The 72,089-nt window shown below is 37.4% G+C and overlaps 2 protein-coding genes and 1 pseudogene across 3 annotated transcripts; 2 read left to right on the forward strand and 1 right to left on the reverse strand.

Moving 5' to 3' along the window:
• The first annotated feature begins 10,219 nt into the window (after nt 1–10,219).
• On the forward strand, nt 10,220–11,311 carry CT83 (cancer/testis antigen 83). Its single transcript, XM_059050144.1, is given in 2 exon segments — nt 10,220–10,294; nt 11,066–11,311. Coding segments are annotated over 2 exon segments (321 nt in total).
• Nucleotides 11,312–11,564: 253 nt separating this feature from the next.
• Nucleotides 11,565–35,271, reverse strand: SLC6A14 (solute carrier family 6 member 14). Of its 2 annotated transcripts, XM_059049668.2 has the most exons (14): nt 35,035–35,271; nt 33,906–34,071; nt 30,331–30,462; nt 28,692–28,853; nt 27,749–27,887; nt 26,496–26,628; nt 24,789–24,929; nt 21,705–21,933; nt 19,760–19,885; nt 18,231–18,349; nt 17,584–17,683; nt 17,217–17,326; nt 15,016–15,183; nt 11,565–14,077 (listed from the first exon to the last, which is right to left on the reverse strand). In XM_059049668.2, exons 1-14 carry the CDS (start codon nt 35,254–35,256, stop codon nt 13,931–13,933), a joined length of 2,094 nt encoding a protein of 697 aa, XP_058905651.2. In that variant the 5' UTR covers nt 35,257–35,271; the 3' UTR covers nt 11,565–13,930. The 2 variants fall into 2 exon arrangements, with proteins under 2 accessions (XP_058905651.2, XP_066880053.1); XM_067023952.1 differs by lacking the exon at nt 33,906–34,071.
• An 11,438-nt stretch (nt 35,272–46,709) lies between these two features.
• LOC131748041 (high mobility group protein B3 pseudogene) lies at nt 46,710–47,432 on the forward strand (annotated as a pseudogene).
• Nucleotides 47,433–72,089: the final 24,657 nt, after the last annotated feature.

A 72,089-nucleotide genomic window follows, 5' to 3' on the forward strand; every position in this document is an offset into this window, starting at 1 on the left:
ATCAAGACAGTATGGTACTGGCACAAAAACAGAAATAAAGATCAATGGAACAGGATAGAAAGCCCAGAGATAAACCCACACATCTATGGTCACCTTATCTTTGATAAAGGAGGCATGAATGTACAGTGGAGAAAGGACAGCCTCTTCAATAAGTGGTGCTAGGAAAACTAGACAGCTACATGTAAAAGAATTAAATTAGAACACTTCCTAACACCATACACAAAAATAAATCTAAATAGATTAAAGACCTAAATGTAAGGGCAGACACTATAAAACTCTTAGAGGAAAACCTAGGCAGAACACTTTATGACATAAATCACAGCAAGATACTTTCTGACCCACCTCCTAGAAAAATGGAAATAAAAAAAAAAAATAAACACATGGGACCTAATGAAACTTAAAAGCTTTTGCACAGCAAAGGAAACCATAAACAAGACCAAAAGACAACCCTCAGAATGGGAGAAAATCTTTGCAAACAAAGCAGCTGACAAAGGATTAATCTCCAAAATATACAAGCAGCTCATGCAAATCAATATCAAAAAAACCAAACAACCTAATCCAAAAATGGGCAGAAAACCAAGCCAGACATTTGTCCAAAGAAGATAGATTGCCAACAGACACATGAAAGAATGCTCAACATCACTAATCATTAGATAAATGCAAATCCAAACTACAGTGAGGTATTACCTCACACCAGTCAGAATGGCCATCATCAAAAAATCTACAAACAATAAATGCTAGAGAGGGTGTGGAGAAAAGGGAACCCTCTTGCACTGTTGGTGGGAATGTGAATTGATACAGCCACTATGGAGAACAGTATGGAGGTTCATATAAAAACTAAAAACAGAACTACCATATGACCCAGCAATCCCACTACTGGGCATGTACCCAGAGAAAACCATAATTCAAAAAGACACATGCACCCCAATGTTCATTGCAGCACTATTTACAATAGCCAGGTCATGGAAGCAACCTAAATGCCCATTGACAGATGAATGGATAAAGAAGATGTGGTACATATATACAGTGGAATAATACTCAGCCATAGAAAGCGATGAAACTGAGTTATTTGTAGAGACGTGGATGGACCTAGAGACTGTCATACAGAGTGAAGTAAGTCAGAAAGGGAAAAACAAATATTGTATATTAACACATATATTTGGAATCTAGAAAAATGGTACAGACGAACCGGTGTGCAAGGCAGAAATAGAGACACAGATGTAGAGAACAAATGGATGGACACCAAGGGGGGAAAGTTGGGAGGTGGAGGGTGGTGGTGGTGGTGGGATGAATTGGGAGATTGGGATTGACATATATGCACTAATATGTATAAAATAGATAACTAATAAGAACCTGCTGTATAAAACAAAATATTCCCCCCAAAATGGACAAAAAAAACAAATAAAAAATAGCCATAGTTTAAACCACTTTTCACATTCAGTCTATCTTCCAACAGTTACTGGACTAGATTAATGTGGAGACTAGAGGACAGCAGTTCCTTTCAAATTTACGTGACTTCGGTCAGGGCTTTCACCATATCTTCACTGGATCCACCTAAACCTCTTCTGTCCAGAGCAGGCTTTCATGGAAAAAATAATGAATTGTGCAAAACCTGTAGAATGTATGTGTCTAAAGCATCATCTGACATTTTGTAGAGACTGTGCTTTCCAGACAATAGAAACAGTGGGCTCTGATCCTCATCTTAGAACCTAACTACTACACTGAGACACCACAGAAAAAAAATGTGGCCCGATGCCTACCCATGATGACAAAAGCCAAATGGGGAGCCTAGACATCTACGCTCACAAAGCTGTAATAAGGATCTCAACACCCCTGATTAGGTGGCTCAGAGAAATTCAAATAGAAAACAGGGACTTTCAACACCAATCCTTGCAATGAATCCCATCCCCCTGGCATCAGTGGATACTACATGGGGGTCCTGAGCTTACTTCCCACCCACCATTAATGAGGCACTGTCTTCCCTCCCTGCTGAGGTTGTGTCAGAGGAGGTCTAGTGGAGAGTCAGGACTTTTACCATTACAGAGAGTCAGTGAAATCACCCCTACCACAGTGTCAGTGGAGACCATGTGGGGAGCTGGAAGTCCACTCCTAACAGCAGAAATGAGTTCACCCTTCTTCAACACTCAGATGCCAATGGAAGCCAAGTTGTGAATCTTTACTTCTACTCAAACTGACAGTAATGAGGCAGCATCTCTTCTTTCACTGCCAGAGCATTGTCAGAGAAAAGAGAAAATCAGCAAAACATCCTGAAGGTTTCAGTGCTATCCAGAATCTCATAATATGAAAATGTCCAAATTTCAATAGAAAGTTACTCATCATACTAAGAAGTTGGATGATCCCAAACAGAACAAGAATAGACAATCAGTAAATGCCAAGTCCAAGAGGATAGACAGAGATGTTGAATTAACTAAAAGGAAAAAATTGGCAACCCCATAAATGTATATCCAGCAAAAATACCCTTCAGTAATAAAGGGAAAATCAAGACATTCTCAGATGAGAGAAACACTAAGAGAATTTCTTGCCAACAAACATACTGTAAAAGAATGGCTAAAAGGGTTCCTCTAAACCAAAGGGAAATGGTAAAAGAAAGAACCTTGGAACATCAGGAAGTAAGGAAGAGCATGGCAAGCAAAAATATGGGTGAATACAATATGCTTTTCTTCTTCTCCTGAGTTTTCTAAATTATATTTGATGGTTTAAAAAAAAGGTAAAACTGTTTGATGTGGTTTTAAATGTATGTAGAAGAAATATTTAAGACAACTATATTACAAAACAGAGAGGGAAAAGGGACGTAAAGGTGGTACTATTTCAATATTTCACTCAGAATGGTAAAATAAGGACACCAGTAGAAACCGCAGTTAAGGGACATTCTACAAAATACCTGAGAGCCTAGAGGAGCATAAGGAGACATGATAGCTAAATGTATTGTATTTCCTGGATGTGATCCTAGAATAGAAAAAGAACATTAGATTAAAAAAAAAAAACTGAGGAAATCTGAATACAGTATGGAGTTTAGTTTAAAATACTGTACCAATATTAGTTCATTGCTTGTGGCAGATTTACCATACTAATGTAATAATAGGGGTACGGATATATGTGAACTCTTTGTACTAGCTTTGCAATTTTTCTATGAATATATAGCTATTCTAAAGTTTAAAGTTTCCTTTAAAAAATTACTAGGCCATAAAGAAAACCTATGACTGATTTCATTCTCCAAACACAATACAGTAATAGAACAATAGAAAAGCAACTATAAATATCTAAAATGATTATAGAGATTATAGAAATAAATGAAAAACACGGATTTGTAAAAAAAAAAAGAACAATTTTTTCTTAATCAATGGTTCAAAGAAGAAATCATAAAGGAAATTGTTATACATTTAGAATTAAATAATCACAAAAATACTACATGTAAGAATTTACTATACAACTATAGTACTTAAAACAGAGTGATACTGATGGAGCCTTCAGACTAATGAAACTGAAATGAAGCCAAGTGTATATGCATACATTTGTACATCTATGAAAAATTAGCATATAATAGAGATGATGTTAAAATTAGAATACAAGCTTTCCAATAAATGGTGTTGGTTCAATTGAGTATATATGAAGAAAAATAAAATTGGAACCCAACATCACATAATAAAAATCAATTCCAAGTGGATGTAAAAACCAAATATGAAAAAAAAAACTATTGGAGAAAATGTAGAGGACTATCTGTATGATTTGTGGGTGTCAATGGCTTTCTCATACAAGAACCCAAAGCTAAAACTATACAGTAAAATATCAAAATTGGAGTATGCAATAATTTAAATTTTTCCATATGACAAAAGACAAGGTAAAATTAGAAGATACAACTGACAGAAGACATTTCCAGCGTGTGTAACCAAAACCAGGTTGGCGGGGGTCAAGAATCCACAAAGAACTCCTATATATTTGTTTTTTAAAAAAACTTGTTAAAAGATGGTCAAAGAATATGGACAAGTAATTCACAGAGGAGGAATATGAATAGTCAATAAACATATGAAAGGATCATATAGTACCTCTAGTCTTAATTTTTTGAGGACCCTCCATACTGTTTCCCATAGTGTCTGCACCAATTTACATTCTTATCAACAGTACTTGAGGGTTCCCTTCTCTCCAGTTCTCGCCAATATTTGTTATTTGTTGTTTCTTTGTTGATAGCTATTCTGACAGATATGAGGTGATATCTCATTGTGGGTTTGACTTGCAATATGCACCCCTATGTTCATTGCAGCATTATATACAATAACCAAGATATGAAAACAACCATGAATGGAAAAAGAAGAATGAGTATCCACATTTATCATCATCGAGGATTAGTTTCTTTAAAATATTAGTCAAATATCAATATATACACCTCACTTTAACTTTTATTTCTTTGATTGCTAATTAGACTGAGCATTATTATTTTTTTTTGTCAATTGTTTTACTTCCTTTTTTATGTTCTTACCAATTTTCTACTAGAATATTCATCTTTGTTCTGAGATTTCCAGTCTCTTTCCATGTCATCATATTCCAGTTCTAACACTACGTTGTTTTAAAAAGTGTTCCTTTAATACATTTTTATATAAGCAAGTATCTTCTCTTTATTTTTGTTCTTCAAAAATTTCTTGGCTGTCTTATATTTTAAAACTTCCAGATGAATGTTAAAAGCATTTTCTCAAGTTTCAAAAATCCTCTTGAGATTTTGATCTGAATTACAGTAAAATTACATCTGAATTTTTGAAAACTTGGCATGTTTATATTGTTTAGTCTTCCCATCCAGGAACATGTTATTCTTCTACATTTATGTAAATCTTGTATCTCTCCCAGTAAAGTTTTGTAATTTTCTTCAGCCAATTTTTTTTTTTTCTGGGTATTTTGTATATTATATTGTCATTGTAAGTGGTCTTGTTTTCCTACTATATTTTCTAACTAGTTATTACCAGTACATAAGAAAGCTCTTTAATCTGTTCATTTACTTTGCATCCAGGCACTTTACTAAACTCATTAGATCTAAGATTTCTAAGATTTTTTACGTAGAATCTTTGAGATTTTCTATGCAGATATTTCTTACTGCATTCACTGGAATTTCCATACCATTATTAAATGATTATAGTGATGGGGCACAATTGTCTTTTCCTTGATGTTGATTATACTGTCTCCAGTGTGTCACTGTTACAGATGTTGTTGGTTATTGTTTTCATCTCAATATCATAATATTAAGGACCTATTCTTTCATGCCCAGGCTTTTAAAAAATTAATGTTTAGTTTTGTTAATCCAGAAATGGGTGTTGAAATTTAGTAAATGCCTCTTTTGGACATCTATTGAGATAGTCTTATAATATCGTCTTTTTTTTTTTTTTTGACCTATGGAAATGATATACTAAGAGATTTCCTAATGTTGTCATCCTAACATTCTGAAATAAATTACATTTGGTGATATTATTTTTTTAATATTGTCCATATTTTATTTGCTTAGTGCTTTATTTTAGATTTTTTTCATTTTAAGAGAATCAGTCTTTAAATTCTCTGTGCTATATTTGGCAAGATTTTATGTCAGGGTTAGGTTCGCTTCAAAAAATGCTTTAGGGAGCCTTCCCTCTTTTGCCAAGATCTGACTTTTTAAATTATTGGCTAATTAAATATTACATGACAATCTGAAAAATAAAACCCATAAATGATCAGTCTGGGAATTTGAATATAGCTTCCCAATAGCATATAAGCTGCAAGGAGGATTTTTGTCTGTTTTGTTCACAGCTGTATCTCTACTGTTCAAGAACAGTGCCTGGTATTCAGTAAACGTTTGTTGAATAAATGGAAAGTAATGAATAGTCTCCCGGACCTTTGGTAGAGTTGTTTGGAAGGTTTCTTTTTCCTGATTTATCCCGTGTTTTGCTCTATAAAGCTCTTCTAAGGCATCACTTACACACACACACATACCACCCCTCAAAAAAAACCACTGGTTTATTTTAGACAACTCAAGTATATGTATTACTAGAAAAATCATGTATTGTACTTAAATTTCCCACTGACATTAAGAACAATTATCATATTTTCCATTATTACAAGTTATAAAAAAGCTGCAAATTATATTTTAATAAAATTTTCAGGTTGGCATTTCAAAGTTCCAGTGACAAACACAATGAATTGTTAAAGTCTCAATTTGAGATGGACATTGTAGCTCATTCTCTTAGTAAAAAAGCTAAAAGCAATTTTTCTTCCAAGTCCCATAATACTTTCCAGAACATATTACAGCTCTAAAGGTCACTTAAAATAAGCTCTAAATGTCACTTAAAGTAAAACAATGCCACTGAAAATAAAATACCAGATTTAAGCATCATCATTCAGATTATATAATCTTTTTATTTTGCCTGTATTACAACATCAGAGGTGATATGGGGGTAGAGGAACAAAAAATGTCTCACGTTAGGGTTGATCATAACATACACAGTCTTTATCCTTTTTCTTTTCAAATAAAAGACATATGGTCTAGTAATTTTGACTCAGATACGATTAATTTGAAAGGGCATGCTCTCAGCAAAATTCTATGGCAATTTATATGTAGTGAAGTCTGGATTATGGTGCCACAGATCAATGATCTGTGCTATATTTAACAAATACAACATACCACTCATTTATTTGGCCCTGGATAATATGGTGCAATTCCAAATGAAAGGAAGCTGTAATTGAGAAGTACAGAGCAACCAAAAAAAATGAAATAAACCTACAATGCCCTCTGTTGATGAAATATGTGACTAGAGAATGCATGATCAGAAAGAAAAAATTCAACATATGTTTCTTAGTTCATTTTTGTTTAGTTTCTCTAAAATATGTCCTAATTGAATTTCATAAAATAAACGTTTTATGTTCTTCTGTTTTTACAGCAATCAGCACAAAATTATGTCAGTTAATAGGAAAAAGTATCAACATATAAATGGTTAGTGCAGTAGGCCCAGTCACATGGCCCTGAATAGATGTGATCTACTTGGAACTTGTTCTTGAAGAACAGCAATTGGAAGGGAAGAACCATTTTTAGACAATTTCAATTAAAGCAAGGTGGAAGATGTAGATGGGTGGAATTCTGAACAAGCCAGATTGCTGTCCTCCCCCCTTGTTTTCCCTAATCTTCAAATATCAGCCAAGTCCTTACAAATGATGGAGTTCATGTGTGTCTTATGGGTGCAAGGATGGTTGGTATCCTGAGACAAATTCTAAATCCCCTCCTCTAGAAGATGTCACAGAGATCGATAGACATCCTTCAATAATTCCTCATCCTCTCTTTCTCAGTAGCATAACCATAAATTTTGATGGGGCTTATCAGTACCCAGAATAAATACTGTATTTCTTGGCCTCCTTTGCAGCTAGATTGGGCCATGTATCTACATTCTGGCCAGTAAAATGAAAGTGGTAGTATCATGTGTAACTTTGGGGAAACGTCCTTAAAAGAAAGGAGGCAAGTCCTTCTTCACGTTTTCCACCAGCCTGGTAACAGAACAGTTCAGCAACAACTTGGACCATGAGGTGGAAAATGTACGTTGAAGATGACAAAGCAACAGAGTATAACAAACTAGGGTTCCCAATACGTTTATGAATCTCCCGTACCCACACTGAATTGCTTGTCTTTTAAATCAACTCTTTGTTTAAGTTATTGTTGCAGTGAAATATTATTCAGCTTTAAAAGGAAGGAAATTCTGACGAGGGCTACAACATGGATGAACCTTGAAGACATTATGCTAAGTGAAATAAACCTGTCACAACACAACAAATATTGTGTAATTCCACTTATATAAGGTACCTAGTATAGTCAAATTCATAGAGACAGAGAGTAGAATGGTGGTTTCCAGGGCATGTGTGGAGGGGAGAATAGGAAGCTAGTGTTCAATCAGTACAGATTGTCAGTTGGGAAAGATGAAAAAGTTTTGGAGATGGATGGTGGTGATGGTCACACAACAACGTGAATGTACCTACTGCCACAGAACCGTACACTTAAAATTGGTTAAAATGTTAAGTTCTATGTTTTACATATTTTATGACAATTTTTTAAATGCCAGAAAAAGTCGATGTTAGCAACAGTCAATGTGCATGATGAGAATATTTTCCAAAATCTTTGAGGTGCTCCCTTGGATACCAGTAAGATCAAAATTCAAAATTCTATTGTTAGAGACAATGTTACTGGGCTTCATTCAATTTTAGTTGGTGAAATAAGAAATTAAATGTTCAGATAACCACAGTTACATGCCAAAGGAAGTGTTATCACCCAACTATTAAATATTTAAATACGTCAATGCTCTATTCTTACTTCTCTTTCAGTTTGTACGCCCTACACTGACATGAGGGAATTTCTTACACATCTAGAGCTTCAATTGTCATTTATATGCAGATGCCTCCCAAATGTATGTTTTCACTTATTTCCAGGAGATCAATTATTTTATGTTTCAAAGGCACCTCAAACTCAACATGTCCAACACCAAATTCATGATCAGCATCTCCATACTTGGATATTTCCCATCCATTCAATTGAGTAGACCATAAAGTCAGGACCTTCACTCTCCTTTACATCTCATATCCTATTATAAGCTCCTGTGCCATCATGTACTTCTTGTTATCACTTATCTCATTAATACTTTTACATTATTTCTGTGAGTATTTGATTGATTAATGTCTATCTCTCACACTAGAGTGCACATTCCAGGTGAGCAGAGACTTTATTTTTGCTCATAGACATATTCCCAGAATACAACACAGTGCCCACCCTTTATGTGGGTGTTTAATAAATATGTGTTAAATAAATCTTTAAACTCTGAACTCATAATTGGGAAATAAGTTTGATATGAAAAATGTATAAATGTAATTCCTCTCCTTCCTGTCTATATGAAGATTTGAGTTATTCCCCAAGCAGGGTTAGTGGATTACACTTTGACACTCATCTTGAGATTACCCTGGCTATTGCTTTTAGTTCTGCGTTTTAGTTCAGTGCCATTTTGTACATTTACCTGAATTTCTTGAATGCTTCTAATTTGTCTAGTACAATGACTCCTGTATCTATCCCCTCTCATTATCTAATCCAAATATACTGCTCAATTCCTTGGGTGGAGAATAGTAAGTACTTGAGGCTCACAAGTGTAGGTAGAGGTCCTGGGGATGGGGATGAGGGTAAGGGAATGGGAGAGTTTATCGCAGGACTCAAACTCTGTGGGTTCAAGTCGTGCTTTTGCTACTAGTTTCAAATGAGTTTACCTAACACCTGAATCCGTTTCTGCATTTCCAAAAGTAGACACAGTATTAAAAATACCTGTAGGGCTTCCCTGGTGGCGCAGTGGTTGAGAATCCGCCTGCCGATGCAGGGGACACGGGTTCGTGCCCTGGTCCGGGAAGATCCCACATGCCGTGGAGCAACTAAGCCCGTGAGCCATGGCCGCTGAGCCTGCGCGTCCGGAGCCTGTGCTCTGCAACGGGAGAGGCCACAACAGTGAGAGGCCCGCATACCGCAAAAAAAAAAAAAAAAAAAAAAAAAAAAAAATACCTGTAGCACAAAATTATTGTGAGAGCTATGTGGAGGAATGACCCTGGCATTACTTTTTAAACTCTACAGTGATGCAAATGTAATTAACTATCCCAATGTGAATAGGATTGGAGTGAATCCTAAAATAGCAGCGGGGGTAGGGAGGAGGTATTTGGTCAAGCCTCACAATTTGCAGGTAACTACTTTTACAGCATTTCTACTTCGTTTTTGAACTTGTTTTTGAAATGAATAATGGAGTGGTTGCAGCAAAGATAAATTTATCTTAACAAAAATAACGGGGGGGGGGGAGCATTTTTTAAATCTAGTATTTAACCAGTCAGTTTAGAGTCTGTACTTCTACCATGTTTCAGCTTCCCGAAAATCCCAAACTCTCCCATCGTCTCTAACTCTGTAACCAGGTGGGCGGTTAGTAGGCGCTGCCTGGTTTCCTGAAAGCCGGTGTTACGTCATCAGGTTGTGAGTAGCGCCCCGCTGCGTGTGCCTAATTGTGAGGTCACAAGCTCTCTCCAGCTGGACGCTGCCGCGCGTCCCAGTTGCACCAGGCAGTGCGGCGCGCTTAGCGTACTGGTCAGCGGCTTCCGTGGTCTGGGCGGCTAGCAGCCCCCTGCTTCCCAAGTGCCAGCTGAGTGCCTCGGTGCCCGAGAAGAGTGAAGAGGCCGTAGAGGAACCATGAGCCTCCTGTTCCTGCTAGTGAGCTGCGTTCTGTTTGCCCTCACGTTTGTCTTCTGGAAAACCCTGTTTCAGGTAAAGTGTACAAGAGCAATTGGAATTAGATGAAGCTCGATGAATACATGGACTGGGGAGGGCTGTGTTTAAGAGAGTAGAAAGATAGTAAAATAAGAGTAAGGGGGAGGTCACCTCATTCCTTTTCCTTTTGAAAGAGCCCCAGATGTTTACTCTTCACGCGCACACTTCTCTCATTGACCAGTGGTTCCACAGCTGAAGTATGTTATAAAAAGCCCGAAGTCACTAAGTGATATGGTCAGCTTTTTACCCACTTGAAAAGTACAGCAGAAAGCACCCACTCCCCAGCACCATCTCCTATTTTAAGAATCTGTACTTTCTCTCTTCTTTGGCTTCTACTGCCACATGTGTTTCTGTTTGCCTCTTCCTCCTTTGTATTTGCCTTTTCAGCCATCTCTATAAGAGCTTTTGGGGGCATTCACAAGTAATTAAGGTCAAAATGTGGGTTTCCTGGTGATATTTAAAGTTCCAAGTGAAGTGCCTTTAGATAGGAATCAGACAGGATCCAAGTATAGACCTACTGGAATGCCCAAGAAATGTAAGCCAAGGGTATGGCATTTTGGCATTAAAAGGCTTCTTTAATTTTTTTTTTCTCAGTCTGTGTTTGGGAAGGGCATATTTCCAAATCAGTGTATTCATTCAACAGATTTTTAATCTTGGGGGAGGACAATCAGTTCATTTTGGTAAACCAAGACTAAGGATGTAATTTGGCAGTATTTGGATTTTACTAAACTCAATAAACTACATATGTATAATTTCCTTCCCTTACAGAGAAACACGGGTGAAATGTCATCAAATTCGACTTCTCTTGCACTGGTGAGATCATCCTCTTCTACTCAGTCAACTAAGAGCAATACTGATAAGTGTCTTTCAGTCAACAGTCAATGGGATAATAATCACCAAAACTCGATAACCATGCAGAGGAAAATATTTGTAAACCTCAGCATCGTGGAATACAATCTGGTTGAATTGGAATGATTCCTAGTTACTAAGGGTTTAAATCGTGCATTAAGTTAACCGGAAATACACTAACAAGCCTACAGATTGTAATGACACTGGAGGCAATCATTAAAGGCACTTTGAGTGGATTCACTTGATTATATGTGTTTATACCAAATGAATTATTATTTAAAAGGGGAGGGGATGCCAAGTCAGATACAAAATTCAGACATTTTGCCAGTTTGCTCACTCACATTTAAAGAATTGATTATGTTGCTAATATATATTTCACTGGGAAAGGGATGAAAGCACAACAGAAAAAGAAACAGTTCGAGTTGTTTTGTTTTTAATAAGCTACACTGAAAAGAATATTGAGATACAGTGATTTTAATTTCACTCAAGTGTGAAAAACAGTTTTTCCTAATGGTTTACAATACAATACTGTAAATGTCTCCAAGTTTGCATTAAAGTAAATGGGATTTGATGGAACTCTTTCCATTTTGCAGAATAGTTTTCTTACCACTGTTGAATCTGTGTAATAATAATACTAAGAGCTGTCATTGAGCACCCTAAAATGTGCCAGGCACTCTGTTAAGATCTGTACTTTACATAATTGTAAAGATAGTCACAGAAACTCTTAACCACTCTTTGTAGTCAGCTCTTGAAGTGGATTTCTTTTCCAGTACCACCACTACCACCAATTAGATATTATCAGTATTTCATTAGAAGTGTGCCTAAATCTTCCCTGAACTGCAAGAGTCACGGTAGAAAATTGCATGCATTTTTTTATTTGGTGAAAAATCCATACCTCAACACCAAAATATAAGGGTAGAATGCATGTAATATAATATAGATTAAAGTTAACGTCTAAGCTGTAGTTATCTATTTCAAATAGTATTTTATAAAATCCAGTATAATTGAGGAATTAACAATCTGTTGACATTCACTAACAGCATTTGATCTACGCTCAAAGAAAACCCTCAAAATATCTAACACAAGTTCACCTTATATATGTACATAATTCACTGACGTTGTTCAGTTACAGGCCTACCTATCTACCTACCTTCATGCCCCCTCCCCCCAAAATAAGTTACCAGTGTAAATTAAAGAAACACCTTAATCTCTTACTCCTTTAATCTTCAATCAAAAGGAAGAGGAAAAGGAATTTAAAATGTATAAGAAATTAAGGCTTAAAATTATTCTTTTATTCCTCATTTTACAAGAACAAAAAGCCAGCAGTAGTATATGTGGTTCTTAAACTTTTCTGAGTCACAGATCACTTTTGATATTCTGGTGAAAACTATGTACTCTCACCCTAGAAAAATGCATACACACATACACGTAGCAAAATATTACATGTAATTTCAGCTTCATACATTCTCTGAAGCCCAGGTTAAGAACCTTAAGAATAAATGAAAAGTTTCTAACGTAGTTAGGTAATGTTCACCATCCTAGGCTGTAATAGTAATCCAGTTGTCAGTGATATATAATCAATGTATAAATCTATTAGTGGATGGATCTAGAGACTGTCATACAGAATGAAGTAAGTCAGAAAGAGAAAAACAAATATCATATATTAACTCATATGTGGAACCTAGAAAAACCTAGACACAGATGTGGAGGACAAACGTATGGACACCGAGGGGGCAAAGTGGTGGTGGGGGTGGTGGGATGAACTGGGAGACTGGGATTGACATGTATACACTAATATGTATAAAATGGATAACTAATAAGAACCTGCTGTATAAAAAATAAATAAAATAAAATTCAAAAAAAAAAGTGGATGGAGCACTTAGAACGCCCATGAGTTGTCAAAAAAAAAAATCTATTAGTGATATAATATGTTTTCATTATCTTTTGTAAGCAAACTGGGATACAGGACTTTCTAATTTGGCTGCCCTCATTATTGACAAGCTTCACACGTTTATCTGCTGTAAGTATGTAAATAAGTTACCACCCATAAGTAGTAACTTATTCAGATAAGACAAAATCATTCTACTTGATCTATTAACTAGAAGTAATCAAAGCTTCTGGATTCCATTTTCTAGATTTATCACTTACTGGCCATAGGATCCTTAGTTTTCTGTCTTACTTCACTATTTGTAAATAAAGAATGTAACCACTAAGTTCACCTAGAAAAAGTGAGCCATGAATACATGAAGTTTTTAGACATATGAACCAAAAGTATTAAGCTACAGTCATCATATTATATACACAGTCCATTTTTTTCATATATATGGCATTTCTAATTAAGTGAGGCTTTCAATTTTAACACTGTCTTTTAAATATATTGATTTATTTTCCCCAGCTTTATGGAAAGGAAGGATTATGTACTAAGAAAACGTAAGCAAGTGATATTTAAAAACTTCTATAATAGAAAATATAACTATTTTCTAAATAACCAGTTCAAAATAAAGCTTTCAATATATTAGAAAAATATTATTTTTAATATTTTTTGTGAAATAGAGGCAGCTATGTGTGTGTTAAGATAATCTTAAAAGAAATATAATAATCACATTGCCAAACATTAGTAGATTCACATTTTTATATTACATTCCTGCTTAAATGGAAAAAAAGCTCATAATACTATTATGAACCTAGTATATACGTTTTTCTACTCAACATACAAATAAATAAAAATTTCCTCTATTCTAAAATAATCACATTACACAACCACATATTTTTACAAACTAGATATCATTCTGGTTTTCTACTGCCACTAACAGTAGGTATTTCATGGTCAGTCTCTTTTTTAGGATCTACCATGTTTTTATATCTTTCCCCACGATGTCTTTCCAGGTATGGCCCCCAGTTAGAAGCTGGTCTGCAGCAGCTTACAATGCGCTGAAAAGCAAAGAAAAAAAAAATGAAAATTTTAGAGTGTTGTCTCCTTACTAACCAAAATGAAATAAGAACCATAGAAGAGTAAAAAATGATCATCTAAATTCTTAATATACTCTCTACAAAAAAAAATGATACTCAAATGTCACCAATTGTTAATAGAATTGCATTAACTACAAAGCCAAAATAATTGACTATGTAAATGATTTCAAAAGAAAGTGTTGGGCTTCCCTGGTGGCGCAGTGGTTGAGAGTCCGCCTGCCGATGCGGGAGACACGGGTTCGTGCCCTGGTCCGGGAGGATCCCACGTGCCGCGGAGCGGCTGGGCCCGTGAGCCATGGCCGCTGGGCCTGCGCGTCCGGAGCCTGTGCTCCGCAACGGGAGAGGCCGCGGCGGTGGGAGGCCCGCATACCGCAAAAAAAAAAAAAAAAAAAAAAAAAAAAAAAAAAAAAGAAAGTGTTTCGTGAACCCATTCAAGCAACAATATCACTTCATATACTTTCACTGAATTCTCAGACATTTCGATCCTGGCCTTAGGGTGAGGATTAAGTGAGGATCTAAACCAGTGTATGCCTGGGAAGTTTCAAGAACCAAAGAAAGGGTCAAACCATTGATCTAGATCCACAAAGCACTCACCTATATCTTGAACCCAATCTGCCTGCTGAGCCTACCTTGTCGTCCTATTGAGATGTCATAATCAACTCCCCTAGGCCTCCATGGAAGAGGGATAACTCATGGTCTAGACTGGGTTCAAGAAATTTACCAGAGTTTTTCCCGTTTTAACATGGTATTACAGTATGTATTATAAACAGATGAAGTTTTAAAGGTGAAAATTATAGATATAAAGGAAAAAGGTCATTTGCTTTGTGTCATCTCAGTAGAACTCAGTATGGGTATAGACACCATAACTTTTAAAGTATAAATAATATTAACATGCTTACTTGAAGGATGGTTCCTTCAGCTTGAATTATTTTTATAATAGCCATAATTGGAATCCAAATAATGCAGAAAATAATCATACACCAGCCTAGAGCAACTCCCCAGTCAGGGTATGGAATTTTGGCATAATCAGGTCTATGAAATTGTACCAATGACCAGATCAAGATTGCCTGTGAAAGTAAAATATGAAAAGAAAATGGTAAAGATTAAACTTTATTGCACTAATGATTTCATTTGCACTAAGTATTAGCAATTTGATTCCATTCCTCAGAAATAACTTATCAAAAGCAATTAAAATGAAAATACATTCAAGCCAACTAAGATAATCAGGTAACTAGCCAGAAGATAAAATACTAAATGAACCAATCTAAATAACTTGTATTTGGCTCTGAATAGATTCTTCCAAAATTAGCACTTCCATATACTTATAAAAGATACAAATACTTGTACAACATGTATTTCAATAAAATACTGAAATACAACAACATGTATTTCACTTGTAATAGCATGGTTTTATTCTGTGCTATAAGCTAGCCAGCATATCAGTTAATTCAATGAGAATGTAAAGTACACTTTAGTGAACATGCTTTGCACCTTGCTTAGCAGTTGTTTCTATTTTTTTCCATTACACAGAGTACCCTTTACTCCACACCCAAAACACACACGCATTCACACATTGGTACATAATTACCAAAGCACCCTTCACTTTCTTATTGAGAAAAAACAAGCTCAATATATGTTTGGGCAAAACAGTGACTCTTCAAGATGAAAACACTTTAAGGCCAAGTTTTTTAAAAAGTGTTTAAAAAAAACCCCACTAGAATGTTGCAGCATTAAAACTAATTATTTAGAAATCTGTAAAGCAAAAAAACAAAATGAGCAGAAACTAAAAAATCATCTAGTAGTTCCTCTAAATTTACCTGTCTTGAATTTTATAGATATTCAAGTTTAATTTTAGAATTAAATAGATTAATTTCTTTCATTTCATTACAGTAATTTAAGTTTATCTCACAATTACCATAATTTTACATAACTACAGGAGAGTGGCTGAGGGATAGTGGAATCTAATATATATGACTTTATATAAAATAGATGATAATGTATATCATTTAATATCTAATACTTTTGCATTTTAAAGTAAATCCAGTTGTCAAACCTAGTAATCAGTGAAAATTAGCTGGCTAAAAAGTCTAGTTAGATCTTCTAAGTTGGTAAAGGGCTTATATTATTATGGAGACTTGTGGAGACTTGTGAAATAAGGAAAACAATATTTAGCAGCACTGTGAAAATCATTTAGCAAGAATATGGAGCATCCAAATATTTTATTTCAGCACACCCAGTTCCCAACTGCTCACTACTTGAACCTGACCTTATAATGTTAAAAACACCCTCTAAAACAAATTCTAGATCAAATTATGTAATGGCCTTCTCTAGGAAAACCTTTGAAGCATGGGGGCAGTGAGAACCAAAGCATCCTCTATAAGGCTTTGCCACTGCTGCACTCCCACCATTATCTCTAGTCCATAGAAATTCTCTATCCCATTAAGTGTTTTTTTTTTTTTTTTGGCATTCAGCCTTTTACTGTCCTGAGCTTTTATTTAAAGATATCATGTCTATATGTCATGCTTCTCCAAGAAGACATCTTTTGCTTTCCCTCAGCTCCTAAATAGCACCAATTTTTAACATAAACTATTGCCTCTATTGACACTCGTGAGTTTCTTTTAGTAATTTCAGATACTAAACACTTCCCATAAAAAAATATGCATTAACAACTGAGTGTTGTTTCTTAGCAATTAGTATATTTAGATTGAATTCCTTGAAGGCAGAGACTGGATCTTAAGCAGAGAGGTTAAGAACATTGTAGATGGCTCAGCATATTTCTTAGGGAATGAGCAAATGACTGGTTTTTAAAAATTTATCCTATGGATAATTTTTAAGTATCTAGGACCTTTAAGTCTATAGGAGCCTGGTTATTTTCTCAAATGGTAACTGTTTAAGCCTATGGCCTCAAAAATAATACTACAAAGAAAGGCATTGTAATTTAGGCAACTTGGAGGTGCCAGTCATGAAGTAAAAGTTGAAAATCATTACTTTTTGACATTAATTCGCCTTACTGTATTCAGTGTGAATAATTCAAGTTTACCTTAGAAGTGTTTAAATATATATATTATTGATACCAAATTCATGGCATGTTAATACTTACCATCAAAAGGATAGGCGTAATGACAAACCAGCAAGCTCTCCACCACAGCCAGAATATCCACCTTTTTGCTCCAATCATCATTTCTATATCTTCAATGAATCTGTTGCCTCCTAAAAACAACAAAGAGAGCATTCAGCCCTTATTTATACTTTCATTCATTAATCATTGTGGCCCCAAGTTATCTTTCCATGTCTAAACATTTTCCAGTACTACAGCAATGAAGCATACATATACCTTTAACTACGTTTTATTCATAATAAATTTTTTCCAGTATATTATACTTAGCTATTACAGTAAACATAATGAGAAGGAATCAAACTAAGTCATTTTAGTAAAATGTGTAGATAATTCTATAGTCACTATTTACCATAAATCCAGATGATTCCCATTAGTTCCAGTATAGCTGCAATCAAAATGCCCCATCCAGCACAGAAGTGGTCAATCAGATGAACCCAGTAAATTCCAGCCTACCAAAAAAAATCAGTTACTTTTAAGTATATTTTTAATTATTTCTATGATTGATGAGGTACTCAAATTGAATCTACTAATTTGATTTTAACATATGCTCCTTGGTTTCACCTCCGCCAAAATGCAAAAAGGAATGTTTTCAAATGTAAACACAAACGTGGCTTTAAATATCTCAAACAGGATGTACCTTTTATTCTATACTGAGTCACTGTTAAAAAATAAGCAGTTAGAATAGTTGATTATCAAAATGATATGCAGTGTGTGCTCTGTAGTAGCTGCCAAGAAATACAGCCTATGTTTAAAGTCTATAACTTTATTGTAATTGGTGAAGTTGTCCATTATTGGGCTTTTTCCCCCTTTGCAAAATATACTTACTATTGAAATTGTGTTATAATGGGGAAAAAATCTGGGCTAAAACTCAGAAAATCTTGATGCGAGTCAGGCTTGGACTTGTCACTAAACATCCTCTTAAACTTTGGCTTCCTCATTTAGATTATAAAGTACATTCCAACTAATATTTTGTCTATGAAAAATACTGTAGTATACCTGAGTCACACAGACGAGTCCAAGGAGAAACAAAACCAAGCAACAACCCAAAGTTATGGGAACCCTCATTTTCTTCATCACTTTGGGAAATAAATCTTGAATCGTTGTTGTAATCGTTTCTTCAGAAGGGGAAAAAATGACATGTCAACTCATTTGCCAATAATTTTAATCACAGAAATCAACTTCTATTAATCAAATTTATAAATATGTGTTGAGAATATACGCTGGGCCCTACTTCTTACTTCTAAAAATCCACGGGGTCCTTTCTCTTGGCAGTGACCACTCATCAGTTCTGATAAAGATCAAATGCAGCTCTATTTGTTGTTTTTAGTCTGTTTTATAAGGTTTTTCATTGGTAGCCATTATAAGGTAACAGGTTCCCGAGGGCTGAAGTAGTTTGAAAGAGGGTTATAGGGAAGGAAGAATTCTAGTAGAACTTTTAAATAAGGTGAATATTTGAATAAATGACATGGAGACAGAAAGGCCTTCTAGGTTTAAGAAATAAATGTGTTCGTGAAACAGGGTACTGGCTAAAAGTAGAAGGATATGAGTAAAAGGATTAAGAAACATATTCGAGATTTTTGGAGGGCTTTGAAAGTCAACTAGAGGAAGCTGGACTTGAACCTGTAAACTATTAAAATGGTTTATGTAAGAGCACGATATGATGAAATTCAGAATTTTTAGATGTGTACCCTAGGGAAAATCCCTATGTGTACACAGAACCATGTGCAAGAATAGTCATTGCAGCAGTGTGTGTAATTTTTAAAAATTGGAAATAATCCAAATGCCCATCATTATGGCAACAGATTGTGAATTAATTAGCGCTATATGTCTATGTATCAACATGGAGTCATAATACATATAAAAAACAACTGTCAGGGGCTTCCCTTGGTGGCACAGTGGTTGAGAATCCGCCTGCCGATGCAGGGGACACGGGTTCGTGCCCCGGTCCGGGAGGATCCCACATGCCGCAGAGCGGCTGGGCCCGTGAGCCATGGTCACTGAGCCTGTGCATCCGGAGCCTGTGCCTCGCAATGGGAGAGGCCACAACAGTGAGAGGCCCGCGTACCACAAAAAAAAAAAAAAAAAAAAAAAAAAAACTGTCAGAATGATATGTATGCTATGAAACTTTACATTTATGTGAAATTTTAAAAATTTATATGTTATTTATGGATACATATAAAATGTATACAAACATGGTCTGACGGTTGCTTCTAAGGAGGAAGAAATGTGAATTGTATTAGACAGAGAAACACAGGGGACTGCAAATTTATCTATAACAGTTTAGTTTTCTAAAAAATATCTGAAGCAAATATAAAATATTAATCTCTGCTCCTTTTGGGTGTCTGATACATGAGTACTTTGTATTTTTCCATATTTAAAACTTAAGTTAAAAAGAACTTTCAGAAAGATGATTCTGAGAGTAAAAGCTAGAGGGGGGCAACAAGGGTAAGAAAAGGATGTTTTTAAGTAGAGGAAACATGAGTAAAATATAAGAGGGATATGTTAACATTGGGAGTATTACTTACCAATGGAAGCAAACTGAGAGTCGAGACCCAAAGTCAAAAGCATGAAGAAAAATAATATGGACCAAAATGGCCCACCTGGGAGTTGAGCTAAAGCTTCTGGATAAGCAATGAATGCCAAATCAAAACCTAAGGAAAATGAATGGCATTTTAATTTAAAATTAGTTGCCAAGAAAATTCACATATTTGAACATTTTCAAAATAAGGTACTAGAAAAATCTCATTTTAATTTGGCAACCCAATCCATAATATACATTCTTTAGCAACTGTTTCACTTTCACTTTTAAAAGTGTTTGACTGGGTTGTTCTACGATGTGATAATGTGAACATGTGATGTGAATTAAGCTAGTGAGATAAATTTTGTAAATGGTACATTTCTCATATAAGAAATCTTAACTATATCAATGATTTTGTTCAGCTGATTTTATTTATTTTTTAATTAATGAAGAACAATTGTCTTAAACTCCAGAAACCTAAATTAGGTCACCTTAGCCTAGAAATTCTAAAAAAATTACACTATCAAGAAAGATATGTTCATGGAATTAACTTTTTAGTCTTTAACTCTCTTTCCAAATGTTTACCCAAAATCACTATATGTAGTGCCATTTAATTTATTTGTTTCACTGTACATTTCACAGCCGTGTAGTGCCATTTTATTTTTTTTATTGAAGTATAGTTGATTTACAATATTATGTTACTTTCAGATATACAGCATAGTGATTCAGTATTTTTTGCAGATTATACTCCATTATAGGTTATTACAAGGTAATGGGTGTAATTTTAGTGCCGTTTTAATTATTATATGGATACCTGCAAAATTGTATGTAATGAAACTATAAATTGAATCTTATTTTCTATTTGTTTTTTGGGGGGTTTTTTTGACTCATTTTAAACATTTTATCAAGAAGGCACATTATTTTTTTTTACACTGCAGGTTCTTATTAGTCATCAATTTTATACACATCAGTGTATACATGTCAATTCCAATCGCCCAATTCATTCTATCTGATGTATGTTACCTTTAGAGACGCTTTATAAAAAAATTTCAGTCATGTTATATGATACTTAGTTTTAAGTATTTTAAGTTTCTCCAACCTCCCAGAGGACTGACCTAGGAGTCAGGAGAATTAGCTTCTAGCCTAGGCTCTGTCACTTCCTAATGATTCGATCTTCTGCAAGACATAACCTTTCTGTGCATCAATCCACTCCTCTGTAAATGAGGAGCTGGATACTAGATGATCTCCAAAGTCCTTTCTAGTCCTAACATTCTATTCTCATTCATCAATCTCTCCATCAAATGATATTAACCATAAATAGAAAGTTAATAAGAGTCCTACTTAAAAGAACCCTAGAATTCTGTTCTGGAGAATCTTTAGTCAGAAAATTAAGCATCCCTAGTTAATGTCTTTAAAGTTAGGAAGTTCACTAATCAGATTCCTTTAAAGCCGGACACAGCTGTATACTCAAAGTCAGTTGTGTTTCTATCTGTATGACATTTGTGCGTTTTAAAAATTCAGACCTAATAGTGTAATTTTACGTGGATTAATTTTTATATATAGTCTCTCATATATTCATATATACATATTAACACACACATGTATATATATGTATGTGTATATAGATATACATACACACAAATGAAGATAATGCATGTAAAGTGCATAGCATGATGCCTGATACTTGCAATTGTGCAGTAAGCAGTTCATATTAAGGACTAAACAAAATTTGGAAAAAATATTGTTAAACAAGTGTTCTGTAATGTACTGTTGTTTCTCAGATCATCTAAGAATTATTAAATCATTAAAACAACCAAGTTATATAAGATGAAATGAGAAAGAAAACACAATACTCTAAATCTTGAGTGCTTTAATTGCTATAAAATATATCAGTGTTTCTTAAATGAGCTATATTGAGTTAATCAAAGTTAATAATATATGGCATTACATACCTGATTTTACAACTTGAGCGACTTCCTTTCCAGATATATGAGCCATGTGTCCCAATATAGAAAAAATAGCAAATCCAGCGAACACACTAGTGAGGCAATTTGTCAAACAAATTACAATGGCATCTGAGAAGCAGTTGTTATTGAACTTATTGTAAGATGACAGAGCAACTAAACCACCCCAAGCCACTGACAAGGAATAAAATATCTGTGTGGCAGCATCTTTCCAAACCTACAAGAGAAAATAATAGTTTAAAACACACTCTTAATTTTTCATTTGTATAAAATATTTCATATATACAAATGAATAAATATTCATACAAGAACAAAATAAATACCCAAGTACCCACTACTGAGCTTAAGAAATAAAATGTTACTAGTCTATTAAAGCCTCCCTGTGCCCCTTCCTGACCATATCACTCTTCCAACCTCAGTGGTAACTGCTATCCTGACTTCTGTGTTTATCATTTCTTCAATTTCCTTTACATTTTTACTGACCTAAACAATATGGCATTTAGCTTTACATGTTTCTGAGTTTATAGAAAAGTTTCCTTAAAGCATGTAAACTTATACAACCTGCTTTTTCCATTCAGTAGTGTATGAAATTTATCCATTATCAATTTGAACCATATGAAATTTCAATTTTGTAAGTCAAAAATGAAAGAATATAGGCAAATTCATATGGTTCAATTAAATGTATGTAGTTCTGAACATTTTTTTTCCACTGCTGTACTGCCCCACTAAATATTGCCAAATTATGCTCCAAAGTAGTTGTATCACTTTGCACTCCCACCAGCTGGTATGAGAATTCCCATTCCCCTACATCCTTGCCAACACTGGTCAGAATTTTTTAATACTGTCCAAACTAGTGGCTGTGAAATGAGTTGTTTTTTTTTTTAACATCTTTATTGGAGTATAACTGTTTTACAATGGTGTGTTAGTTTCTGCTTTACAACAAAGTGAATCAGTTATACATATACATATGTTCCCATATCTCTTCCCTCTTGTGAAACGAGTTTTGATAACCCTAAGTACTTTATAAGGTTTAGCATGTTTTTATGTGTATATATTCCATAGTCTTTTCCTGTGAAATTCCTGTTCATATTTTTTGCCAATTTTTTGTTTGGGTTATTCACCTTATTTGATCTCTAGGAATTCTTTATGTAGTTGGGATTCTAATCCTTTATCTGTTATATATGTTAATTTTTTTCCTCCCAATTTGTGGCTTATTTTTTTCACCTCTTAACATTGTGTCCTTTGATGAACCAGAGATTTTGTTTTAATGTAGCTGAAGGTATTCATCTTTGCTTTTCTGTATTGTTCTTGATTTCTCTGACTTAAAAAAAGAATCCTTAGCCCAAGGTCATAAAGCCACTATCCTATATTTTCTTCTAAAAGACTTAAAGTTTTGCTTATATCCTTAAGTTTTCAGTTCACCTGAAATTGATATTATGCATATTAAATTAGAAATCCCAACACATTGTTTTCTAAATAGAATACCAATTATCTGAAGATAATTGATATTATCAATTATGTCCAAAGATAATTGATATTTTCAATTATATCATTTGGATATCAATTATATCAATTGGATAGTCCATCCCTTTCCCACTGACCTGCATCCCCACCTCTGCCACATATCAAGTTCCATATGTTCATGAATCTGCTTCCGAGATTACTATTCTGTGCCACAGGTCTGTATGTCTATACCTAGGTTAACACCACATTATTTTTATACCTATAGCATTATAATATTGTTTCATATCTGGTAGGACAAGTCTTCCTCACTTCTTCAGAAACACCTTGCTTTTTTGCCTTTTCTCCCTTGCATAAATTTTAGAATAAATTTTCAAGTTCCATGGAAACTGTGCTGGGAATTTGATTGGAATTCTATTTACTCCACATATCAACTTGGGGACAATAAAAACATATTAGATAAATGAAGAAATCAACAGTGGCCTACAGACACATCAAACTATGTTAATCTCCAACACATAAACAATAAAAGTTCATAGTTCTAAAATAATTTAGGGTTTTATGGTTAATTATTGAGTGAAAATTATTTGGATACACAGAAGGTAACTGAAGGCCAGAGATTGACCTCTCAGTTTTCAAAAAGGTAAAGGGTGGATTTCCATGACTAAAAACTGATAAATTTGACTTGCTTACCAGAAATGTTCTACAACAAATCATTAACTATCCGGATTGTGAGTATTTAGAAAGTCACAGTCGCTGGAAATTAGCATGAGTTCCACAAAGAATACCATAGCAAACTAAAACTAATATCCATTTTGGCTAACACTACTAATATGGTAGATATTATAGTGTTTCTTGATTTTAATGTAATATCGTGGGGTTTTACCTGACCAGAAGCTTAGTGTGTTCCAAGAATGTGACATGACTACTAAAAAAGTGAAAGTGCTATTAGCCTATATCAATAGAAGCATAGTGTATAGAGTACACTTACTGACAATGCTGTCTGCGGTCAAAATTGTAAAAGGTTTTATGTACCTATGATACACACAGCCATTGTCTGGAGATGGACTAATATTAAGAGGTCACCAATGCATATTCATGGCACATATTTATGTGTCTGGTACAAGTAACAGTTTTGTTTATGGAATGCTTCATCCATTTCAAATTTATGTTTTAACTTCATAATATTAACTTTTGAAGACAATTAAAATTTATATTAGACCATTAAACCATCAGCTATACTCTTTAAATCTACTACGAGTTTATCTGATAAGTCACATAGCCCTAGTCATCAATTTGTGGGTATTCATGCATGACATATTCTTTTTCAGATTAATAAGCCCCAAATCCTTTCGGCCAAATAGAATCAGTTTGAATAAAATGACTTTGAAAATCCTATTGCTAAAGATGATTGTCTCACTTCCAATAAGAGAGCATTAGTGTCATGTTAAATAGTTAAATCAGACATCCTAGGGCATGGAAACACTAATAAACTTAAGTACATATTCTTTTGCAAGCTACTATATTATGACAGTCAATGGCAATCAAAGATTTTCAATATTGGTTTTTAAGTTTTACCTCCTCAGATAATTTGAAATCCAATTGTCTTACCTCAGCTTCCCTAAGTTTTGTAAAATTTGACTGTGCTCCAATATAGTATGAAATGCCTTTTGAGGCACCATCCAGAGTTGCCCCTCGGATCAGCAGGACGAGCAAGACAACATAGGGGAAAATAGCTGTAAAATATACTACCTACCAAGAAGAACAACCAAAAGTTAATGTTATTTTTTTAGATCATGGTGTATAATTATATACAAATAAAGTTATTAGCCAGTTGAAATTAGTAAAATAAAGTATCAAAGATTTCATTACTAATACCAATGTTGGCATAATTTTCTCTTTCTGTTCTCACCACTCTCAAATGATCCACTTTCAAAACACTCTTGATGTATGAAGCAATATTTACTAGGTTTGTGTTGTAAATACACAATACATTAGCAATGGTAACTTGGAATCTAGATCGAGTGCTTTCCTAAATGTATCCCAATAAATGTCTGAGGGGACTGAAGAGCACCTCTTGGTAAACTACTGCATTGAAGCGGGAAGGGAAATGATTTTAAACCCTGCAATGATACTCAATCCCCAAGGAGAAGGAAAATCTCCTAGCAGGTGTCCAAATCCCATGAAAGTTGATTAAGTGAATACTGGACACTTGCTATTATTATCCTTAAAGCTACCATTAAGAGAGTTTGATAGCACACATACATACGTGTGAACTGCTTGTGTCCTAGATAATACATGGTTCCAGATGAGCAGACTGCCTTTGAGGCTGGCTTTTCATTAATGTGGATGATTTTTTTGGTCCATAGATGTCCTATGTTTGATAATATGCCCAAGGAGATGATTTAAACACGTCATCCAGAGACCAATAAAAATTAATTGCGTGGGTAAATGGCTTTTAATGGATTCTTTCAATATTAACCTCAAAAAGCAACCAAAGGTTTCAAAAATGTGCAATTGCAACATTATTCTGGGAAGTTTCCACTGACTTTGTGATGTTCACTGTATTTTTGTGATCTAACAGCATGTCTCATTGCAATGTAACATTAATTGACTGTGCTAGGTATTGCACCAGAACACAAAGATAGTATCCACAGTTATCCCTGTCCTCTGTCTTAGGGAAATTTCAGTCTAGTAATTACAAACACATACACATTTACTTTTCTGAGTACTGTACAACTGCTCACAGAGAAAATTTCATACTGTTCTCTGAAATTGCCACAATGCTCTCTGAAAATTTTAAAAATAAAACAGTGAAGCGGGAAATGTTTTTCAGAAGCAGACTCTGCTGAGACAAGGTTCTGAGTCAATTTTGGCAAGCTTTAAGAGAACAATGGTATAGTTTTTTTCCTTCTCTCTCTAACAAGGGGAATCCTGACACTGTTACCCTATATAACATATATAACAAGGATCTAAACTTTCCAAACCAAACATTGCAGTATATAATTCCATTCAAGATGCTTCTTTATTATAGTAGGACAGAAATACTCCCAAGCCTCAGAATGCTATATCAGCTAGAAGGGCCCAAGTTTAGAGAAATTGCACACATCTAGTACTAATTTTTGCTTGGTCTGTTTTATTTTTAATAATAACAGTGTTCTTATGTATTTTCTTAGAGCGAGGCTGCCTACTTAGAAAGCTTTTCACACATTTGAATGTTCCCATCATAGAAAAACCATGCATTTGCTACTACCTGGCATTGAACTACAATGAATTGGAAACCAGCTACATCACTGTCTAATGTGTTTTCTAAATTACCTTCCCAGAAGACTTGATTCCTTTAAATAGTGCTGTTCCAACTATGAGCCAGGCCAGAAGAAGGCAAAGTGCTAAATACCACACAATGACTCCAGTCTCATCCAAACCACTTGACCGTTGGAGCGCCACCTTACTGAAAACACGAACACACAATCACTTATCTTAATACATTGAATTTTTAAATATCTTTCATCCAGGGAGAAGCTTCCTGTGTATTTTATTAATACATCAGTGTTGTGTGAGCCTTTTATTGATACAATTGTATGGAGGGGCAAAAATAGTTCAGTGAAAAAGTAGGCTCTGAACTTTCTGGTCAACTGCAGCCAATCCAAAGTTCCAAATCCCAGAATAAAAGATCTACTCATTCCTTTAGCTCTGATTTTCCCCTAATATTTCAAAGCTCCTGTATGGAAAGAAATTAACCTTACATCCGATTATTTCATTTTACTCATGACGGTATTTTTTTCTCAAGTTCAAATGATGGAGAAAACATTTAAATTGTATTAAATAATTTCTTATTCATCATACTTGTAGTTATCAAACCTAAATGGTCCCATTATTTATAACTTTTTCAAAGGTATAATTCCATGTTTTTCTACTAGGAACATATATGGATCTAGGATTTTAATTCTTAGCTTGATATTTGGAACATTTCAAGGTCCAAATTTGAAAAGGGTCACAAAGAGCAACAACATGGAGCTGAGGAACAGCTCATTACGGCAATAGTCAAAGAAGTTACGTAAGGGTACAGGGTAGGTATACAGTAAGGAGATTAAAGAGAGATCGTCTAAAATTAATAAAAGCAAATATAACCCCAAACGTCTATTTTTACCATATAATGACAATTATAAGCAAAATGGATAATGAAGAATCTCAGCCTTAAATAGCAATTTTGCCCCCAATATTACTCATCACCCAACTGTTTATCATTAGAACTTGCTCATTACAGTCTAAAAGTTGCATATTTTTCCTTCAAAGCAATGCCCTAGCTGATAGCTAATAAGTACTGCATAAATCATCACTGACAACATTATTAGACTGTCATTGATGACTATGAGCTAATTTTGCAGGCTACTACTACTTACACAGGCTAGGTAAACATTTGAGTAAAACGAAGTATAATTTGCTCTGACTCCCCCCACCCTGCTTTTTTTTCTACTTATATGAGTTAAGAAAAGAGCTGATCAATATTTTATTGTTATAAAAATTTTTAATAACATCCATTTAAGATGTAGATAATTTACTGTACTCACTTCCAATATTGTTCACTGGGAAGCTGCCCTGGCTGATAAACTTCACTTCCATTGATGCAGGTAAAATTGTTGGCGTCTACCCAGCTTTTATTCACTTGGAAGATTTCACCTAGCTTTATACTCACATTACAATGTGTCACTAAAAATTAGAAAAAAGAATACATACACAGACACATACTTAGTTTTAGAACAGTACTTACCTGAAAAAAAAAAAAAGTTTTAATGATGAAATATTTAAAGTACTGTCTCAATTGTTACTTGGTGAAGGTGGAGTAGGAATCTTACAAATGGAATAAGCCATGCACATTCAGCATCTTAAATCCTCTCTACTACTAAGCTGGGGGTGAGTATGAAAACATCTGCCTTTTTAAATTGTGGTTAGATTTATAGTAATAACAGCTATAGAGTAACAATCATTTCAGTCGGGATTTAGTGCTCTAAGGAACTTTTCATATGTGGACTTATTTAACCTATATAGATAAATGACACCTTTAAATTCCTAAGAAGTGTTAAATCTTTATCACTTTATCCTCCAATATACACAGGCAATCCCAGTGGTAATAGTCTACAATATTGATGCTACATTGTCCCAAAGATTAGCAACACTCAACCATCAACTGAAACACTACTACTATCATAAATAGTGCTTTTCTCTCTTATCACTTTCCCATTTTCTTCCTTTTCTTGATGCCCACAACTTAGGCCTGCAAGAAGTACACCAAGTAGTGGTTTAGCCTTACTGGGTGCCCTCAGAAATTAACGTATTGCATTAATCAATTTTCAGGTTATATATGCTTTATTCTGCTTTTATCAATAACCTATGGCTCACTTAAAATTGAACCTAAATTGGTTAGAAAATGATTTAACCCTTTAATCTTCTTAGAAAATGTAAAAGAATGATGCAGAGTTAATAATATTTTTTAAATAAATAAATGAATTTTACCTATAGGCGATCTGCTACAGGTTTTATCTGCCCAATAAGAACAATATGTCCATGGTAGTTCACGTTGAAAAGAAGCAAACATGTAGTAAAGACTATAGGCAATTATGACATTATAATAGACTGTCACAAAAATGGATATCAGGACCATTGTAATCCCCACACCTGGAAAAGAGAACAATTAAAATAAAAAACAAGTGAAATTTGTTTTCCTAATTCATAAAGCTGCATCTCAATTTCCACAAAATCTATTTTAAAATGAGAAAACTCTTTCAAACAATGTTTTCTCTCTCTCTTTTTTTTTTTTTTTTTGATGGGGGGAGGCAGTACTACTGTCTGAGTAGCTTTCTTCTCAAAATTATTTTGATGATTGACTTTCTGAGACAGTTTTTTAGTTGATCAGAAAAAGGTTCTAAGATCAAAGACCTGTATTAAGCCATCGAATTCACATAAGGTAAAACCATGTTCATTATTCTTTCTTATTAAATCTGTAAATTCTGGTCAGAGTGGATACTATTAAAAAAAAAACTATTCAAAGCTCGTATCCTATCGACTCGCTGACCAATACTTCCCTCTTCATCTATAAACCAACATTTTTTTAACATCTTTATTATAATTGCTTTACAGTAGTGTATTCGTTTCTGCTTTATAACAAAGTGAATCAGCTATACATATACATATATCCCCATATTTCCTCCCTTTTGCGTCTCCCTCCCACCTACCCTATCCCACCCCTCTAGGTGGTCACAAAGCACAGAGCTGATCTCCCTGTGCTATGTGGCTGCTTCCCACTAGCTAGCTATTTTACGTAAACTGGGACAAAGTGAGAGAGTGGCATGGACATATATAAACCAACATTTTGACAAGTAGAAGATAAATCCTCTGAATGAATGTCCTAAAAGGAGAGTGTACAGTATTTCTACAAGTGCATGTAAAGAAAATTCAATAACTCAGTAACAATCCAAATTTAAACTTCTGAAATTTCTTTAACTCAGTAGTTTCAAAATACAGCAAGCATACTGAATGTAACTCCTATGTTAAGACTAGCTTTTGAGTTAGGTTCCTTAATATTCCAGCACTGTATTCTACTCACCTCACTATAAATATGTTTTTGATGTTACACTGAAGCCTTTACAAGTAGTTTTCAGCAGCTAGCACATACCAAAATGATATCTAATCTTCAAACAGAAAGGCTATTGGATGTTTAATAACAATCAAAGCATTTAAAAAAAAACTTTCCTAGTGTTCTATTCCATTAGGAGCATCCAAGAAAAAATAGTGATCTGCCCTTCAACTTTTCTGAATGAGGCATTGTAAAAGATATGCAAAAGCAAGAAGACAAAGACCGCTTGCGAAGTAGAAAAAAGCCAGAGCCATAAAGTTAATGCACAAGACTGTTTGCCAAGAGAATTCAAAAGGTGAAAACAGGAAAATAACGACACCTTCACAACTCTCTCATATCCTTCTTAACCCCTACCATATCTGCAGCCCAAGATAAAGAGAAATATAAATTAACATTTGATTTCTAACTTCGACAGTGTCGAATAGAAAAGCAACGTATGCCCTTTTGCCTTTAATATGAGGACAGCTATATGCAGGGATAGACCAATAAGCACAATAAGGAAAACATTTTAATACCAACCTTGAAACAATGGTAGAATCCTCCAAACTGAAACTGGACCTAAGCTAGCAAATTGTCCCAGTGAACATTCTAAGAAGAACAAAGGTAAACCAGCCAGTGCCAGCATAATCGCATAAGGTATCAAGAAGGCACCTAGAAAACACACAAAAAGAACCAAAGCACTATTATATGCCCAAATCTCGATGGCACTTTGACAACTAGCACAACATTTTGAAAGCATTCTGATACAGTGGAGTCAGAGAGTACTGGGTTTAGGCTCCAAATTTACTACTGTTTGTGAGAAAATAGTTGATTCTCTAAATCTTGGATTCCTCATCCATGAAATGGGGATGCTAGTATTACCTAATGAGGTTGTTGTGATTATTAAAAACAAGAGCCCGTAAAAAGCAATCCAGAGAAGTTGAATGATCACAAGCTTTGGAGCCAGATAGCCCTAGCTTTATATCCTGGCTCCATCATATACCAGTTATGTGATCTGGGGCAGTTTACCTAACCTCTTAACCTTGCGTTCCTCATAAATGGGAAGAACAATGCCAACTCATCAGTTTGTGGTAAGGGTTATATCACAGAGCCCATGTGAAAACACTTGGCGAAATGGTCAGGCACATAGTATATTTTCAAAGTTAAGTTCCCTCCTTTCTCCTTAAAAAATAAACAGTTTTTAAGACTTAGGGTTCAGATGTTAAATGTGGTTCAAAGTGGAAGTTACTGCAGCTAAGTTCAGTATCCTCCAAATAGTCATAAGGGTCTTCACTCAAGGTTAATAAGAAACATTATTTTTGGTAGAAGAGTCTGAACAATTGAGATGCATTCAGAATTAACTTTCAATTTCATAAGGAATAATTCTCCTACATTTAGATTATTCAGGCCCATTTTTGGTTTTTGTTTTAAACCTTTTATTATTTTTTTTTATTTTATTTATTTTATTTATTTTATTTTATTTTTTATTTTATTTTATTATTTTTTTTCTGCCCACTTTTAGGGCATAATACTATTCATTAGCACTATGACCAGATTTTTGGTAGAGGCAGGGACAGAATATTAAGCTTATTGTTCAAGTATTCTAGAAGTCTTAACAAAGTTTAATAAGAAAATGTGGAGATAAGTGTATAAAAATAGGCTTTGGATTATGTACATTTCATTTAGCCATGTTACATTTTTTTTCCTCATATATTTTTCCCATTATGATACTATAACATCATACCTGGGAATTACATTTTTTTCTAACCCTAAAAATATATTCTACTAAAAATGGGAGACAAGCGGGCTTCCCTGGTGGCACAGTGGTTAAGAATCTGCCTGCCAACGCAGGGGACACAGGTTCAAGCCCTGGTCCAGGAAGATCCTACATGCCGCAGAGCAACTAAGCCCGTGCGCCGCAACTACTGAGCCTGCGCTCTAAAGCCCTCAAGCCACAACTACTGAGGCTGTGTGCCACAACTACTGAGCCCTCATGCCACAACTACTGAAGCCTGCACGCCTAGAGCCCATGCTCCGCAACAAAGAGAAGCCACCACAATGAGAAGCCCACGCACCACGACGAAGAGTAGGCCCCCCCCTCACTCCCCCTCGCCACAACTAGAGAAAGCCCGAGCATGGCAACGAAGACCCAACACAGCCAAAACTTAATTAATTGATTAACTAATTTTTAGAAATTAGGAGACAATAAACTACTTGTTACATACAAGTCACTAGTCACCAGAACATAGGGACAAATATGTTTTTATAGATGTTGCAATGTACATACCATCATTACTATGACTAATAGAAGTTTAATTCCTACCAATGATAAGTATGAAGAAAAAGTAATACAAAATATCCCTGTTTAAACACAACAATAAGCAATGCTTTGCTAGCCCGGTGTAAATAGGTTTTTAGACACACGCGAAAAAGGATTTTCCTCAATGCTGTATAAGGCTTTTCACCCATTATATTATTTCATTATTAATAACAACGATAACTGGTAAACTATCAGTCCAATATAGTGGTCACCAATTGTTAGTCCTGCTGACCTAGACCCTAAGGTAGTCTGATACTTCTCTTTCATAAACTGTTAAAAAGCTTCTACAGATAAAAATGACTCCAGATTTTAACAAGTCTTTCAAGCCTGACCATAATTTGAAATCTAATCTATTAACATTTGACAAATTTGAACTTCATGTTCCTCTTTTACCCTTGGGTAAAAGAGAAAGAAGCAATTGAGAGAGACTAGATCATCCATTACCCAAATGATGTGATCTTTAAAAACTGAGAGCCAGTATGATATATTAATTTTTAGAGGAAGTGCTGAAAGAGGTAATAACATACAATAAATAATGGCATTTTATTTCAGCTAAGTTTAAGAATTCTCTATTAAATCTAGTTTAATATAGTTCCTGGAAATTTATAGTAAGTACTGGGCCTATGTATGCTGTCAATTCACAGGGAATTTCCTATTCTAAACTTGAACATAAGAAGCTGGAAAGGAGCCTGAATGCTTCTCTCCACTACACGGACCTTAGGACATAGACACCAAAAAGATTGTGATTCCTGAGTCATCTTCCAGCTCGAATTTATACCAAACCCATGAATAAACAATGTACGCTCTAGATAGGGTAATTTATGTCACCAACACTTAAAGTGTTTGATAAACAGAGCTCCTTTCTTAACTCTCTGAAGGCCAGTATGAATGTTTAATATAACCAATTAATAAGGAATATAAGATTGAAATATCACCACACAAAATCCTATTGTACCAAGAAGAATATTTATAGTGGCATCGTTTCACTGGTAACCAATTATGAAATATAAGGGGATGTCACTTCTAACAGAAACTTTAATTACAAGTAAATAAAATATGGTAAGTGAAAAGTAGTTTCAACATTACTAGAAGATTGTGCAATTCATTTTGTTTCCTTTTGTGTGTCACTTAAGACTTATTTTTTTCTCCTTGTTCTAATGGAGTCTTCCTTAGTGATCTATGAGGTATAAACTGTATTATTTTGCAGAAATTAAACACCTAGCCTTGATCTACATTCTATCGCATTTTCAAAGGACCTTCTACATGGTCAATCCAATTTGAAATACATGTAACTTAATATTGCAGCTTAAAGTACAAAACCTGTAATTACTTTTTAATCAACTCCTTCCACACTTAAATTTCCAAAATGTAATGTCTTATTTTATTTAAACAAACAATTTATTTGAGCTTCTTATGAGAACGAGAATTCCCTGCCTTTTGCTTAGATTCAGCTATAAATTAGGCAAAGCACAACTTGAGTGTGAACAGATTACCATAGGAAGGTGTAAATTAAGAAGACTAAGTCATAGTTGAAGATGACATGGGATTTCAGATCAGAAGCTCAGAAGTGCTAAATATACAACTTTTATCAAGTTTATATCTGAACATCTTGTGAAGCCAGCTTTCCAACGTGAGCTAGAAACTCATAGTCTAATAATAAAATGCTCATTTCCCATCCTCTCACTAACCCATATTATCATATACCTTTCCTCAGTTGTTAAAATATCCTCAGAGGCCATAAAACACCACACTTAAAACTGAAAAGGAAATAAATTGGTGTGTGGGGGGGGAATACCTCCGCCATTGCTGTAGGTCAAATATGGGAATCTCCACACATTCCCCAATCCCACTGCATATCCAACCATAGATAAAAGGTAATCCGATTTTTTGGACCAGTTACCACGGTCCTGATTCTCATCATTTTCACCAATATGGAAATTCTCAGATGAAGCCGTCACTTTCTAGAAAAGGGAAAATATCAACAGCTTGGTTTTTTTTTACTATTAAAAATTCCACAGACGCATAATTTCACAAATCCACAGAGTGACAGTGAGACAGAGACAGAGAGAGAGACAGAGAGAGATTGAGAGAATGAACCCTGAAAACCATAGCCAAGGAGGACACTTTCCAAGGCTGGGGAGATTTCTGAGGATGGCTGTTTTTCCTTTACAACGTTTATCCCATGAAATGAAAAAAGCTGCGTAGGTGGATATTTTTACGACTTCTTCGGGTTAGATCATCCAAATTTTGGTGGAAAGGGTACATGTGGCACCCAGCATGAAGGGCAAATGAAGGTGGGAAAATAACATTTCAAATACAAAAGTCTTAAAGATGAATTAGGTAAAATCAACGCTCTTGAAATCAGAGGAGATATTTGAGAAAAAGGATGAAATATAGTTTCTACTAAAAAAAAAATTCATAGACTCTTTTGCATACTGGCTGGTAGTTTTGAGGTTTGGAGTTGTCAGGGAAGTTTAACTTCTTGCCACATCCTGGAGAGTAAAATCAGTGCTTTTCTGAAAGCCACAAAATAATATTCGGAGACAAATTCTCCTGTCCCACCAGGTGGAGCAGTGCTCGCTCCACTTCAGAGGACAGGGGAGACTTCCTCAGGTCAGATAAGGACAGTACATTTTCTCATTTCCCTCCCGCATATGGACACAGTCTGGAGAGGGACAGAAAACACAAGGTGGTGGGCACACCCAAGACAGAGGATGAGGTGACCCTAAGTCTTCTAGCCACCAGAGTAAGAACTGTTCTATGTTTCCTCTACTCTATGGGGACCTCTTGGGCACACATGAAGGCAGCTGAACAGAAATGTGGAAAACAAGGAACAGCTGCAGAGAGCAAAATCTGAGACTTGCCTCCCCTTAAGTTTTGCCTTCCCAAGCCCTCCACACCTCCCATAGCTCCCAGACTCCTACCTCCTTCCCTCTGCACTTGAAGCAGCTCGGGCACTTCAACTTGTCCATGGTTAACTGGCTCCCTGGGCTGCTCTGCCTGTCTCGCAGTCTGGCGGAGCTTGACTGGTGGCAGGTGCACACTCCCCCGTCGCTACCTGCCAGAGTGAGCCACCATGCCCAGGGGTGGGACCATTTATGGAGGTAAGCTCTCTCCTCCCCCGCCTGAGCACCCTGTCGTGTCATTTACTGGAAGGGACTAAAGTGAGGCTCCGGTTTTTCCCCAGGTAAGCTGGCATGTAGCAATCCCCTGCCCTGGGCCCCGGGAAAGGGCTGGGCTGTGAGACAACAGAGCAGGCAGAGCCGAGACGACTGACAGCCTTTGACTCAGAGCCGTGCAGGTGCCTTCTCAATCTTTCCTCCTTTCTGGGGTTCCCTGCTTCCTCGTAACCTCCTCTCTTAGTCTGGTCTCTGTCCTGAGGCCAAGTGCTGATCTCCACCGGGGCTGGAGGTGGGGAGGGCATGGTCTGTGGGGTCCATTCCGTTCCCCAAGATTCTCCTGAACAGACTGTACTGTCCTGGGCTCCGGGATTTCCCAAAGTTTTGCCCCTCGCTAGAAAGCACTTGATCCCCTGGGGCAAACACTGCTCCCAGAGGGAAAGCTCCTGAACTGGGCACCTTGAAAAGCAGCCAGTTGAGATAAGATTACTCCGCTGGCTCTGCCTGAAAAGAGCAACTTTGAGCCTATGTCTCAAGCACCTTTCTCAGCCTTCAGGACAACGTTGTCTTTTACAGGGATTGATTTCAAAGAGGTCAAACAAAACAAATTATTGAGCAGGTTTAAGGAAATTTTAACCCTAACCAAAGACTTCACTTTGCAAGAAAGGCGAGGCCTAGAAAGTAAACTATGAGGAAACATCCCAGCTTGGCCAGGGAGGAAAGTATTATTATAATGCTATTTACCAATGTAGCACCTTTGCATCACAAAACTCAAAGGATTTAAACTCCATCAGACAGATAAAAAATGACGGCAGTTCTATGAAGCACAGTACAAATCACTGCACGTGGAGGAACCAGCCTAGAGCCAAATCCTGTATCCTATGTTGCAGGTCCTTTGTTCTTCCATTTGCAATACAAATATGCCCTGGGGAATCTGAGCAGGTAAGGCAGAGGAAAGTCCACGAGTGAAGTGGGAAGGTAGTAAGGAGAACGTATCAGTATGTTTTATCTAATTTTGTCTTGAACACAGCACAGGCTGGTGTGTGTGCGTCTGTGTGTGCGTCTGTGTGCGTGTGCATGGTCCGATTAGCGTTATATGTTACTGGTGTGACCTAAAGACTAAAATGAAGGAATTACATTAGCCTGTCTTGGACATAGAAGAGAGGAGAGGAAGGAAGACTTATAAACCTCTTTATGAAAGAAGGAGCTAAAAAGCAAATCTAATAGCATTTACCAAACTATCAAAGTCCCATATCAAAGTTCTCTTTGCATGGGGCACTGGAAACAGATGGTAACCGTAGGAATAGAGACTAGGAATCTATCTATCCCAGGGGTAGGTGGTAAGCAGAGGAAACAACCAGCAATTTTCCCTGCCTGTTATACAGTAGAGAAGCTTCTAACAACTTTGAAAGTTTAGAGGTGTAAAATTTAAGATAGAAGGTATTTTAGAGAATGTATTGTTTGTTTACTTGCTTGCTTCGGGTATATTATTCCCATTGCCATGCGTGGCTTTCCATGACATGGCTTCTTCCTACCTTTTCAGTATCATCTCTTGCCATTCTGTGCTTCAAGCTCTTGAGCTTGTGTGTCCTTTCCTGTGCATACACATATATGTTGTTACTCACCTCTGTGCCTTTGCTCATGCTGTTTCTTCTTCTGGAAATTCCTGCCTTCCTCATTTGGCTAACTACTACTCATCCTTTAAGACTCTGCTTAGGTGTTACCTCCTCCAGATCTTTCCACAATGGTTGCTCCTCTATTACTACAAATTGGGTTTAGATGCCTCTCCTCTGGATTCCTATGCGACTCAGTACTCATTTTACATTGTGTGAAATTATTTGCTTACAGTCCTCTAGACTGCAAATTCTCTGAGGGCAAGGAAACTGTCTTAATCATTCCTGTATTTCCAACGCCTAGCACAAAAGCTAACAGACACAGATCAGGCACTCAGGAAATGTTTATTAGAAAATTGGACTCAGAAAAGGCCATTTAATAACTGTGGTCAAAGAAGGGGAAAGACAACTGGTCTAGAATCCATCCCCCGAAGATCATAAAATACCAGGAGCTCATTTTCTCTTCTTTGGGGGTCTGACTTATTAACTGATGAACAAACTGTGTTTGTGAATTCTTTTATTTATTTGGGACTTGAAAGAAGTGTAGAAATTGAGTGGGAATGTTAGCACAAGTTCGTGTGCCCGAAGCACAGTGAGGCCAAACAAACTGAAACATCGGAGTTTGGAGTAGAGAAAGGTTTATTGCAAGGCCATGCAAGGAGACGGGTGATTCATGCCCTAAAAAGCCCCCAAGCTCCCCGAAGGGTTTCAGCAAAGCATTTTTAAAAGCCAGGTGAGGGAGGGGGGGGTCATGGGGTATGTGATCAGCTGATGCACAATTCTCTCATTGGCTGTTGGCGAGGTAACAAGACGGTGTCACAAGGGTTAACATTATCAGTCCTTAGGCCTGGACCCATGTGCTCATGGTCATCAAATAGTTAACATCTTCCATTTGGTGGGGGGTTTTCACATCTGTAAAACAACTCAGGAGATGTGCATTAAATGCTGTTATCTAGGTACTTCAGAGAGGAGCTAAAGCAAAGGATATAGAGGAAAGACCTGTCCCAGGAAGGCCCTGTAGGGTCCTGCTCGGTTACAGGCACGAGAGAGAGGAAACTATATAAACTCAGTCACAGGGTAGGAATGAGCATAGTATGGGAGAACATGAAACGAATCTGTTTGTTGGGGTTAGAAATAAGGTTGGAGAGAGAAAGCGTGACCATTCATGTGCCTTTAAATCCAGGCCTAAAGCATGGTCTGGTAAGCTATAGTAAAGTGATTGTAAACTTGGGAATCACACATAGCACACTCTATTTTTGTTGTGCAAAAACACCTCAAAATTATGACAAATGACCTTCAAGCATCAAGTTGTTCAATGCTGGACTTTAAACTATGAGCCATCTCCTCCAGGACACACACGCCTCAGCCATGAATCTTCTCAGCCTAAAAAAAAAATCATTGACAGAATTTTAAATATTTATTTAGTAGTAAGTCATTAGCAACTAAAAATCAGCTCCTAACTATGACTTTGTCCAGGAAAAGAAACATTTAAATAAAAACTGATCCAATAGTTATATCCCACATTCTTTCCCCTTCTTACTGAGATTAAATTTATGTCACTATCCATGGAAGTCCCTTCTATCTTATTTTTAGTCACTAAGTATAAAAGGGTATCATTATCTAAGGCTTTCTTCTAGCTATTTGGATGTGAAAATTTTGCACAAATCAGAAGGCAGTTGAACAATCTCACAAACCCAGTGCATTACTGAGTAACCACACTGTTTTCTAGACTTCATCTGGAAGAGCCCTATTAAACTTCACGAGCCGAAAGTATAAGAGAAGGAACCCTACTAGTCTACCTACAGGAAAAAGAAATATATTTCTGGAAAAATCCTCTCACAGTAAATGTGTGTTTATGAATTATCCCTTGAAAGTTTATAGTTTCAGACAACCACTTTATTCAAAACAATCTGACTATACCCATAGTCAAAATATTAATAATTTCTGAAAAAGTTTCATTCAACACTAGGAAGTAAAACATACTTAGGAAAGACAATCACATAGATTTCCTTGCTGCCAGCCAAAGAGGTAATGATTCTCTAGCTATGTCAACTAGTGAAAGGACAGAGAAAATGCTTACTAATTTCTTACAGAATACTAAAGGATAACATGCCAGAGACCCCTGAAAGGAAACAAAGGCACCTGATGCATAATTTCATACTGGTGCTTTCTAAACAGGAAAAGCAAATCTGTTAAATTTCATGATTTTTTTTAACATTCGCCATAGCATATCATACAGCTTTTCTTAAGTATTATGTGTACAAATCATAGGTGTACAACTTGATGAGTTTTCACAAATATAACACTCCCATGCACCAAGTTCAAGAAACAACAGTGCCAGAAGCCCAGGAGACCCCTCCTTACCTTCTTCCCGTTTAACTGCTAACTTGAATTTTAACGCGGTAAATTAATTTTGCCAGTTTTTGAACTTTTCATAAGTGAATATTATGGCATATACACCCTATGCTTGACTTCGTTTGGCTCAACATTATGTTTTGGAGACCCAGCTGTACCGTAACATAGATCTGTAGTTCATCTATTGTCATTCTGTATAGTATTCCAATGTGTGAATATACCACAATTTATTTATCTGTTTTACTGACAGCATTTGGTGTGTTTCTGGATTGGGGCTGTTTTGAAGAGTGCAGCTCTGAACTTTCCTGCAACATTGTCTTCTGTATGTGTTTCTATTAGGTATAGAGCTAGAGTGAATTTTCTGGATCACAAGGTATATACCCTGTTCAGCTTCAGTAGATGTTGCCAAACAGTTTTCCTAAATGATTTTCCAATTTACATTCCTCCCAGCACTACCCATAGATTTTCTTTTTTCAACATCTTTATTGGAGTATCATTGCTTTACAATGGTGTGTTAGTTTCTGCTGTATAACAAAGTGAATCAGCCATACGTATACACATATCCCCATATCCCCTCCCTCTTGCATCTCCCTCCCACCCTCCCTATCCCACCCCTCTAGGTGGTCACAAAGCACCGAGCTGATCTCCTTGTGCTATGGGGCTGCTTCCCACTAGCTATCGGTTTCACATTTTACCCATAGATTTTTTTTTTTTTTTTTGGCCGTATGCGGGCCTCTCACTGTTGTGGTCTCTCCCGTTGCGGAGCACAGGCTCTGGACGCGCAGGCCCAGCGGCCATGGCTCACGGGCCCAGCCGCTCTGCGGCATGTGGGATCCTCCCGGACTGGGGCACGAACCCGTGTCCCCTGCATCGGCAGGAGGACTCTCAACCACTGCGCCACCAGGGAAGCCCTTACCCATAGATTTTTAAAGGTCACATGGAATAGAATGGGCTGTGGAAGGAGCAGAAGGAAGACGGAAGGAAGAGGGTGCTTGGTGGGAAAAGAGAAGAAATAATTATTTACCGAGTGGGGTACTGTGTTAAGTGATCTATATTTATGATCTCATTTAATTCTCATAGAACCCCTTTGAGGTAGAAACGAGTATAACCCCCATTTTACAAATGAAGAAATAGAGGCTTAAAGAAGTTACACAACTAGTAAATGACAAGTCTGATATTTGAACCCAGACTTTGTGACTCTAAGTACTGTGCTCTCAGACCACTTTACTATGAGAACATGAGGACAAGATGTTAGAAAATGCTTTATCTGTGGCATTCCTGCTGCATAGGGCTTGGTATTCCATCAGCATTAATGGCGATATGGAATGATTAGGCACCATTTGACCCTCCATATCCAGTAGAACAGTACACATAGGTGAAACTCTGCTTAATTTCATCTTCAGTGAGATTGAATGAGCTTATCTGTATTCCCTCCTTGAAGGAGAAGTCACAACTTAGACAACATCTGTGCTTCCTTCCCAGCGGAGTCTCACATTGTCAGTTTTCAAGGGTCATCACTGAGAGATTCAGATTCAACTGACTCAGAGTGAGTATGATCAGTGAGAACTTCAAAACAAAGAGAGACACACATTGTTCTCTAAGGTGTAACAAACACATAGGATTTAGAGCCTTCGGAACACTTAGGTGCTTCACTAACCATCCCATACAATGCAGATTTTTCTTCAAAATATCATTTACCAAAGCACTTTTTAATATAAGAGATATCTGAATCACACTAGGCAATGGAGCTAATGTGGATTTTTTAAAAAATAAATCGAGAATGTTCTCTCCCAGGACAGAGAGGGTCTTCCTTCAGTACACCAATATTTATTTTTTCTATCACCCTGAAACTTTGATTATGTACCCACTAGAGGTGTTCTTTAAATTGTTAGTAACAATGAATAAACATTTTAATTTGACTTAGTTATCTGATACTATTGTAATGATGCATTAAAGGAGAGAAATATTTAGTTTTCACCCTTGATACACTGGTACTTCTCCTTTTAAAATCATTGCTGTAAACCATGCATACTGCTAGTTTGCATTTACAATAATAAACTGTATCTGAACTACGTGCTATAGCACTTAAATATCAAGTCCTTTAGAAATCCAGGTGCCTAATCTTTTGCTTTCCCACCTAAGGAAATCATTCATTTCATATGAACCACAGAATAACTAATCTTGTTAACTTCTTAAATAAAAGCAAGCATTAAAAAAAAATCGTTTCAGGATGAAACTTAACCTGCTAGGGTCCTTTAAGAAGATAAAATCAACTAAAGAACAGTTATGATAACACTACGTTGATGTGCAGGAATTCTCAATCTTTTATTCTAATTAATAAAGGTCAAATTGGGAGTTGACATTACAACATATTCTAAAGAACTGGAAAAAGAAGGGCTATGAACAAAACCGATCATGTGTATACAGTATAGGATTTATTTCTTCTTGCTTGGCTGAAGTTCTTTAATTTAAAAGTGATGTACAGTAGAATGTCTAATATGTGAATAATATAATGCAATTCTTTCTTCCTTCAGCAGGCACAGCGATGTTCTAGCTTCTTTTGCTAAAACTGACATCTGAGGCCTCCTTCATCTTGCACTTTCTTTTATTGCTGAATTTCATGGCAACTGATTTGTTTGTGTTTTATTACTGTCAAACAGTACTGTTACTAACAACAATAATGTTTTCGCCTCTAACTACAGTAACAATAACCAGAACAATAGTAATAATATCAGCTACTCTTTGAATAGCTGTCATACGCCACACACTTTATGATATTTCCAATCCTCACAACAACTCTACCAAACAGGTACTATTCTTATATTTATTTTTAGATTAATAAACAGGCACAGAGAGGTGAAATAACTTGTCCAAGGTCATAGGGCTGGAAAATGCAGGGGCTGATATTCAAACCCAGTTCTGTTAACAAAACCTAAGTAACAAAACCAGTAATCATACTCCTGGTTTTGTTAGTAGTGGGAGGCTTCTCCTTCCCACCTCAACCTTTCTAGATTATTCTATAACTTCTTTTCCTCCTCTCAGCATTCCTCCCTTTTGTTGTTTATTTTTATTTCTCCTTCCTTTACACTATATCATGCCTAACCCAGTCCTTCTTACAAATTGTTTTCCCTTTCTTGGCAGTCTCCCCTCCTTCTATCCCTCCCCTCTCAGTCAGTCTCTCTTTAAAACACAACAAAGGGTAATGAGTATTCATCACCAGCCTGAACAGATAATACCTTAAACCTGCCAGATATCTCACTTCTCCAAGCTCGGGATCTCTTTTGGGAGAGGAGGGGTGATTCAGTGTATAAGCCAATTGGATCAGTTCCATGAACTTCCTACAACCAGAGATCAGTTTATGAAACCAGTACCAAGACCTCTGCCAATACACATGGGAAGGAGGGCTTGTAAATAAAATGGAGTTCAGCTCCATAATCGGTACTCTTATAGCTATTACCAACTGTGGGGTACAACAACCAGTCACTGGTGGTCAGGATTTCAGGCTGCCCATGACCCTGTGTTATTGGGATGCTGTTGTTTTCAGGCTTAGGAGTGCTGATACGTCTGTCTTGAAATTACATGACACCAGTTAATGACTCAATGTGGGTAAGAGACTAACTCATTTGTTTAGACCTTTTGTGTCTAGAAATGAAAGAGCTATAGGATTAAGACTTACTGGGAAATATTATTGAAAATGCAGGAAAAATTAAAACACTACCTCTTATGTAATACCTTTTCACTGAATCGTTTTACCAATTTGAGTTGCTTATTCCAATGAGGTATGCTAAGTGAAACAGGTGCAATGTGTATTAGTCCTATTTTTCTAAATTGTTAAGAGAAAATCACTCACATTGCTGTCTCATAACTTCTTGATGCAAAAGAAAAAAATCTATGGAGCTAGAAAAAATGGCAACATTCTATGGTATAAGTATTAAATCTTATTACCTATTCTGACTAGGATGTCCTTTAGGAAATAGAAAAAATACTTATATTGATACCCAGTATATTGAACAGTGGTGGGTACACATGTAACTTTTTTTCTGATTATTGCCCTTAACCACAGTGTGTTGAATCTGTGTGTCCTGACCCTTAAAAACACCTCAAGAATAAAACTGTCACTATTTGCAGATGACATGACATTTTCTCTAATCATCAGGGAAAGGCAAATTAAAACCACAATGAGATATCACCTCACACCTGTTAGAATGTCTATTATCAAAAAGACAAGAAATAACAAGTGTTGGCAAAGATGTGGAGAAAAGGGAGCCCTTGTACACTGTTGATGCAACTACCATGGAGAGCAGTATGGAGGCTCCTCAAGAAATTAAAAATAGAACTACATATGATCCAGCAATTCTGGGTATTGATCTGAAGAAAATAAAAACATTAACTCGAGAAGATATATGCACCCCTATATTCATTGCAGCACTATTTACAGTAGCCAAGATATGAAAACAACCTAAGTGTCCATCGATGGATGAATGAATAAAGAATATTCTATGTGTATATATATATGGAATATTAGTCAGCCGTATAAAAGAATGAAATCTTGCTATTTGCAATAATATAGATGGACCTTAAAGGCATTATGCTAAGTGAAATAAGTCAAGCAGAGAAAGACAAATACCACATAATATCACTTATATGGGGAATCTAAAACAAAAACAAACAAACAAAATAAGCTCATGGATACAGAGAACAAATTGGTGGTTGCCAGAGGCAGGGGTTGAGGATGGTGGGAAAATGGGTGGTCAAAAGTTATAAATGTCCAGCTATAAAATGAGTAAGTTATGGGGATGTAATTTACATCATGGTGACTATAGTTAATAATACTGTATTGCACATTTGAAAGTTGTTAAGAGAGTAGATCTTAAAAGTATTCACCACAAGAAAAAGTTGGTAACTATGCCAGGTGACAGATGTTAGGTAGACTTATTGTGGTGATCATTTTGCAATATATACAAATATTGGATCATTATGTTGCACACCTGAAACTAACATAATGTTATATGTCAATTATATCTCAAAAAATAAATTTTAAAAAGAGGAAAACTATAACACTTCACACATATAACTTTTTACATATAACTTCTCGTATGATCCTCCCAATAACACTATGAAATAAGTAGCAAATGTATCATTGACCCCATTTTACCAAAGAATCGAAAACACAAAGGAGCATAAGATTCTCCCAAGATACTGTGTTTTCAAAGGACACCTATGTGAGTGGCAGAGCCAGGAATGAACTCTGGTTCCCTGCTTCCCAGACCTGTGCTCTTTGCTGGAGCCGCACTCTAACCCTCACTTTAGGGGCTCTGCCTTATCCTTGCAACTAAACTGACCTTTGGGACCTAAGTAATGAAATCTTCTTGGACAGGGTTGGTCCAAGACAGAGAAGCCTTATTCAGTGTGTCATCCTACTATATTAAAGCAACATTCTGGTAAAGAAAGGACCACTTGGCACATATACTACACTAGGTGCTTTGGGGAAACTGTGGGTAAGGAGCTTGCAGTCTTTCTCAGGAGGGTGTTCGAGAGTTGAACAAGAAAATGACTAATCAAGTGCTAAATTGTGAGTACAGACTTAAGTTCTTGGATGATTGGACTAGCTGGAGAGAGTGTCACAGGAGACTTAGGATAAGCCTTGACTGAAGGCTTAGGGTTTATGGGACAAGATAACTAATCAGCCAGGAATGAGCATAAAGCAGCATAATACAGGTCTGACTAAAGCAAACAATTTTGTGTGACTTAATGCAGTGAGATCACCAGACTGCAAGGTTCATGAAAAGGGGACCTCATCTTGTTCACCGCTGTATCCCTGGTGCCTTGAAGAAGGCTTGGAGCACAGCAGGCTCAGTAAATATGTTTTGCTTGCTGAGCCTGAGAATAGAGATGCCTGAATCTGGATTCCACCTTGCAGGTAAGAGGGAGCCTTTGGAGTTATCAATAATAGAATCACTTGAGCATTTCACAAAGTGCCTCTAGAAATATTTCAATTTTATTTTGTATCCAGGCTTCATCCTACATCCTCATTCTATCTAAGGATATCTCAAAGTAGATAAGGGCCAAACAGCAGTCCCGGTCCATGAAATGAGGCTAAGGAATGAATAGTATTCATTTTTATTTCTTTGGCTGTCGTCAGAATCAAATTTATTATATAATATTTGTATAATTTCTTGTGGCTTGAAAATCTAGATTTAAATTTATTTGCACAGCTGATAAGACTATAAATTGGTATAAATTTTTGGAGGACAGTTTGGCAACATGTATCAAAAATTTGAAAAATGTTCACACCCTTTGACCTGGTACTTCTTAATGCTAGGAATGTAGTCTAAGGAAACAAAGATATGAACAAAAATTTAGCATAATCGAGAAAAACTAGTAACGCACCAAATAACGAAATATTTTGTGAATGTTTCAGTTAATTTTATATAATTCAACCAAGAAAATGTCTCTTGTAGAATAATTACATACAAAAATGTAAACATGTACTCAAATAGACTGGAAAAAGTCCAGAAGAAATTATGCTAAAATATTAGGGAGGGGGTTCTCCAGGTGATGAGATGATAATTTATATTGCCAATTATCACACACACACACATATATATATATATATATATATATATATATATATATATATATATATATTTTTTTTTTTTTTTTTTTTTTTTTTTTTTTTTTTCTCGGTACGCGGGCCTCTCACTGCTGTGGCCTCTCCCGCCGCGGAGCACAGGCTCCGGACGCGCAGGCCCAGCGGCCATGGCCCACGGGCCCAGCCGCCCCGCGGCACGTGGGATCCCCCCGGACCGGGGCACGAACCCGCGCCCCCCGCACCGGCAGGCGGATCCCCAACCACTGCGCCACCAGGGAAGCCCCCTCACATATATTTTTTATAATCAGAGAAAAACGGTAATTTCTGAATTTATTTTTTTAATCTATCTTGTCCTTTCTGCAGAGGCAAAAGAAAAATAAATGAAAGGGGACAGAGCAATGGAAGTGACAATAAATTCAATGTAATTGAGGAACATATCAGTAGGTATTATGAACTATGCCTAGGTACCCTAAGCCCATTGTTGGAGTAATCCTGCAAATTACTCCCTTATCTTAACGTTCTTGCCCCAGTATAACTGTTCATGCAAATAACAACAGAAAAAAGGTTAAAAAAAGAGTTCAGAGGCGGCTCTCGTGGAGGCAGCTAGCGCGAGGCTGTGGAGCGCTGAGCCGCGCGTCGTGCCCTGCGCTGCCCAGACTAGCGAACAATACAGTCAAGATGGCTAAAGGTCGGGCTTCCCTGGTGGCGCAGTGGTTGAGAATCCGCCTGCCGATGCAGGAGACACGGGTTCGTGCCCTGGTCCGGGAAGATCCCACATGCCGCGGAGCAACTAAGCCCGTGAGCCATGGCCGCTAGGCCTGCGCGTCCGGAGCCTGTGCTCCGCAACGGGAGAGGCCACAACAGTGCGAGGCCCGCATACCACAAAAAAAAAAAAAAAAAAAAAAAAAAAAAAAAAAAAGATGGCTAAAGGTGTTCCCAAGAAACCAAAGGGCAAGGTGTCTGCTTATGCCTTCTTTGTGCAGACGTGCAGAGAGGGACATAAGAAGAAAAACCCTGAGGTCCCTGTCAATTTTGCAGAATTTTCCAAGAAATGCTCCGAGAGGTGGAAGACAATGTCTGGGAAAGAGAAGTCTAAATTCGATGAAATGGCAAAGGCAGATAAAGTGCGCTATGATAGGGAAATGAAGGATTACGGACCAGCTAAGGGAGGCAAGAAGAAGGACCCGAATGCCCCCAAGAGGCCACCGTCTGGATTTTTCCTGTTCTGTTCTGAATTCCGCCCCAAGATCAAATCTACAAACCCTGGCATCTCTATGGGCGATGCGGCAAAGAAGCTGGGCGAGATGTGGAATAACTTAAGTGACAGCGAGAAGCAGCCATACATCAACAAGGCAGCGAAGCTGAAGGAGAAATAGGAGAAGGATGTCGCAGACTATAAGTCTAAAGGGCAGTTTGATGGCGCCAAGGGTCCTGCTAAAGTTGCCCGGAAAAAGGTGGAAGAAGAAGATGAAGAGGACGAGGATGAAGAAGAGGAGGAGGAGGAGGAGGAGGAAGAATTTTTTAAAACTGTTGATCTGTCTCCTTGTGAATACCTTAGAGTAGGGAGCGCCGTGATTGACACACCTCTCGCCCTAGACGTGTCTGTTGCCCTCATTAGGTTTAATTACCCAGTTGGATCATGATCATACCGTAGCTCTCAAAGTGCTCTAGCAATTGTCAGTGGTTTACATGAAGTGGCCATGGGTGTCTGGAGCACCCGGAAACTGTATCAAAGTTGTACATATTTCCAAACATTTTTAAAATGAAAAGGTTCTCGTGTTCTCCTCACTCTGTGCACTTTGCTGTTGGCGTGACAAGGCATTTAAAGATGTTTCTGGCATTTTCTTTCTTTCTTTTTTTTTTAATTTGTGAGCTGGTGTGTTAATGCTATGGTCATTGGCTAGGAATCCCGAGTTCTCAACTGTACATATCTATAGTTTGTAAAAAGAACAAAGCAACCGAGACACACTCTTGACGCTCCTTGCAGGTGTGGAGGCTGTAGGAGCGATGCCTTCCGGAGGGGCCATAGCTCAGGGTGTGCACCGTGGGGCTGAACCTGTGGACACTGCAGTGGGCATGCATTTAGCTTCAGGCTGTCTTGTTTCTGTACATAGAGACATAGCACCCCACTGCCATTCTTAGCTGTGGAAAAGGAGGGGGGGGTGAGCTGGCATGAGAAGTGTTTTGGATCCTTTTTAGTTGAAGTGCGTTTTAAACAAACCATAGAACTCTTCATTGTCAGCAAAGCCAAGAGCCACTGCATTGCTGAAAGTTCAAGAATCTTCTGTACTAAACACGGTCTGCAATGTTCTGTTATTTTTTTTGTATGTTTAGAATGTTGAAATGTTTTTGCAGTTAAATAAACAGTATTACATTTAAAAAAAAAAAAAAAAAGAGAGAGAGATCAATTCAGATGGTTGTCTGCTTTCTAATGTCCCAGGGAGGGGAGAGTGGTATATGTAGCTCTAAGCCTGGGAATCTCTTTGAATTCTCGTCTAAACCTCTATTCTTCTGCTTCCTGCCCTTAAAGTTGGTGTAAAATTTAAAACAAAAAATGAAGGAAATGGAATCTAGCAACTTTGACAGTGTTTACTTCCTCCCAACTTTGCAGTAACTGGGAGTATTAAGAAATATGACTACTAACCTCGAACAGGCAGTTCCCCGCTGGCTTTCTGCTGACATCATCCGAGGTAATGCCTGGGTAGCAGAGGGGAGGGTGGGTCTTTTCTGAACTCCATGCCCCTATGGCCCACGGGCTTTCCTCTTTCCTTCTCCCTTGCCTCCCTCCTCTGCCCCATGTCCACTTCTCACACATGCTCAGTCAGCCAGTTGGAGTGAAAAAACTACTGACAGAGCATGGCAATTTCAAGGTATAAACTACCCACAGGTTAGGTAAATTGCAGGTACACAGACTTATTATTTAAATTAGCTCGGCACAGCTTACATGTTAATTAGGCCCTTAAAGAGGCTGTTGGTCTAGATTTTTCTCCAAAGCTGGACAGCTCATTCCTTTGTCCCTCTACTTTCCTGACAGACCAGCAGTCCCACCCCTCAGGGCTGAGGTAGAACTGCACCTTTTTTAAGTACTCCAAAATTACATAGCATATAGTATTTATTTTACCTATTGAGTATAAAAGCAATATTTTTGTTGTAAAAAATCACAAAATAAGAAAAGTATAAAAAAACAAAAATCATCCATAATACCTCCACCCAGATACAACCACTGTTGTTCAGACATATACTTTGTATCTATGTAAATATTTATAGGGACTTCCCTGGTGGTCCAGCAGTTAAGACTCTGCAGGTCCCAATGCAGGGGGCCCAGGTTCGATCCCTGGTCAGGGAACTAGATCCTGCATGCCGCAACTAAAGATCCTGCACGCGGCAATGAAGATCCTGCGTGCCACAACTAAGACCTGGTACAGACAAATAAATAAATAATTTTAAAAATGTATTTATAAGTATATATGTATATTTATATAAACAAAATAAATCAGTTTCATGTTGTAAAAAAAGTTTTACACCCCTTTTTTTTGCACCTAGTGTTATATTTTGAGCATCTTCTTAGGTCAACATTTTTAAAAATGGCTTCATAGCATCCCTTTCACATGGGTATGACAATTTATTTGACCTATTCTTGGTGATTTATAATTTTTTAAGTTTTCATTGCTATAAATAATGTTTAGATAGTCATCTTTGCCTATAAACTATTAAGGATTATTTCCTCAGGGTAGTGTGATTTGAAATCAGAAATGATGGCTTTAAGGTTTAAGACATATTTTTAAATTACCATCCAAAATTGTGCCAATTCACATTACCTCCAGAAGTCTATCAGAGAACCTTGGCAATTCTTGGTACATGACAATTATGGGCCAATACTTTCAGTATGGTTTGGGAACCCTGACCCAGTCCCAGGTATGCAAGGGTCTTACCTATTTATTTGCATCCCACATTTACTGCACTTTCCTACCTATAATCAGAAAGACTCTCTATAGAACTTTATGGAAAAATCACTTTTTTTTTTAAGTTTTAGGAGGATGTATTTTATTTTTTGTCTTTTGTTTTTAAATTTATTTATTTATTTATTATTTTTGGCTGTGTTGGGTCTTTGTTGCGGCAAGCGGGGACCACTCTTCATTGCGGTGCGCGGCCTTCTCATTGCGGTGGCTTCTCTTGTTGCGGAGCACAGGCTCTAGGCATGCGGGCTTCAGTAGTTGTGGCTCGCAGGCTCTAGAGCGCAAGCTCAGTAGTTGTGGCACACGGGCTTAGTTGCTCCGCAGCATGTGAGATACTCCCGGACACCAGGGCTCAAACCCGTGTCTCCTGCATTGGCAGGTGGATTCTTAACCACTGTACCACCAGGAAAGTCCCTGGAAAAATCACTTTTTAATATGACCTTGAAGTCAAATTAGTGGTGATTTTGTTATCTATCTCTTAGTTACATTTCTCTGTGAATTCCACTTACATCCTAAATCTCATCAGAATGTAATAAAACTTACAGAACAAATGTCCATGTGAAAATCTTACTGGCAGCTAATGTGATTTCAGATGACCAAACAAGCCACTAAATAAATATAAAGTGTAATTCCCTAATGTTTTGTGTACTGATTTTAATTAACGTCAGTCAATTCCTGCGAAAGTTATAGGAGAGAAGGCTAACAATTCATGAGGGGTATCATGTGGCAGGAAGTGTGTGCTTCTCACCTAACATGAATAATCTCATTTAATCTTCACAAAGCTCTTAGGTGAAGTTCTCACTGTGCTGTTTTACCGATAAGAAAACTGAGGCTTAGAGAGTTTAAGTAACTCTATTCCAACCACTAGAAAATGGCAGAACCACGTAGGAGGCCCAGGTCTATCTGACACCACAGCTGGAACTCTTTCCACTTCCGCATGTGACATTGTGAAAGGTGAGTTGAAACAGAGATATCACCTCCTATGATCAATAATTTTCACCTTTTTGCTACTTTTTACATTACTTTTACTATGTTTGATTCTATTTCCATCCAAAACCCTTCTACCATAAACTAGTACTACCCCAGGAATATTCTGAAAATGCATCAATAAGTGATTGCAGAGCCCATTAGAAGGCTAAATACAGCCACGCAATAAGACAACACACCTATATAAAGTATATAATACTGAAGCTGCTGTAAGAATGACTTTGGCTCCAGTTTTAATGTTGTCTATTAGCTTATCTGTAGATGTGCACTTTCTTATTTCACAATATTGGGAGAGAATATTTATCCTCAGATACCTTCATTGTCAGACTTGCAGACGTCTACAAATGCCACACACAATTTAATCTGTACGTCAAGGTACAAGTTACTAAATATGAGGTCAGAACTAATCTAATGTATGAATCAAATTCTTTCAGAGCATCTCTCTCCCTCCTCTTCCCTTAAAAGGAACAGCTTGCATTTCAAGTGTTTGTTTCTTGTTTCTTTGAATAAATTATTAACCACTCGTATGAGAATCCTCTAAATGTTTGGGAAACAATCTCTGAGACGATTCTTTTGTCCACAGGAGCCATCTTGAGTACGTTAAAGCTGTTGGAATTTACAGTTACAGAACTGGTGTTGTCCTAGATAAGCTCATACTGACAAGCCTTGTAAGGCAATTTATGATTACCCCTCCAAGTCAGGGTTTCTCAACCTCAACACTATTGACATTTCGGGCCAGATGGTTCTCTTTTGTTGGGAGGGATTCCTGTGCTCATAGTATGTTCAGCCATATCCCTGACCTCTACCCAGTACGTGCCAGAAGCAACACTACCCCCGCTCCAAATTGTGATCATCAAAAATGTCTCCAGACACTTTCAAAAGTGCCTGAGGGTGGAAGGTAGCAGACAACATCTCTCCCAGTTGAGAACCGCTGCTCTCACTACAATGTCCCTAACTTCTTTGTAGTGAGGTGCTACTTCTGATTTCCACTCAGAGCTTGAGATTAAGGTAAAGAAAAAAGAAAATGGCTATAGAGAGGAAAATGCTTGAGTTGGGGAGATGTGGCCAAGAGGGTAGGGTATATCTACAAGGACATCAAATATTAACCTCTTCCCTACTGAATTGTTTTAAAAAAGGATCAAGAAAGTTATATTTGCACGAATAGATAACACATATATTTGAGAAATATATTGGAATGGTTAAGAATTTAGTCTGTACAACAGTATGAATCTTTATGGGAATCCCAACTCTGCCACTTCCTATCTGAATGACCTTGGACAAGTTTCTTAAGCATCCTATGTCTCAGTTTCCTCATTTGTAAAATGGGAACAATAATATAGCACTTTTTTCACTGGATCGTTGTGATGATTCAATAATAGAATGTAAATCAAGTGCCTATTAGGGCAAAACAAGGAAAGCACCCCCAAACGGTAACTCCTTGTAAGTAAGCAACATAAAAAGACTCTTGGAAAGTTGTTTGGGACTTCGGTGGTACAGTGGCTAAGACTCTACACTTCCACTTCAGGGGACACGGGCTCGATCCCTGCTTGGGGAACTAAGATCCCACGTGCCACGGTCAAAAAAAAAAAAAAAAAAAAAAAAAAAACAGGGCTTCCCTGGTGGCACAGTGGTTGAGAGTCCGCCTGCCGATTCAGGGGATGCGGGTTCGAGCCCCGGTCCAGGAAGATCCCACATGCCGCGGAGCGGCTGGGCCCGTGAGCCATGGCCGCTGAGCCTGCGTGTCCGGAGCCTGTGCCCCGCAATGGGAGAGGCCACAACAGTGAGAGGCCTGCGTACCACAAAAAAAAAAAAAAAAAAAACAAAGAAAGTTGTTTGACTAGTTCTTTTTCCACCTTGACGTTTTTATTTTGGAAATACAAAAAAAGAAAAAGGCACTATAAGTATTTTTGTGAGCTAACCCATAGAAACTTTCCTGAACAATTTCTCTAATAATCTTCCTACTAAAATGGAATTTTAGCTTTCTTATTTTTAACAAGGAAATGATTTCCTGAATTTTTAATCCATGTATGATTATTAAAGAATAGGCTAGAACAACAGCGGAACCACCGAAGCTGCCCAAAGGACCTGCACTTCTTATGCACACATGCACCCGGAACTAGAGAGTCCCAGCCACTCTGGAACCACTACAAGGATTATTCAAAGTTTGTGAAGTAGGAGACAGTGTAGCAGAGGCTGACTGGATTTGGGCCAGTAAAATCATGTTAGACCTGTTTGGTTCATGTGTGATTGAATTGGCTTGTGACAAAACATTTAACTATGAGGCCAAAACTTTGACCTTTTCTGGATGACTAAGAAAAAAATTACCAATTGAATTGAAAACATCGAAGACCAAGCTCATGTACCTCTCCCTTAAATCACAACAAATTTAATATCTAATGTCCAACTACAAAGTAAGCAGCTATGCCTTTGAAGAGAAAATGAAGAGGGAAATTGATTTCAATGCACATAGAGATTTACCAGTCAGAAGTTCTGTTATAAATATCTCCTATATCTTTCAACCCCTCCCTCAGATACCACGTCTAAGATCCCTTATGAGCCATGAAAATAATGTGAAAAATGTTCTGTTCTTGTCAGCCTCCCTAAATCTCCTTTAAGTTTCAGCGTCAATATTAACTCAGCCAACTACCTCAGTGCTTCAAGAAAGAGAAGTGTTTACCAGCAGAGACAGATCTACACTGAGACTTTGACAATGGCCTCTTGCACAGACCTTGAAAACTAAAAGCTTCTTCTGACTGGTGTCATGATTGTAACTAAGAAGAACCTGAGATATTTCTCTAGCATTTGTCTCTCTTGTCAGCCTGATTCAAATGTGTTCGACTTCAAGACATAGTAGAGACATAGTATAGAAACTCAGGGTCTGGACCATACTTTCCCAATGTCCCTGTGTTTCTTTCTACATTACTCCTACCCCTGATAAATAAAAGTGCAAAGCAGAAAATCAAAATCATCAATAATCCCATCCACCAAAATGTAACATTTTGGTACATAAATAATTTGAAACTTTTTCTATGGAGATAACGTATTTTTTAAACAAGCAAACAAAGGATCACTTGATAAATTCTTTTAACGAGCGTTTTTCCTTATCTATTATATATACTTATTTACTTATTTTGAAGTGCAACATACTTACAGACAAATGTACAAATTGAAAGTATACAGTTGCCTGATTTTTCACAAAGTGAGCATGCCCCATGTACTCATCACCAGGTAAAGACACAAAATATTACTCGTTTCCCAGTGCTTTGTGCCCCCTTCCAGCCACACTACCCATGCCAAAGGTAAAACACTATTCTGACCTCTTTCACCGTTCACTACTTTTATGTTTCTGAACTCTTTATAAATGGAATTATAGACTATGCACTTGTGTTTGTATCTAGCTTCCTTCATGTTTTATTATAAGATTCATCCAAGTGGTTGCATGTGGCAATAATCACTCACCCTTATTATTGTACAGAAGTCCATTGTGTGAGTGTACAACGTTATTTACTCATTCCATACTTGATGAACATTTGGAATGTTTCTAATTCTTGGCTATTATGAATAGTGTTACTTCAGAGTATTCTTTTACATATCTTTGGTGCATTTAATGTTCACATTTCTCTAAACATACTTAAAAGTGCAATTGCTGGGTCATAGGCTATGTTAGCCGTTTTCCAAAGTTGTGTAAGTTTACACTCCCACCAGCAGTTCATGGGCATCCTAGTTGCTTTACATCCTTACCAAAACTTGTTATTATCTGTCTTTTCCATTTTAGCTGTGCAAATGGATGCATATTTGTGTCTCAACCTGTTTTCAATTTGCAATTCTCTGATGATTGATGGTGTTGAGTAACTTTTTTGTTGTTGTTGTTTTTAACATCTCTATTGGAGTATAATTGCTTTACAATGGTGTGTTAGTCTCTGCTTTACAACAAAGTGAATCAGTTATACATATACATATGTTCCCATATCTCTTCCCTCTTGTGTCTCCCTCCATCCCACTCTCCCTATCCCACCCCTCTAGGTGGTCACAAAGCACTGAGCTGACCTCCCTGTGCTATGTGGCTGCTTCCCACTAGCTATCTGTTTTACATTTGGCAGTGTATATATGTCCATGCCACTCTCTCACTTTGTCACAGCCTACCCTTCCCCCTCCCCACATCCTCAAGTCCATGCTCTAGTAGGTCTGTGTTTTATTCCTGTCTTACCCCAGTCTCTTCATGACCTTTTCTTTGTCCTTAGATTCCATATATATGTGTTAGCATATGGTATTTGTTTTTCTCCTTCTGACTTACTTCACTCTGTATGACAGACTCCAGGTCTATCCACCTCATTACAAATAACTCACTTTCATTTCTTTTTATGGCTGAGTAATATTCCATTGTATATATGTTCCACATCTTCTTTATCCATTCATCTGTTGATGGACACTTAGGTTGCTTCCATGTCCTGGCTATCATAAATAGAGCTGCAATGAACATTTTGGTACATGACTCTTTTTGAATTATGGTTTTCTCAGGGTATATGCCCAGTAGTGGGATTGTGGGGTCGTATGGTAGTTCTATTTGTAGTTTTTTAAGGAACCTCCATACTCTTCTCCATAGTGGCTGTATCAATTTACATTCCCACCAGCAGGGCAAGAGGGTTCCCTTTTCTCCACACCCTCTCCAGCATTTATTATTTCCAGATTTTTTGACGATGGCTGTACTGACCAGTGTGAGATAATATCTCATTGTAGTTTTGATTTGCATTTCTCTAATGATTAATGATGTTGAGCGTTCTTTCATGTGTTTGTTGGCAATCTGTATATCTTCTTTGGAAAAATCTCTATTTAGGTCTTCTGCCCATTTTTGGATTGGGTTGTTTGGTTTTTTGAAATTGAGCTGCATGAGATGCTTGTAAATTTTGGAGATTAATCCTTTGTCAGTTGCTTCATTTGCAAATATTTTCCCCCATTATGAAGGTTGTCTTTTCGTCTTGATTATGGCTTCCTTTGCTGTGCAAAAGTGTTGAAGTTTCATTAGGTCCCATTTGTTTATTTTTGTTTTTATTTCAATTTCTCTAGGAGGTGGGTCAAAAAGGATCTTGCTGTGATTTATGTCATAGAGTGTTCTGCCTATGTTTTCCTCTAAGAGTTTGATAGTTTCTGGCCTTACATTTAGGTCTTTAATCCATTTTGAGCTTATTTTTGTGTATGGTGTAATGGAGTGTTCTAATCCCATACTTTTATATGTAGCTGTCCAGTTTTCCCAGCACCACTTATTGAAGAGGCTGTCTTTTCTCCTCTGTATATTCTTGCCTCCTTTATCAAACATAAGGTGACCATATGTGTGTGGGTTTATCTCTGAGGTTTCTATCCTGTTCCATTGATCAATATTTCTGTTTCTGTGCCAGTACCATACTGTCTTGATTACTGTAGCTTGGTAGTATAGTCTGAAGTCAGGGAGCCTGATTCCTCCAGCTCCATTTTTCGTTCTCAAGATTGGTTTGGCTATACGGGGTCTTTTGTGTTTCCATACAAATTGTGAAGTTTCTTGTTCTAGTTCTGTGAAAAATGCCAGTGGTAGATTGATAGGGATTGCATTGAATCTGTAGATTGCTTTGGGTAATAGAGTCATTTTCACAATGTTGATTCTTCCAATCCAAGAACATGGTATATCTCTCCATCTATTTGTATCATCTTTAATTTCTTTCATCAGCATCTTATAATTTTCTGCATACAGATCTTTTTTCTCCTTAGGTAGGTTTATTCCTAGATATTTTATTCTTTTTGTTGCAATGGTAAACGGGAGTGTTTTCTTAATTTCACTTTCAGATTTTTCATCATTAGTGTATAGGAATGACAGAGATTTCTGTGCATTAATTTTGTATCCTGCTACTTTACCAAATTCATTAATTAGCTCTAGTAGTTTTCTGGTAGCATCTTTAGGATTCTCCATGTATAGTATCATATCTTCTGCAAACAGTGACAGCTTTACTTCTTCTTTTCCAATTTGGATTCCCTTTATTTCTTTTTCTTCTCTGATTGCTGTGGCTAAAAGTTCCAAAACTATGCTGAATAAGAGTGGTGAGAGTGGGCAACCTTGTCTTGTTCCTGATCTTAGTTGGAATGGTTTCGGTTTTTCACTATTGAGGACGATGCTGGCTGTGGGTTTGTCAAATATGGCCTTTATTATGTTGAGGAAAGTTCCCTCTATGCCTACTTTCTGCAGGGTTTTTATCATAAATAGGTGTTGATTTTTGTCAAAAGCTTTCTCTGTATCTATGGAGATGATCCTATGGTTTTTCTCCTTCAATTTGTTAATATGGTGTATCACATTGATTGATTTACATATATTGAGGAATCCTTGCAATCCTGGAATAAACCCCACTTGATCATGGTGTATGATCCTTTTAATGTGCTGTTGGATTCTGTTTGCTAGTATTTTGTTGAGGATTTTTGCATCTATGTTCATCAGTGATACTGGCCTGTAGTTTTCTTTCTTTGTGACATCTTTGTCTGGTTTTGGTATCAGGGTGATGGTGGCCTCGTAGAATGAGTTTGGGAGTGTTCCTCCCTCTGCTGTCTTTTGGAAGAGTTTGAGAAGGATAGGTGTTAGCTCTTCTCTAAATGTTTGATAGAATTCACCTGTGAAGCCATCTGGTCCTGGGCTTTTGTTTGTTGGAAGATTTTTAATCACAGTTTCAGTTTTAGTTCTTAGGATTGATCTGTTCATGTTTTCTATTTCTTCCTGGTTCAGTCTTGGCAGCTTGTACATTTCTAAGAATTTGTCCATTTCTTCCAGATTGTCCATTTTATTGGCATAGAGTTACTTGTAGTAATCTCTCATGATCCTTTGTATTTCTGCAGTGTCAGTTGTTACATCACCTTTTTCATTTTAATTCTATTGATTTGAGTCTTCTCCCTTTTTTTCTTGATGAGTCTGGCTAATGGTTTATCAATTTTGTTTATCTTCTCAAAGAAACAGCTTTTAGTTTTATTGATCTTTGTTATTGTTGCCTTCATTTCTTTTTCAGTTATTTCTGATCTGATATTTATGATTTCTTTCCTTCTGCTAACTTTGTGGGTTTTTTGTTCTTCTTTCTCTAATTGCTTTAGGTGCAAAGTTAGGTTGTTTATTCGAGATGTTTCCTGTTTCTTAACGTAGGATTGTATTGCTATAAACTTCCCTCTTAGAACTGTTTTTGCTGCATCCCATAGGTTTTGGGTCATCGTGTCTCCATTGTCATTTGTTTCTAGGTATTTTTTTATTTCCTCTTTCATTTCTTCAGTGATCACTTCGTTATTAAGTAGTGTATTATTTAGCTTCCATGTGTTTGTATTTTTTACAGATCTTTTCCTGTAATTGATATCTAGTCTCATAGCGTTGTGGTTGGAAAAGGTACGTGATACGATTTCAATTTTCTTAAATTTACCAAGGCTTGATTTGTGACCCAACATATGACCTATCCTGGAGATTGTTCCATGAGCACTTGAGAAAAATGTGTATTCTGTTGTTTTTGAATGGAATGTCCTATAAATATCAATTAAGTTCATCTCGTGTAATGTATCATTTAAAGCTTGTGTTTCCTTATTTATTTTCATTTTGGATGCTCTCTCCATTGGTGAAAGTGGGGTGTTAAAGTCTCCTACTATGAATGTGTTACTGTCAATTTCCCCTTTTATGGCTGTTAGTATTTGCCTTATGTATTGAGGTGCTCCTATGTTGGGTGCGTAAATATTTATAATTGTTATATCTTTTTCTTGGATCAACCCATTTATCATTACGTAGTATCCTTCTTTGTCTCTTGTAATAGTTTTTATTTTAAAGTCTATTTTGTCTGATATGAGAATTGCTCCTCCAGCTGTCTTTTGATTTCCATTTTCATGGAATATCTTTTTCTATCCCCTCACTTTCAGTCTGTATGTGTCTCTAGGTCTGAAGTAGGTCTCTTGTAGACAGCATATATATGGGTCTTTTTTTGTATTCATTCATCCAGTCTGTGTCTTTTGATGGGAGCATTTAATCCATTTACATTTAAGGTAATTATCGATATGTATGTTCATATTCCCATTTTCTTAATTGTTCTGTCCTTGTTATTGTAGGTCTTTTCCTCCTCTTGTGTTTCTTGCCTAGAGAAATTCCTTTAGCATTTGTTGTAAAGCTGGTTTGGTGGTGCTGAACTCTCTCAGCTTTTGCTTGTCTGTAAAGGTTTTAATTTCACCATCAAATCTGAATGAGATCCTTGCTGGGTAGAGTAATCTTGGTTGTAGGTTTTTCTCCTTCATCTCTTTAAATATGTCCTGCCACTCCCTTCTGGCTTGCAGAGTTTCTGCTGAAAGATCAGCTGTTAACCTTATGGGGATTCCCTTGTGTGTTATTTGTTGTTTTTCCCTTGCTGCTTTTAATATGTTTTCTTTGTATTTAATTTTTGACAGTTTCATTAATATGTGTCTTGGTGTGTTTCTCCTTGGATTTATCCTGTATGGGACTCTCTGTGCTTCCTGGACTTGATTAACTATTTCCTTTCCCATATTAGGGAAGTTTTCAACTATAATCTCTTCAAATATTTTCTCAGTCCCTTTCTTATTCTCTTCTTCTTCAGGGACCCCTATAATTCGAATGTTGGTGCGTTTAATGTTGTCCCAGAGGTCTCTGAGACTGTCCTCAGTTCTTTTCATTCTTTTTTCTTTATTCTGCTCTGCAGTAGTTATTTCCAATATTTTATCTTCCAGGCCACTTGTCCGTTCTTCTGCCTCAGTTATTCTGCTATTGATTACTTCTAAAGAATTTTTAACTTCATTTATTGTGTTGCTCATCATTGTTTGTTTGCTCTTTAGTTCTTCTAGGTCCTTGTTAAACATTTCTTGTATTTTCTCCATTCTATTTCCAAGATTTTGGATCATCTTTACTATCATTATTCTGATTTCTTTTTCAGGTAGACTGCCTATTTCCTCTTCATTTAGGTCAGGTGGGTTTTTATCTTGCTTCTTCATCTGCTGTGTGTTTTTCTGTCTTCTCATTTTGCTATCTTACTGTGTTTGGGGTCTCCTTTTTGCAGGCTGCAGGTTCGTAGTTCCCGTTTGTTTTGGTGTCTATCCCCAGTGGCTACTGCTGCTCCTGAGGCTGCCAGAAATTTCCCTTTCCCTTCTTTGTTTGCACAGCTTCTGGGGTTCAGCTTCGGATTTGGCCCCGCCTCTGCGCGTAGGTCGCCAGAGGGCGTCTGTTCTTCGCTCAGACAAGACGTGGTTAAAGGAGCAGCTTATGTGGGGGCTCTGGCTCACTCAGGCCAGGGGGAGGGAGGGGTAAGGATGCAGGGCAAGCCTGCGGCGGCAGAGGCCAACATAACAGCACTAGCCTGAGGTGTGCCGTGTGTTCTCCCAGGGAAGTTGTCCCTGAATCACAGGACACTGGCAGTGGCGGGCTGCACAGGCTCCCGGGAGGGGAGGTGTGGAGAGTGACCTGTACTCGCACACAGGCTTCTTGGTGGTGGCAGCAGCAGCCTTAGTGTCCCATGCCCATCTCTGGTGTCCGCGCTGATAGCCGCAGCTTGCGCCCATCTCTGGAGCTCCTTTAAGCGGTGCTCTGAACCCTCTGCTCGCACACCAGGAAACAAAGAGGCAAGAAAAGGTCTCTTGCCTCTTCAGCAGCTCCAGACTTTTCCCAGACTCCCTCCTGGCCAGCCGTGGTGCACTAACCCCTTCAGGCTGTGTTCCCACCAACCCCAGTCCTCTCCCTGTGATCTGACCGAAGCCAAAGCCTGAGGCTCAGTTGCCAGCCCGCCCTCTTCCCGCCGGGTGAGCAGACAAGCCTCTCAGGCTGGTGAGTGCTGGTCGGCACTGATCCTCTGTTCGGGAATCTCTCCGCTTTGCCCCCCGCACCCTGTTGCTGTGCTCTCCTCCGTGGCTCCGAAGCTTCCCCCCTCCGCCACCTGCAGTCTCCGCTCGTGAAGGGGCTTCTAGTGTGTGGAAACCTTTCCTCCTTCACAGCTCCCTCCCAGAGGTGTGAGTCCCGTCCCTATTCTTTTGTCTCTGTTTATTCTTTTTTCTTTTGCCCTACCCAGGTACGTGGGGAGTTTCTTGCCTTTGGGGAGGTCTGAGGTCTTCTGCCAGGGTTCAGTGGATGTTCTATAGGAGCAGTTCCACGTGTAGATGTATTTCTGATGCATCTGTGGGGAGGAAGGTGATCTCCTCATCTTACTCTTCTGCCATCTTCCCAGCTCCCTGAGTAGCTTTTCATAAATTCATTGGATATCCTTTTTTGTGAAGTCTGGTCAAGTATTTTACCCATTTGTCTATTGGGTTGTCTGCCGTTGTTGATATGTAGAATTCTTTAGATATTCTGGTTACACCAGTTTTGTTGGTTTTATGTATTATAAACATCTCCCAATCTGTAGCTTGTTTTTTCATTCTATTAATGATGCTTTTGATTAACACAAGTTCTTAATTTAGTGTCCAATGTTACAGCATCATCTTTTGTTAATAGTCTTTTTGTGTCCTGTTTAAGAAATCTTTGCCCAAAGTCAATTAAATATTGTCCTGTTTTTGCTAGAAACTTTATTGTTTTATCTTTCTCATTTAGATTGGCAGTCCATCTGGAATTGATTTATATATGGCAATATATGGAGGTGAGATATCCTTTTTTTCTATATCTAACCAAATAGGCTATGAATCTAGCACCATTTATTGAGAAGGTCATCTTTCCCTGATGCACTGCAGTACCACTTTTGTCATACATGGAGTAACCATATATGTGCAAATGAGTTTCTGAACTGTCTATTCTGCTCCATTGCTCTATTTATGTAATTTTGTGCCAACATCATGCTTTCTTAACGCTTGTAACTTTATAATGTCTTATTATCTGGCAGTCCATGTCCTCCATCTTTATTCTCTTTGGCATGATTATTCTTGGTCCTTTCCATTTCCATAAAAACTTCAGAATAAGCATTTCAATTCCCACAAAACACCTGCTGCAGTTTTAATTGAGCCTGCTACAGAATTTATAGATCAGTTTGGAAAAACGGATATCTTTACAATAGTGAGTCTTTGAAACTATGTGCCTGGTGTATACCTCCATATATTTAGGTCTTTTTAATATCTTTCAGTGAATCTTTGTAGTTTACTGTGCATTGATCTGACATAGATTTCATTTGATTTCTCCTAGATATTTGCTATTTTATGGTATTTTAAATGCTATATTTTAAATGTTCATTTTCCATGATTGTTTCTGGCATATAAATACAGTTGTATATTTGATCTTGTAGTCAATGACCTTAATAATTCACTTATTAATTGCAATAGCTTGTTAATAGTCTTTTGGATTTTCTACATACACAATTTCATCTGTGAATAATGACAGCTTTATTTCTTTCTTTCCAATACTTACACCATTTTTTCCCTATCTTGTTGCATTGGCTAAGACCTCTGGTACAATGATAAATGTGCATCCATATCTCATCCCCAATGTTGGTGTGTACTAGGGGGAGAGCCTTTCAATATTTTATTGTTAAACATGTTTCCTGTAGGCTTTTGATATATACTCCTTATCAGACTAAACAATTTCTCCTCTCTTCCTAGTTTTCTATGTTTTATTTTTTAATCTTGAAAGGATTTTATCAAACGTCTAGTGAGATAAAATATGAATTTCTCCTTGATTCTGTTACAGCAAATTACAGCCATTGATTTGAAAATGTTAAACCACTCTTGCATTTCTGAAATAAAAACCTATTTGGGGTATATTATCTTTTTAAATATAATGCTGCATTTTATTGGATAATAAGTTAGGATTTTCCATTATACAAAATTTTATGTGGCTTCCCTGGTGGCGCAGTGGCTAAGAATCTACCTGCCAATGCAGGGGACACGGGTTCAAGCCCTGGTCCGGGAAGATCCCACATGCCACGGAGCAACTAAGCCTGGCGCCACAACTACTGACTGCGCTCTAGAGCCCACGAGCCACAACTACTAAGCCCACGTGCCACAACTACTGAAGTCTGAACACCTAGAGCCCGTGTTCCACAACAAGAGAAGCCACTGCAATGAGAAGCCCATGCACTACAACAAAGAGTAGCACCCACTCGCCACAACTAGTGCACAGCAACTAAGACCCAGTGCAGCCAAAAATAAATAAATAAATAAATTTTTTAAAAAAAGAATATACCTTGCTAAAAAAAGTTTTTTATGTGTGTTGCGAGTATATGACCATGTCAATAAATACGGGTCTATTTTATCAATTTTAATGACTGAATTTGTTCTCATATTGATGTACCATAATGCAAGTTGTTTTCAAATTTTGCCATCATAAACAGCATTGTGTTGAACACCCTTGTTCGTTCATATTTCCAGACGACTAAGTAGCACTGCCTTCTTGGTGTCATTTGAGCTCAGAAGTAGCTTTGTAAGTATCAATCATCAAGAGTCAGAACCCAGATTTCCTGGTTGCTTTCTACAGGTTTCCTGGGTAGCAAAAGTTCCCTAATGGAATCTTGAGCTTGCTGCTATTGGCCCTGCTAAAGATTGATATCTATCCAAAGGACAAAAGACCTGGGAAGTGAAAACTCGAAACACCTTAGTGTTAAAATGGAAGACCACCTGGGAAAATACTTTATGACACAATTGAATACGGTCTCAGGAAAACTCAAAAAAGTAATGGCAAGAGCAAGGCAAATGACATCAGAAACACTGGATTCACATACCAATTACCAGCTATGTAATCTTAGGCAAATTAGTACTTTCTGTAACCAGGAGTTTCTTCACCAATAAAATAGGAATATATTAATATTCGACGATTGTTAAGAGGATAAAATGAGAAGCTCATACTACAGCATTTTTTTACAGAGTAGGCATTCAGTAAATGTCAGTGCCTTTAGTTTCTCTTTAGTTAATAGGCTGTTTTAAAAAATAAAAGAAATACTCTAGAAAAGATTTGCTAGTTTTTCTTTAAAAGGCTCAGAAAAAAGTCTTTTCCTACACCAGAATCTTCCCTTAAACTTTAATACATGTAAACAAATAGAACACTTCCTATTCTTTTTTTAAAAATAAATTTATTTATTTTATTTATTTATTTTTGGCTGCTTTGGGTCTTTGTTGCTGCGTGCAGGTTTTCTCTAGTTGTGGTGAGTCAGGGCTACTCTTCATTGCAGCATGTGGGCTTCTCATTGCAGTGGCTTCTCTTGTTGTGGAGCATGGGCTCTAGGTGAGGGGTTTCAGTAGTTGTGGCATGTGGGCTCAGTAGTTGTGGCTCAGGGGCTCTAGAGTGCAGGCTCAGTAGTTGTGGCACGCAGGCCTAGTTGTTCCGTGGTATGTGGGATCTTCCCCAACCAGGGATCAAACCCATGTCCACTGCACTGGCAGGCGGATTCTTAACCACTGCGCCAACCAGGGAAGTCCCAACACTTCCTAGTCTTGAAAACTGCCTGGTGAAAAAAAAAATGGATCTGTATTATTAATGACATCATTTATTTTGTATGGTCATCAAGATGTCCATGTAAATATCTTTTCTATGTGACTTAATTTGTCTTGCAAGACTAAAAAGCCAGGGTGAAGTCCTAATTCAGAGTTGACTAATTAGGATCAGATTAGGTACTTCTTAGTTATGAAATAATTGAGTCATGCTCTCAGTCTACACCTTTTGATCTGAGGGTGGTGACATAAAATTAGCAGAAAGCACTTGGGGTATGATGCACTGGTTAACTATTTAAACTTACTGATACTTATGTCAGAGATACCTGATCCTTAATGGCCACCATAAGTCTGTAAGGCAATGTCCAGACTCTTCGCACTTCCACTCCTGTTCCTACTTTTATCCTCTGGAGCTCCTACAAGAGTTACTGTAAACCTTATTTATGTGACAGTCTTTCAACTATTTAAAGTCAGTGCTTGGGTGGGGGAGATAAATTAAGAGTATTGGATTAGCAGTTACAAACTACTATATGTAAAATAGATAGGCAACAAGGACTTACTATATAGCACAGGAAACTCTTTTCAATATCTTGTAATAACTTATAATGGAAAAGAATCCAAAAAAGAATATATATCTGAATCACTTTGCTGTATACCTGAAACAAACACAATATAGTAAATCAACTATACTTCAATTTTAAAAAACCCTGAGGAAACCTGAATAAAGTATTTAGTTAATAATCATGTAAAAAAATAGTCAGTGCTCATTTCTCAGTGCACTTTTCAATAAGGTTTATTATATAAATCTAGCTTACAGAAGAACAATAAACTTATAAAAACACAAGTAGAATCCATTTTCAAGAAATAATTCATGATATCTGGTCCTACAGGATGGGTCATTCCCATATTTGTCAAACAACCCAAATCAATAGTCCTGTAAAATAAGTAGTCAGTTTTTTAAAATCATGATAAAGATGAACGCTTGCTAATATCTTTTTGTATGGTACCAACACTTGAATATCTGTACAATTTTAAAATTTCTTAGTAAATGCTGACTTGTCAAAATGTTGAACTGACGATTTCGGGAAAGGAAAGGAGAAGTTATAAGTGTCCTTCTCCCTTTTTAAGTTATTTTTGTTACACAGTAAAGAACAGTCCTGGCTGTAGGAAAACTGCTGAAGTACGACTGATGCTGGGAATTACTCTTCTCCAAGCCAGAAGTGTTACAGCTCAAAGAGACCTTTAAAATCACTAGCACCACCCCCTTATTTTACAGATGAGGAAGCCTAGCCACGGAGAAAGAAAATGGATTTAAGGTCATTCAACCAGTCAGAAGTGGGACTGACTTCCCAATCTGAATTTAGTGCTGTTTCCACCATTCTTCGCTACTTTCTGTTGAAGGCAGAAGAGCTGTTGTGAGATCCATAAGAATCTGAAGGTTTTATATCTCAGTAAAGAAACACAATAGCCAGACTTGGCTTGTATGGTCTGGCTTTTGGTGACAAGTATACGATGGACATGCTTCCTGAGAAACCTAACCAAGGAGGTCATGCTATCTACCATACTCAGCAGCAAAGTAGCCTGGACTTCAAGATTCCTGGGTTAAGAACTGTAGGGAAGGACAGAGTTTGTGAACTTCCAGATCATCATTTAAGGCTGACTACAATGTTAACTCACGCATGCTTCCTTTGCAAGGCTGCCTGCGGTATGAAAAACCACTCTCCCAGAGAACTGATTTACAAATGTCTTGGTTATTCTCCTTCTGCACCATCTTCCCAGCTCCCTTAAACTCCCTTCTCTGCCCCATGGGATTGCACCAGCTCCTCCCTGGACTGAGGGTGAGAGCTTCCCACTGTTGTTTGTCACTGGGTACCTCATCATCGCTTCTTGGTTCCCTTAACCCTGCCTGCACCTCTGAAAATAGACCTTTCATTAAATTTTATTCAGAATCCAAGTTGAGTATATGTCCCATTTCCTGCCGGAATCCTAGCTGATAAACAAAACTCTGTACATGTTTCCCATATTCCTTACCTCCAGTATACTGCTGTTGGCAGAAAATAAACATCAAATATCAGCTTTATATAAATAGATTTAAAAAATCTGTAAGCAACGGAGAGCCCCAGTTCCGCACATTGCAACAACAGGCTTCCATTTTAATAAGGCTTGACTACAATGCAACCATTTAAATGTCTCATCAAAACTCATTAAAGTAGAATGCATCTGTGTAGCTACTTCCATCAAGAACCATTTTTAGGCAGTAGCTGGCAAAACAGTTTTTTATGAAAACTGTCCGTAGTATTCCCAAAAGGTGCTCCTACATCTCTAGGAACTTTGGTGTATCTCCCCCATGCTTTAGTGTCATGGAGAGATAGGGAGAGGCCTGAGTATGAACCCAAAGCTAACCAAGACCAAGGAGTGAATAATTTGCTTCTTCTGGACATTAGGGACTTAATATAGCTATTTTGCCACAAGAGCCAAAGCAACAACTACACACACATACAGACACACACATGCACCAAGTTCCATTAGGGATCCTCTACACCCTCTCTCTCTACTTTGAAGTTTTTTTTAGTGACATGTCTCAGCAAAAGCCCTTGTCAAACAATCATGGAATTTCTGATTTGGGTATTATATATTGTGGAGACTAGCCCCCTAATCAATTCATAGATACTCCCGCCAAATCACTCCTGACCCCCTCAACACCTTGTAATTACTCCAAATCTTCCACATGGGCTCTCTTCCAAACCATTGTAACCGTTTCCTAACCCATAAAGTCCATTTCCTGAGTCTAAAAAGTAAACAAACAAACAAAAACCGCTTCACTGCAGGGTCAGACTGAACTAATGCTACAGATACATTTCTGAGTGTATTCAAATCCCAGGGAATTAATACCTTCATTCATTCAACAAATATTTATTCAGTACTTTATATATAAGACACTGTTCTAGACATTGAAGACACAGTACAGTTAATAAGATAGACAACAATCCTTGCCCTCATGGGACTTACATTCTGGGCAGGGGAAGATTGGCATAAAATAAAATGAATAAGCTATATCAGTCATTAGAATGTGATGAGTGCTGGGGATATAAATAGAGCAGAGGAAAGCCAAGAGGGGATAAAATTTTAAAAGACAGAGTGAGCCAGGCAGATATCACAGTGTTCTAAACACAGAACAGTAAGTGCAAAGATTGTAAAGCAAAACTATTCCTGGGGAATTCAAAGAACAGCATAGGGGCCAGTGTGGCTGGGCAAAATGAGCAAGGAAGGGAGTAGAGGAGATGCAATTACAGAAGTATTGAAGTCGGAAGATGTATGTAAGGCATTGTAGACCATTATAAAGACTTTGACTTTTACTCTAAGTGAGATGAGGTGCTACTAGAGGGTTGTGAGAAGTGACATGGTCTGCTTTAATGTTTTAAAAAGATCACTCGGGAAGCTTTGTGGAGAACAGACTACATTGTACCAGGCAAGTTAAAAGACTATTATAATAATTCAGCCGAGAGATGGTGGACCAGGGAGGGAGCAGTAGAAGCAGTGAGAAGTAGCCAGATTCTGGATGTATTTTAAGGGATGAGTCAACATGATTTCAAATGGAATGGATGTGAAATGTGAGTGAAAGAAATGGCTCAAAGCTTAATGACTAGAAAAATGGAGCTGCTATTAATTGAGATGGGAGAAACTGTGGGAGGAGCAAGGGTAGCTGAGGTGGGAATGGAAGATCAGGAATTCAGTTTTTGATGTGTTGACTCTGAGATGCCTATTGTACATCCAAGTGGAGACCTTGAGTAGGCCATTGGATATTTGAGTTTGAAGTTTTCTGGAGAGATCTGGGATAGAGAGAAATTTAGGAGCTGCCAACAGATAAATGAGATTTAAAGCTACGATGTGGGATTAGATCACCAAGAAAGTGAGAACAGAGGAGATAAAAGATACGGGGACGGAGACATTGAGAAGTATGGTATCCCTTCAATGTTGAGAGGCAGGATAGATGGGAAGGACCCAATAGGAAAAATGAAGTAGAAACAACTTTCATGGGGAAATAATACCAGAAAAGGGTGGTGTTCTGGAAGCCAAGGCAATAGAGTGTTCCAAGGAGGTGGGAGTGATCGACTCATCAATGTTGCTGAAGGTCAAGTGAAATGAAAGTTAAGAAATGACCATTGGTTTTAGACTGGGGAGGTCATTGGCAATTTTGATAAGAATAATTTCAGTTCACAGGGGCAACAAAAACCTAATTAGACTTGGTTTAAAAGAGGATGGGACCAGAAGAAATGGAAATAGCGAATATTGGCAACTCTTTCCAAGATTAGAACTAAAGTAGTGACAGATGGATTAAGGAGGCTTCTCAGGACTTTAGGTTACAGAATGGGCTGCCAGATTTAGCAAATAAAAATGCTGAACACCCAGTTAAATTAGAACTTCTGATAAACATATAATTTCAGATAAAATTCCAGGTAGACTGTTCTTAGCATAAATACGTTTGTCTCCTGAAAACAAAACACAACCTAAAAGTTGAGAATTACGTTTTATTTGGTGGACAAAACCGAGGACTTAAGCCCAAAAGACAGCCTCTCAGACCGCTCTGAGGGACTGCTCCAAAGAGGTAAGGGAGGAGCCAGGATATACAGGGGTTTTTGCAACAAAAACCAGGTAGTCAGAACATCAAAAGATTACTGTTCAGACATCTCCACTTAACGAATTTAGCGATTTTCTTTATGGGAAGTTACAGGAGTCTGGACTCATTGAAATCACTCCTTTGATAGGCACCTTAGCGGTCTAGGGCCAGTTTCCTGCTTTTCTCCTTTCTGAATCCCCTCAGGGTGCACCATTGTGGGTGGCTGCAGTGACTGCTGGCTTGGTGGCCATAACACCCTTTGTTTACTGATATGGCAGGCAGTATTTTTCATCCATACGTTCAATGCAATATTTGGGATATACTTATACTAAAAATTATTCTTTGTTTCTATGAAATTCAAATTTAACTGGGCATCCTGTATTTTAGCTAGCAACCTTAGCTGCAGATAAACCCTAACGGGGGCTGGGGGTGGGGGGTGAATGTAAATTAAAATTTTTCTGCCCTTCCAAGTCTGTCTAGACTTCTAAAATGCCCCTGGCTTCCTGGGCCACCTCAGAGAACAAGATAACTAGTAAGATAATGGAAGATCTGGAGCAGGGAACTCTGAGGACACAGACAAAACTGATTAGTAATCTCTTCTCACCAGGGCCCCTTTGAATAAAAAAGTAAATCAACTAATATTGCTCAAGGCTACTCTTTGGCAAGAAGTTTAAGTGGACTCAGTCAATCAGTCTCAGACAATCTCCAGCCATATTGAAATGGACAGTGGTTTTCCCCATGCAAAGGCATTCACCAAAATAGAGGGCAAGGGTTATAGACTAGGGTAGGAGAACATTTTCATTCTGTGATGGGTGACTAAAGGTAATTTAGGTTAATAAAGGCATATGGGCACCAAGTGGCATTTAAATATTACATATATAGTAACTACTACAAATATCAGTTGATGTAACAAAGTTGCCTTCAGCAGTTACTATGCATTGAGCATTGTGCTAAACTGAGAGGCATGCAGCACCGAATAAGACAAGGTCCATGCCCTCAAGCCCTTTACAAAGAGTTGCAAAGAACAATAGAATAATCCTAGTTGTTTCCACTATATCTTTTTGACCTGTCTCCTACCTTTCTCCCCCTTTCTCATTTCAATCCAGCCGGCTGGGATGGCCTGCTCCACTTCTGGGTCTTTGTATTTGCTGTTTCTTCTGCCTACAATGTTCATCCATCAGATATCTCTGTGGTTCATTCCCTCACCTTTTTCAAAATTTTGCTCAAACTCACCTTACCAGAGAGGCTATCTATAACCAACTGATAGAAAATAACATCCATCACTCTCTCTCTGTCCTCTGCTTTTTCTCCACAATACTTAACACCCTATGAAATTCTTTTCAGTTGCTTGTTCAATTGTTTATTACCTGTCTCCTCCAACGAGACTGTAAACAACATGAAGTAGATACTTGGTCTGTTTTGTTTATTACTGTATCACCAGCATGAACACTAAAGAGTGCCTAGCACCAAGTAGGAGCTCAAGATTTGTTTACTGAATGATTCTCTCAGTTTTTTCTAGGAACTGTACTAGGCAATTTAGACATATGAACTCATTTAATTTAATCTTCACTACAATCCTATGATGTGGGTAGCGTTCTTCTCATTTTTTAGATGAAGAAACTGAAACACAGAGGTTAACCGAGTGTGGTAAGCAGAATAATGCCTCCCTCTGGAAGATGTTCATATCCTAATCTCTGCCATCTGTGATTGTGTTATGTTACATGGCAAAGAGGTATGAAGGGTTGCAGATGGAATTAAAGTTGCTAAGCAGTTTGCCTTAAAATAGGGAGATTACCCTGGATTATCTGGGTGGGTCCAATGTAATCAAGAGGGTCCTTAAAAGTGGAAGAGAGAGGCAAAATAGAAGGTCAAAGTGGTATGATGTGAGCAGGACTCAAGTTGCCATTGTTGGTTTTGCAGATGGAGGAGGGGGCCACAAACTCTGGAATATGGCAGCCTCTAGAAGCTGGAAAGGCAAAGGAACAGATCCTTCGCCACAGCCTGCAGAAAGGAACAAAGCCCTACCCACACCTTGATGTTAGCCCAGTGACACTGATGTCATACTTCTGTCTCCCAGAACTGAGAAACAGTACCTTTGTATTGTTTTAAGCCACTAAATTAGTGGCAATTTGTTACTGCAGGAATAGAAAACAAATACACTAAGTTACCTAAAATCAACTAGATTGTGATAAAGACATATTTTATTTTTTAAATTTTATTTATTTATTTTTAATTTTTTTAACATCTTTATTTGAGTATAACTGTTTTACAATAGTGTGTTAGTTTCTCCTTCACAACAAAGTGAATCAGTTATACATATACATATGTTCCCATATCTCTTCCCTCTTGCATCATCCTCCCTCCCACCTTCCCTATCCCATCCCTCTAGGTGGTCACAAAGCACAGAGGTGATCTCCCTGTGCTATGCGGCAGCTTCCCACTAGCTACCTATTTTACCTTTGGTAGTGTGTATATGTCCCTGCCACTCTCTCACTTCGTCACAGCTTACCCTTCCCCCTCCCCATATCCTTAAGTCCATGCTCTAGTAGGTCTGCATTTTATTCCTGTCCTACTCCTAGTCTCTTCATGACATTTTTTTCCCTTAGATTCTATATATATGTGTTAGCATACGGTATTTGTTTTTCTCTTTCTGACTTACTTCACTCTGTATGACAGACTCCAGGTCTATCCACCTCATTACAAATAACTCAGTTTCATTTCATTTTATGGCTGAGTAATATTCCATTGTATATATGTGCCACATCTTCTTTATCCATTCACCTGTTGATGGGCACTTAGGTTGCTTCCATGTCCTGGCTATTGTAAATAGTGCTACAATGAATACTGTGGTACATGACTCTTTTTGAATTATGGTTTTCTCAGGGTATATGCCCAGTAGTGGGATTGTCGGGTCGTATGATAGTTCTATTTGTAGTTTTTTAAGGAACCTCCATACTGTTCTCCATAGTGGCTGTATCAATTTACATTCCCACCAACAGTGCAAGAGGGTTCCCTTTTCTCCACACCCTCTCCAGCATTTATTGTCTCTAGAGTTTTTGATGATGGCCAATCTGACCGGTGTGAGATGATATCTCATTGTAGTTTTGATTTGCATTTCTCTAATGATTAATGATGTTGAGCATTCTTTCATGTGTCTGTTTGCAATCTGTCTATCTTCTTTGGAGAAATGTCTATTTAGATCTTCTGCCCATTTTTGGATTGGGTTGTTTGTTTCTTTGTTATTGAGCTGCATGAGTTGCTTATAAATTTTGGATATTAATCCTTTGTCAGTTGCTTCACATGCAAATATTTTCTCCCATTCTGAAGGTTGTCTTTCGGTCTTGTTTATGGTATCCTTT

This window comes from Kogia breviceps, chromosome X, assembly GCF_026419965.1.
Source record: "Kogia breviceps isolate mKogBre1 chromosome X, mKogBre1 haplotype 1, whole genome shotgun sequence".
In the NCBI taxonomy this organism is placed as follows: domain Eukaryota; kingdom Metazoa; phylum Chordata; class Mammalia; order Artiodactyla; family Physeteridae; genus Kogia; species Kogia breviceps.

Excerpts from the sequence above, each read along its gene's own strand:
- SLC6A14 (XM_059049668.2), bottom strand. The coding sequence starts at position 35,256 with ATGACACGACAGGGTGCTCAGGCGGGGGAGGAGAGAGCTTACCTCCAT. Across the intron at positions 24,930-26,495 it reads GAATCAAGTCTTCTGGGAAG|GTAGTATATTTTACAGCTAT; the intron begins GTAATTTAGAAA and ends TCTTCTTGGTAG. Across the intron at positions 15,184-17,216 it reads TTACGCCTATCCTTTTGATG|GCAATCTTGATCTGGTCATT; the intron begins GTAAGTATTAAC and ends TTACTTTCACAG.